Consider the following 60,948-nt stretch of genomic DNA (forward strand, 5'->3'; position numbering starts at 1 on the left):
AGCCACAGCTCTGTTGAGCCATCTATTCCTTTAACCCTCAGTAGTAATGACTTCATCAGCTTCTTTACTAATAAAATTGTTGGCATTAGAGAAAATATTCAAGGCATCCTTCCAACAGCTGTTAAAGATGTAAGTACAGTGACATTAGAAACTTTTGTAAGACCTTATCAATATCTGGAATCCTTCTCCCCAGTAGATCTTCTTGAGCTCTCTTCAACAATTACAGCATCTAAACCATCAACCTGTCTTCTAGATCCAATCCCAACTAAATTGCTCAAAGAAGTTTTTCCATTAATTAACACCTCCATATTGAACCAGATAAATTTATCTTTATTAACAGGATATGTGCCTCAGTCTTTTAAGATTGCTGTAATTAAGCCCTTACTCAAGAAAGCCACTTTAGATCCAGATGTTTTAGCCAACTATAGACCAATCTCCAACCTTCCTTTTATTTCCAAAATTCTAGAAGAAGTTGTTGCTAATCAGTTGTGTGACCACTTAAACAAGAATGGTCTGTTTGAAGAGTTTCAGTCAGGTTTTAGAGTTCATCATAGTACAGAAACAGCTTTGGTTAAAGTTACCAATGATCTCCTCATGGCTTCAGACAGTGGACTTGTCTCTATACTTGTTCTGCTAGATCTTAGTGCTGCATTTGACACTATTGATCATAATATTTTACTACAGAGACTTGAAAGTGAGGTCAAGATTAAAGGAACTGCATTAGACTGGTTTGAATCCTATCTATCTGACAGATTCCAGTTTGTTCATGTCAATAATGATTCCTCTACTTATACAAAAGTAAGTTATGGAGTTCCTCAGGGTTCTGTGCTAGGACCAATACTCTTCACGTTATACATGTTGCCATTAGGCAAGATTATTAGAAAACATGGCATAAACTTTCATTGCTATGCAGACGACACCCAGCTATATTTATCTATGAAACCAGATGAAACTAATCAGTTGGTTAAACTCCAAGCATGCCTTAAAGACATAAAGGCTTGGATGACCTGTAATTTCCTACTCTTAAACTCAGACAAAACAGAAGTTATTGTATTCGGTCCTAAGCATCTCAGAGATTCATTATCTAATCACATGGTGTCTTTGGATGGCATTACCTTGGCCTCCAGTACTACTGTAAAAAACCTTGGTGTTATATTTGATGAGGATATGTCCTTTAAATGTCACATAAAGCAAGTGACAAGGACTGCCTTCTTTCACCTGCGTAATATCGTCAAAATTAGGAACATCCTGTCTCAGAGTGATGCTGAAAAACTAGTTCATGCATTTGTGTCGTCCAGACTGGATTACTGTAATTCATTACTGTCTGGCTCCAAATAGCTCTTTAAAAAGCCTCCAGTTGATTCAAAATGCCGCAGCAAGAGCATTGACAGGAATTAGCAAGAGAGATCATATTACTCCAGTTTTAGCTTCTCTTCACTGGCTCCCTTTAAAGTCTAGAATAGAATTTTAAATCCTCCTCCTTACATACAAGGCCCTTAAAGGCCTAGCTCCATCGTATCTTAAAGACCTCATTGTACCATATCATCCCAGCAGATCACTTCGGTCTGAAAGTGCAGGCCTACTTGTGGTTCCTAGAATTTCAAAAAGTAGAATGGGAGGTAGAGCTTTCAGCTATCAGGCTCCTCTCCTGTGGAACCAGCTCCCAGTTTGGGTTCGGGAGGCAGACACTCTCTCTATTTTTAAGGTCAGGCTTAAGACTTTCCTTTTTGATCAGGCTTATAGTTAGGGCTGGACTAAACCATCCCTTAGTTATGCTGCTATAGGCCTAGGCTGCTGGGGGACGATGCACCAAACACATGTCCTCCTTCTTTCTTCTCTCTCCTCTCTCGCATCCTCCACTTTCTTTTCTCTGGCACAGAGCTCTTGCCCTCTAATTTCCTATATACTACTAGTCATACAATTCTGTGCTATTACTATGTAGAATGTTTACTGCTGTGTGTGTCCCACCCCCCTTCCCCCCCTTCCCCCCTCTTCTTGTGAGTATCTCTGGCCTGGAGTGGTGTGTTTCCCGTGGAGCTCTATACTACATCTGTTGTCGTGGTCTCATCAGCCTGCCCAGTCTTCATGGATTCCTGCAGTTATCCACTCCTACCTGAATGAACAATTCTCCAACCTGCCTATGATTCCTCTTACATTTTCAAACTGTCATGTAACATCATCAGTTTGTATCATAAGATTCCACATGTACACTTTAGTCAGATATGTGTATCTATGACAGATGTATGTTTATCTTGCTGTTCTCTTCTCTCTTTCTTCTGTCTGTACCCGGCTGGCCTTAGGCAGATGGGTCCCTCCATATGAGCTGGTTCTGGTTCTGGTTCTGGTTCTGCTCGAGGTTTCTTCCCGTTAAAAGGAGTTTTTCCTGCCATCGTCTCCTTCAGGCTGCTCTGGGGGTTTCAGGCCGGGTTTTTGTAAAGCGTCTTGAGACGATTTGTATTGTTATTGACGCTATATAAATAAAACTGAATTGAATTGAATTGAATTCATCAGTTTCTGTGATTGCTAACCGGCCTAGAAGAAGCAGTGATGGTTGATGTTCAAATCTTCCACAAACCGAACAGCAGTGGAGAAGAAAAGAAGTAGGAAACCCAACTGGACAGAGGAACAGTGTTTGCTTCTGGATCAACTGGTCAATGAGAAGAAAAGTGTTTAAAACGTAGATTTGGCTCCAAGTCATCATTGTTGCATTGTTGCATTTTTCCTGTTGCTAAATACCTCAGTGTTGTGATGACTTTCATTTCCGGTGATATTGTGATTGTAACAAGCTTGATTGTCTTTCAGTGTTTGGATAATATCTCTCCTTCCTCTTCTTTCAGACATTTCCTCCTCTGCTTAAGAAATTCCTAAGGCTCCTAAAAGTCCTCCTCCCTGCTCTGAACAGATCTCACAGTGTTTCCCACAGATTTGAAAGCAATGTGTGGTGGTCGGCCGTGGGGGGGGGGGGCACGTCTTCCACGGATGATCCAGACAGACGTGGTGTGCACGGAGGGGAGGGGCTGTCTGTGTGTGTGTGTGTGTGAGAGAGAGAGAGACGCGTGAGTGACTGCGGAAATGTGTCAAACTAGCCAGGACAACGAAAGACGTGCGTATTAAGCTACATGTGTGCGCCTGTGTTATAACGGCGCTTTTTGCCCCGTGCGCGCTGATGCGCTCATCTGTTGACATTTCCGAACACCTTCCTACAGTTGCTTAATAAAAGCGGGCTTTCCACACAAAAAAGTGCATGTGTCATTAGTATGAGAAAAAAACTTAGATTTTAACTGTGTCGGGCTGGGGTCGGGCTCGGACATAAATATCTTAATAATATAATAATATTTATTTCAAAAATCCTTGAGAAGATAATATACAGTTAATTAATGACCTTTCTGAAAGACCACAATATTCATGAGGTTTTCCAATCCGGTTTTAAATCTCTGCACAGCACCGAATCAGCTCTTTTAAGAGTTTTCAATGATATCTTTTTAGCCACTGACTCCGGTGACTGTGTCTTTCTTTTGCTTTTAGATTTAACTGCCGCATTCGATACAGTGGACCACAAAGTCCTGATCTCTCGCTTGGAGCAGTGGGTGGGCATCAGGGGCGTAGCATTGGAATGGATTAGGTCGTACTTGACGGACCGAACTTTTTGTGTCAGCCTTGGCAACTCTGTGTCCTCCTCTGCTCCTCTCTCATGTGGGGTTCCGCAGGGCTTGGTCCTAGGCCCACTTTTGTTCTCCTTGTATTTGCTCCCACTTGGTTCCATACTTAGGAAGCATGGGATCCACTACCATTGCTACGCAGATGACAGTCAAATCTATGTCCCCCTTAAAAAGAAGGATGCGTACTCAATCGCCACTCTAGTTAAGTGTCTTGACGACATTAAGGCCTGGATGGCTTTAAACTTTTTAAATTTTAATGAAAAGAAGACTGAAGTGATGGTTTTTGGCGGCACCTCTGGAACACCCCCCCCTGATCTGGGCTCTTTGGCCCAGTATACCAAACCAGTCATCACTAACCTAGGGGTTAAAGTGGATGCAGAACTCAAGTTTGACAGCCAGATCAGGGCAGTCGTCAAATCTAGTTTTTATCATTTGAGGCAGCTTGCTAAAATAAAGCCGATTCTCTCAAGTCAACAGTTTGAAGTTGTAATCCACGCCTTTGTCACCACTCAGCTGGATTACTGCAACGCCCTTTATGTGGGGGTAAATGCTTCCTCCATCGCCCGTCTCCAGATGGTCCAAAATGCGGCTGCACGTCTTTTAACCGGCACACGCAAGCACGAGCACATTACCCCCATTTTAGCCTCACTCCACTGGCTGCCCATACATTTTAGGATTCATTTTAAAATTCTTTTATTCGCTTTTAAGTCCCTGAATGGTCTTGCCCCACCGTACCTCTCTGAGCTTCTGCACCCTTACACACCTACTCGCTGTCTCAGGTCAGCTGATCAGCTGCTCCTGAGACAGCCTAAAACTAAGCGGAAGCTCAGAGGTGACCGTGCTTTTGCTGTTGCAGCTCCAAATTTATGGAATGATCTGCCCCAGCACATCAGACAGGCCTCCTCTCTGTCTGTTTTTAAATCCCTTGTTAAAACCCACCTTTTCTCCTTGGCCTTTGACACGTAGCAAGACATTGGACTCTATTTTACTTATTGTTTGGATTGTATGACTGTTATTTTTATTTATTTATTTTTCTTAATCTTCTATGTCTTTTCAGTGGTTTTACTTTCTTTCTCTGTACAGCACTTTGGTCAGCTGTGGTTGTTTTTTAAAGTGCTTAACAAATAAAATTGGATTGGATTGGATTGGATTAATGCCTGTCGGACACGGGTCGGGCTCGGACAGAAAAATGCGGCCCGATCCGCACTCTCGAGTGACAGAGAGACGAAGAGAGAGCAGGGAAAGGAAATGCAGCTGAACGAATACGCTGCGTGTTTTAAACAGCGTAAAAAAAGAATAACGAAACGCAATATGTGACGGTCGGTGTTGAATCTTTTATTTATTTATTTATTTATTTTGGTCGGTGTTGAATCTGTGGCGCACCGCGCACCGCCACAGATTCGTCTGTGTGGGAAACACTGTCTCACCTTAGGAGCTCTCTGAAGATTCTTTAGGAATACCTTTTATCTTTACCAGGATCTACTCTGAACTTTGAGAGGAAATTCTTAGAAAACATCATGATTCTAAGAATTTTCTTAGAATTTGGCCACTGGGAGCTACTCTTAGCGCTAAGAATCTTTAGGAATAGGGGCCCAGGGTTCCAGGTAACTGCAGTACTCTAATAATCTTTTGACACACTTTGAGGTCATCTGACCTTATCTGACCTTACTAGTGACTTAATAGTGGAAAGATAACTTTCATGATCTCCTGAACTCATCATGTCCTTGAGGAATGAGGCAGAGTCTGAGGAGTCTGATAAAGTCTTGTTCATACCAGGGGCGATTCTAGACCTAGAGCTTTGCTGGGGCACAGGCCCCCAACTCCCAATACATTAAAAAAATAAAATAAAAATAAAAAATTAAATGTGTGCGCAATATGAAATAAATGGCTAGCCTTCGGGTACAAGCTTCAAAATCATTATTGTCACTGTCATACTGTAGGCCAGGGATTCCCAAAGTGTGGTGCGCGCACCCCTGGGGGTGCGTGAACTGCCTCTAGGGGGTGCGCGAGATGAAAAATGCAATGGCGGAGAAGAAGTTATCTTCTTCTACTCACCGTATATGCGCAACTAACAGAGCCAGCTGCGCTGCACTTGAAAATCGTCAGATGGATCCTCATTTTTATATCTGTTCCTGAGCCTATGCTCTTTGTTATTTATGTTGTGGGTCTTGTGTAACTTTATTACAATTTAGTTAAAATTACTGGCGTTCTAATTTTATTTCCAAAACCGCTGTGTTATGATGACGTCGTTGTGTTAGCTCCACGGTCATTTACAGTTGCTGCAATTTTTGTTCAATTCGGCTGAAAATATTAGCCATATTTCCCCCAACTGATCTGCTTTCTGCCTCTGAGCCTGTCCTCATTCTCTTTGCTCTTAAAAGTGGAAGCTTGTGCGTAACTTTGTTTCATTATATTGTTATAAGAGCAGCGTGGCTCCTTTAAGGGGGTAGTACAGTGCGCATGTGCGACCGTAACGTGTGTGTGGGTGGTAGAGCGAGAGTAGAGCGAGTGCGCCGGTGAATGGAAGTAACAGCGAGACGGGTGCGTCAGCGCGGTTGGGATATAGAAGGGGGTGCGCGACCAAAAAAGTTTGGGAACCGCTGCTGTAGGCTATATTAAACCACTGGTAAAGATACAAGGATAGTGACAGGCTCGAGTCATGACTAAAGCAGGCACGGAGATGCGCTCATGAATGCCGTTTCCAGCGAGAGCAGCGCTAGAATTTTACTGGGGCACTGGAGACTTTTACTAAGGCACGTGCCCCAGTGAATAAGGTCTAGTAACGCCCCTGGTTCATACCTGTACAGGTCATTGAGGTCATTAAGAAGCTTCCCTGCAGCAAGGATCCAGGATGGATTAGATTCTCATTGAGATGCTTGTAGTGGAGATTCTCCTTTGTGAGGTAGAGAGTTGCTAAGTTTCCAAAGAACTTCAGACTCCAGCGTATGAATCAGATCTCTTTAATGACACGCAGCGTAAAGGGAAGGCAAAAGCGTTCTCTCCCGAACTGGTAAAAAGTTTGCACTTAAATACAGAAACAGGGAGGAAGTTACCTTCATTTGCAACTGTCAGGAAACAGATATCTTTACAAAACAATGATGGTTTGATGTTTGGGTGTATCCTGTCTTCCCATAGTGACCCTTTGATGTAAAACAGATGGGACAGCAAATGTTACTCATCTACATTTCTGTATGTTCTCATGATGCTAATGTGCCCCACCTGTGGTTCGCTGACACCTCAAGCACATGACATTTTTCCTTCCTCCTCTCTCATCCTGCTCATGTCCTTACATTTCTTTAATAACATACAAATAATGTAATTTCTTACATGCTGAAGGCTGTGGATATTGTTGGGATGTAGGTATCCCACTACTGACCTGCCTCTAGAACGTTTGTCTGTTTTAACCTTAAAGGTGCAGTAGGCAAGTTTTATAAAACTATCTTTCTGTCATATTTGCTGAAACTGACCCTATGTTCAAGTATAATTGCATAAAGCAGGTCATTTAAAAAAAAAATCGGCTCCCCTGGCCCCACCTAGAGCCTGTAGCGCGATTTGCAAGACATCCACCGCTCCACATCCAGATGCACCAATCACGTCCAGGGGTGTATCTAACAGAGTGTCAATCACTGCTCATGGACACGCATTTCATAGCGCCCTCCCCTCCCTCCACCACCTCGCACCACTTGTCCGTGGGCGTGTAGAAGGAGCCGGGACGTAATCCTCGTCTGAGGCCTGTGCCTCAGCTTCACTCTCAAACGTCTAACCACATCAACAGGTAGCGGTCATATATCTACCACATAGCAAACTGATAAATCTAAACTGTGGAATAAAACGCCACAATGAATGCTTCTAACTGTTATTGATAGCAAACATCACCGATGTAGGCTACTTTCAGAAACATCCTAACCTTGGTTTTGTCCTAAAGTTGATTATTGCTAAATATTTTGACCTAAAATTATTTAGCAATAACGAAGGGTATTATAAAAACTATTTTGTTGTTGTTACGTCGGTGTGTTCCATGCTAGTTTGTTTACTCGCTCTCTCTCGGTTCTCTGCTCGTGCACAGTATTCCAGGGCCAATATGCACGCGCTCTATCGTGCACAGCTCTCCCTTGTGGGGGGAGGGGCTTGGGAGACCGTTTTGGGCTTTAGCGGAAAGTGGGGAGGGACTGAGAAGTTGTCGATGTTCAAATTTTTTGGCTAAGTCCTGGATCTTCGCAATCCTGCCTACTGCACCTTTAACATCAGGAACTGTGCAGAACCACTAGCTCTGAAGAAGACGACTATGCTGCTCCAGCTCTTAGACTGATACTGGATCCAGCTTTGTAGAAAAGTGACAGATCTGATGTAGATAATGTTTAAATGGCTTTTTATGAATTAGTTTCTTTGTTAGAGTTCACGAACATTTTGAACGGCTGCCACTAGAGAGGTGGATTCATCCTCTGCTGTGATGACACGTCTCAAATATGTCAGCTGTGTTTGAACAACTACAGATAAGAAAGATTAGCCTTGAGACGATGTTAGTAGTTTTAGGGGCCATCCACACGGAAACGCAAAAATGCTGAAACGCATAAGTTTTTCATCGTTTTGTCCTTTCGTCCACACGTATCCTGTAAACGCATTGCCCTAAAACGCACTTTTCTGAAAAAGGGTCCCAGGGTGGAGAAATTCGCAAACGCACCTCTTGCGTTTCTGACAGACAGAAACGGAGAAAACGATGACGTCATGGCCACACCCCCGAGCAGCCTTCCACATCCCGCGAGACGTCTCGTAACAACATCAACAACAATGGCGGACTACATGCTAGTTTTCCTGCTGGAGAAGATATTGAGCCTATTAGGGTTACTATGGCAACATATCATGCTCCTGTGCCACCACGCTGAGCAAAAAAGGCGATTTGTAAACAGCGCTCAAGATTTGTGCGCATGCTCCGCCTCTTCCTCTCCGTTTTTGGTGAATTTCTGAAACAAACAGCGCCACCTATAGGCCTGGAATAGGAAGTAGCGTTTTTGGTCGCGCTGAAACGGGCCTGTGTGGACGCGGATATTTCTTGAAACGATGCCCTCGAAAACGGAGAGGAAAAAGACCGTTTTCGTACGTGTGGACGAGGCCTTAAACACTGATCTCTGATAGACTGCAGACCATCAGGAGTTCTGTTTCTGTTTGATTCTGATGATGGATGAATTACCTCAACATTATATTTATGTTAGCAACAAAGGACTGTGTTAACTGAGTTAGCATGTGTCATATGATCTTTGTCTTTTATTAAGCACACAAGAATTAAACTGTAATTTATCTGCAAAGAGATCAGGTTGTAATGGGCTGTCCAGTTGGAGGCTGGACAAGACTGAAGCACAAGGTGTTAAAGTCAAAGAGAGTTTATTAAAAACTCAGTAGGAAAGGTAAATCCTAATGCAAAAGTCCAACAAAAAACACTGGAAACTCCAGGGACGAGGAAAAAAACATAAAATAGATGCAAGAACAGGAAACTGGTTCTCTCAGGGAGGAACTGAGGAAAAAAAAGAGAAAACACAAAAACATGAGGTGTAACTCAAGTGTTGACACAGACCAAAACATGCAAAGTTATCCAGCACTCGAGAGAAGCCACAGCCAGCGTTTTAAAGAGAGTTGATTGGTGATTGGCTGCAGCTGGGTCAGGTGCTTCCACCAGTTACCTGCCCAGGTGAGACTAATGAGAGGAGGAGAGAACAAAGAAACAAGGGACCAGATGACAGGAGACACAGGTGGAAAGTTGGTAGAACACATGAGTCCTAATCAGATGAAGAAGGAGGTAGAGTATCAGGGTGGGCAGCAGTGAGGAGTTAATGGAACTATATATTTATGAACCTTTAATACACTTCTGAAGAGTTCTCCTTTGTCCGTCTTCCTCTACATGTCTCTGAGACGTCTTCATCATTGTGGACTTTTCCTTTTAAACCTCAGATAGTTTAATATGGTTCATGAATGTGTGACAGGAGGAGTCTGGACTGTAACAGCAGCCATCACATGATCAGAGGAGGAGACTAGAAGAAGAATATTAACCAGAGCTGATGAAAATGAAAGTATTCACCAGGAGGACGTCAACAGAGAAGAACTAACAGCCTGAAAATGATGAACGCTGACGACCAACTCGCTCTGTTCTGTAAGAACATTTACAGCTTTGATACTCATCTAATATTTAATAAATGTAAACTTCATACTAATACTTATACTAGTGTGAACTGATGAAGTCAAACCAGTGCTACAGCTCTTCATAGTTAACTATAGTGTCTGTGCTGTTCTACACTGTATGTGGTAGAGTTTCTCTTTGTTATTATAAATATATACATGACGTGTTCTGGTTTAGAAAACCAAGAAGACATAAATAATGTAGATGGATTTTATCATTTCTGAGTTCTGGTGGTAAAATAAAAACATCGACTGAGTTGGGGCGTTGTCACTGACTGGTGCTTCTGTGACAGGAAAGAGAAACTGTATCTCCAGATAATGAACAAACGTAGTGGAGATTTTGATAACAATTATCTTGATGTCAAAGGATCTTATGTTGTTATTCTAACTGAGACTGTGATTGTTTTAAAATGAGGATATATTAAAGCTTTCCTTAGGAGGTCGGAAATGTCAGATTTAATATTAGACTTTAATATTAGACTTTACCATTGCTACACATGTTAGCATCAGCTTTCTGAGTAAAGAAGTCATTTGGTGTCTCAGCTGGGAGTCCAGTGTAAAGTGCTTTGACTACAACCAAAGTAGATGCAGTAAGTCTGTTCAAAACAAGAATGTTCCATGACAGGACAGAGAGAAGTCCTTTCTATCTATGAAGAAAGAAGAAGCAGACATTATACATCACTCCTACCTGAATGAACAGTTCTCTAACCTGCCTATGGTTCCTCTTATCTTCTCTAACTGTCCTGTAACATCATCAGCTGTATGTTGTATTAGTTATTTTTTTATTATTTTTATTCTTCACACATCTTAGTGTTGTCATGGACAACGACAGATTGTACATATGTCTGACAGCTCAGTAAGAAAAAGAGTGAGAACTAGAAAGTGTAATAATAGTTTGTTAGTAGTAAAAAGATAATAATAAATAATAAATGGAAGCTCAGAAATACTTAAAATCTGCAGCTTGTTTCATCTCTCTGGACTCAACTCAGTATCTCTTACATTGTTCCAGATGCTGTGAGTGGTGTGATAATAGCTGTTGTTGTTGGTGGTGTTCTTCTTTTTGTTGGTCCCATCCTTGGCGCAGTATTCTGGAGACGGAGAGGTAAGATGCCCATTTCCCCTTTCACACATCTTGACATTAAACATTTTATTGATAAAGAAAAACAAGCAAAATACTTACAGGACAAGGACAAAACTGTGCAGAACACTGAACAAGATAAACTGCTAGTTGTGTGTGTTGTGTTGTGTGGGTGAGAGGAAAAAAAAAATTGCAATACCAGTAAACAAAGAGGGGAGGGGATGACAAGAAATCATTACTACCTAGATGTTTTGTAATGTTACAGGCAGGGCATGAAATTGGCACCCGCCCACCCGCCAAATGCGGGTAACTTTTGTGATTGGCGGGTGAAACTGTCAACCTACCTGCCACGTTGGCGGGTAGCCAATAAGGGGCCTGTCCACACAGAAACGCAGAAGTTTTTCATCGTTTTGTCCTTTCGTCCACACGTATCCTGTAAACGCATTGCCCTAAAACGCACTTTTCTGAAAACGGGTCCCAGGGTGGAGAAATTCGCAAACGCACCTCTTGCGTTTCTGACAGACAGAAACGGAGAAAACGATGACGTCATGGCCACACCCCGGAGCAGCCTTCCACATCCCGCGAGACGTCTCATAACAACATCAACAACAATGGCGGACTACATGCTAGTTTTCCTGCTGGAGACGATATTGAGCCTATTAGGGTTACTAGGGAAACATATCATGCTCCTGTGCCACCACGCTGAGCAAAAAAGGCGATTTGTAAACAGCGCTCAAGCTTTGTGCGCATGCTCCGCATCTTCCTCTCCGTTTTTGGTGAATTTCTGAAACTGAAACAGCGCCACCTATAGGCTTGGAATATGAAGTAGCGTTTTCGGTCGTGCTGAAACGGATCTGTGTGGACGCGGATATTTCTTGAAACGATGCCAAGTTGGTTAATAACCAGACAGCACTTTAATGTGTATTCTGTACAAGAACCATTTTTATGCATTTTCTGAGTCGTTCACCTTTATTTTAGGCACAAAAAAATTTTGGCTGGTAAAAAACTACTGTGGCAGGTGGATTTCAAATTTTGGCTGGTGGCCAAAAAAGTTAACTTCAGGCCCTGGTTACCATAACCATACAGTAATATTATTAGATTAAAATATATATTACATCATGTCTGTGAAGGTTCTCAGTCACCCAGGTCATAGTTTATCCAACAAAGGTTCAAAAAAGTCAACTGGACTTGTAGAGTTTTTAGAGAAGACGTTTCACCACTCATCCGAGTAGCTTCTTCAGTTCTAGGGGACTGGTGGGAAGTCTGAGGTTTCGGTATCTGTACACTCCTCACTGCACTGAACGGCGTACACCACATTACTCTGTTTTTGCCTGCGTGTTTTGTCTTTTGGGTGGACCAGTCTTTGCCTAAGTGTGTTTCCTGGTTTAAAATAAACTGGAAAATTCTCCTGAGTTTCTCGGACACTCCAGCCACGTAGGGGATGACGATATTTTTCCTTTTGTTGTTCTCCTCCTCTCTGTCCTTTTTGGGGTATCTTTTTGAGCCTTTTAGAAAGGCCCAGTTGGGATATCCACATGTTTAATGTGTTTTTGCTCCTTCTCCTTACCATCCAGTCTTGTGGGTACAGTCTCTGCTCTGTGCTGGAGCATTCTGATGACCCCTAGTTTGTGTTCCAGGGGGTGGGTGGAATCAAATAATGAGTGCTGATCAGTGTGGGTGGGTTTTCTATACACTTCAATGTTGAGGCTTCGGTCTTCTTCCACATGCACCAGACAGTCCAGGAAAGCCAGACTACCTCTGCTGATGTCCTCCTGAGTGAACCTGATGTTGCTGTCCACTGCATTGATGTGCTGTGTGAACGATTCCACTTCCTGCGTCTTTATTTTAACCCAAGATAATTCCCACCAGCTTACATCTAGGCTCCACAGTGAAAGGTCACAAAGCGGAACAGATTCTCCAGAAGGCTCAAACGCAGCTGCTCAATGAGACAGTGAGGCAAGTTCACTTCACCATCGACGCTCTCAAATCAGAAATCAAACAGTGTTTAGAAAAATTGACATCACTGCTACCTGAGAACATTCTGGAGGAAGTTTCCAAATTTGTGGAAAGAGCCCAAACTGCACAACACACAAGAGGTAAGGAACGGCAGAAACGTTAATTTCTGTTTTTACAATCACAGCACAACAGCCAACACAAGCCTGAGGAACTGACATGGAGGAGAAAGGATGACCACACCACACAGCTGGACATCCAGGAGAAGTGGGTCCATAACCTGTCAGACAGAGAGCTCACCCAGCCAGAAAAAGATGTTTTAGCCAGAGGCCTGAACTTTGCCATCACACCAGATCAGATTCCAGTGGTGGACCTCATCACTGCCATGGAATCAGCGATAAAGAACAACAAACTCACCAACACAGAAGCAGAACAACTGAGACTGAGGGTAACAGTAGCCCTTGCCAGTGCTAAAATGCCACCTTCCAACATCACCACCCATGAAAGGAAGGTGCTGGTGTCACTACAAAGAGACCAGGGGCCTCATGTACGAACGTTGCTTAAGTACAAAAACGTTACGCAAGTACTCGCTCACGTAAAAGTTCAGATGTATCAAGAGTGAAATGTCCGTGAATTTTGTACGTGGCTACGCCAACGACGTGGCTGGCGTAAGTAGGATTCTACAGATATCGATCCTTTGGCGACACTTAGAGGTGATGCTGGGAAACTGTCATCAATGTGAAAACTATTACTCCGACGGATCGGGACTGAGCCGGTCGACCCTGAATGAATGAATGAATGAATATTTTCAAAGATAAGAATATAAACAGTTTAGTATAGGGGTGTAATAGTGTTATATAAATTAAATAAAACAAGTGACAGAACCTTTATGTACTGAGACAGTCTTTGTTTGAAGAGGGAAGAGAATATGAAATAAAAAAAAAAACATATAAATAACAGAAGAAAAGAAAAAACGTAACAAAAATAACAACAAATGGCTCAGTCATTTATATGTGAGGGTCTTTGGGAACAACCGGGGCATGAGAGACACCTAAGCACATATTTTTGAGTTGTGACCAGTATGTATGAGTTGAGTCGATTTGCTTGTTTTTTTAATTCTATTTGTTTTTCCGTTGAGATGTGGTTGGATAATAGGAGGAGCCACTGAGATATTGTGATTTTTGTTCTTGGAACATGACAACTTGGACCTGTGTCGAGTGAGTTTCAGATTCAGATGTTTTTTAATGAAGTGTTGGGTTCTCTCTTCTTGATGCATCCCAGACTTCTGTCAGCTCAGTGGCTGCAACAGTTTGGACTGAAAACACATCAATGAAACTGACTGTTTTTTAAATGTGCAGAAACATTCTTTTCATTGAACGGTTCATTGTTCAGTGAGCTGCTGACTGAGACATGATGATGGTAACAGTTTGAATCTAGACTTTACAGCATCTCTAATGTCTCTGTGAATTTCTCCAACAGATGCTGAACTGAAAAGAGAGCTGAGGATTGTTCTACTTGGGAAAACTGGAGCTGGGAAGAGTGCAACAGGAAACACCATCTTAGGAAAGGAAGCTTTGAAATCTACAACATGTGCTTCTTCAGTCACTAAAGAGTGTCAGAAGGAAACACGAGTGTTTGATGGTCAGATAGTGGATGTGGTTGATACTCCAGGTCTGTATGACACCACATTATCTAAGGCTGACGTGATAGCAGAGCTCGGTAAATGCATCTCATTCTCTGCTCCTGGTCCTCATGTGTTCATGGTGGTGATTCAACCAATCAGATTCACAGAAGAGGAACAGAAAACAGTGAAACTCATCCAGAAGATCTTTGGAGAAGCAGCAGCTCGTTACACGATGGTCTTGTTCACCCATGGAGATGAGCTGAAGACAGACGGAGTCGCCATAGAAAAGTTCATCAGAGATAGTCAGCCTCTCTATGACTTCATCAGTCAGTGTGGAGGAAGATATCATGTCTTCAACAACAGAGATAAAAATCCATCTCAGATCAGAGAGCTGCTGACGAAGATCAGCTTAATGATTCAGATCAATGGAGGAAGTTGCTACACCAACGAGATGTTCAGAGCGGCTGAGAAAGCCATAGAAGAAGAGGAGAAAAAACTACTGAAGAAAAATACAAACATGAAGCCTGAAGAAGCAAGAACACGAGCAGAGAGAGACAACAGCTTTATTCAGGAGGTAGAAATATATTCTAGATCTGGAACAGCTGCTGGACATGTGGTAGGTCGACATGGAGCTGTAGTGGGAGCTGTACTGGGAGCTGCACTGGGAGGTGTAGTGGAAAGGTGGAGAGTGAAAATGAGGGAATGTGTGATTCAGTGATCTTCAGAGCTAACCATCCACACAGATCATTAAAGTAGTTTCAGAGATTAGGAGCATCATGATTTCACTAATCATTATTTGTTATTACTGGGGTTTTAGTTCCAACAATCATCTGGTCATGTGATCTCTGGAGTCATTAATGATAGAATATCATGTTTTAAATCAAGTTTGTTGTTCTGTTAAAGCTGATGATGGAGCAGTGACATATTTTACTGTTGATCTACTGTGATTCATGTATTCATATGTTCTTCATGTAACCTAATATCTAAACTCAAGTAATTAAAGATGCTTTAGAACCTCATCAGTGTCATGTCTTATTTGTCATTGATTAGAAGATGGATCATTGTGTTTGTGTACTCTAATAATCTTCTTTCTCTGACTATGTTCAGGGTTTAGTGACTGTTTCAGTGTACGACTGTATGCAGATTTATTAATCACAGGAATATGTCATCCAGCACAATACAGCACATTAACATTAGTACGTTTACACAGCTCCTCCAGATTTAACTGACAGACTACAGCAGGAGCACTCAACTCAGTTTTATAGAGGTCCAGTTAGAGAAAATGTCTTGAAGCAAAGGTTCAGAAGATCATAATGTCTAACTATTTAGTGTGAGATATATATTTAAGTAGCCTAGCAGCATGTAATCATTACCTGACTGTCAAATCAGATGAATTCAGTACAATTCAAAAACATTTTTAATATTTATTGTCATATAACATATCGAAAAAGCGTTTAAAAGAACTTGTAGAGTTTCTTGAGAAGACATTTCATCTGAGTAGCTTCTTCAGTTCTGGGACTGGTGGAAGTTTGACACATCAGAAACTTGCTCCTTGTGTAAACAACCAGAAACTGGTGCAGCTAATGTCCATTAATGGTTAGATACTTATGTAGTGCCTTTAGCCTGATCAGAAGAACACACTATGACACTAACATTCCCTCTAGGTTCAGAGAGCTGTTAATAGTTAGTCAAGTACAATACCATGAAGTTAACAGTTGACAGTTTATTGCCACAGATTAATATTTTTTGCAGTGCATGAAAATGAAAAATACAAAAAAAAAAATTAAAAAAAGAGCTCTTCAAAAAAAAAAAGGTTGAAAAATAATAAAATAAAAATAAAGAAGTTCAAAAGAAAATGTTCCTCCTTCTTTCTAGAAGGGCAGAGTTCAGTTCAGTTCTGTGTTTTATGTGTGTAATGTTCTGATCATGTGGTTACTACTCGGGTAGATTTTTGTGTTATGTTCTTATCTGTATCACGAGTGAAGTGAGATGATGTCTGAAGTTCCTCAGAATGGATTCCACGGTTGGCCGGGCCGTGCACCGTTCCCTCTGATTGGCTCGTCCTCTCTGGCTCGCCACCGAACCCCCTCGGTTCAGAATCTGAATCAAGTCCTAATCCGGCAAAAAACCAGTCTACACATAGAGTGCAGAACGAATAATCATTACTCTCATTACTACTTCAGATCAGGACATCTTTCTACTTTCACCTTTCACTCTATATCTTCCTCATCTAGACCCAGATGCAGGATATACAGCATTCAAGGCGTTGTACATTAGTCTGCACATTGTTACAGTACAGGAGAAGTATTTTTACCATGACAACTTCCTATCATGAACTGAATATTTGAACATAAATGCACTTATTTATTTTAACACAACACTACATTTTTAAACAGCTCTATTAATCAAAACATCAACATTTATCTTGTAACATCAGTATTTATCTTTTTAACTCTTTCAACCGTAAGTTAACAGTATTAAATTGTTCAGTGCAGTAAACACATCACATTAACCTAAATACACTTTGTATATCCCAACAGCATCATGTTCCATCTCTTTCTCTCTCATATGCTACAGTAGTGGTGATTTAGCTTCACCAGCTACACCATTAGCATTCCCAGTACAGGTAATACCTGAATTAGCTTAACAGCGTTAGCCGCGATTAGCATTAGCTTCAGGCTAGCTCGTTAGTGATCTTTTTCCAGTTGGTTTTCAAGGTTCACCATGATACAACAGGTACCACGGTGGGTTTAAAACATTAGGAAAACATATGGGGGGACTGGGACTGGTTTTATGAACATACTTCAATGAAAGGACTTTTCTCCCATCATGCTAATATCAGCAGCTAACCTCGGGGCCTAGCCTCGTAGCGTGGAGCATCTTTCTTAGCGGAGTTCTCTCAGAGGCTCAACACGGTGAAACCGGCTCCTTTCTCTCTCACACCACTTCCCCCAGCTCGTCAGCTTTTACATGCGGGTGCTCTCGTCAGTAGCTCAGCTCTGAGGAAGATGGCGCTCGGCACAGACTGAGGTCACGTTCAAGGGTCACGGCACTACGCACAGGGCTGGTGCGCCACCTGGTGGTGGGGCTAAGATACTACACTCAGATAACACATTGGTTTAGGAACCATGTGGGTTACACTTACCCGGCACCTGACTATTCAACCTTTAGTCTGATCTCAGTCTGTTGGAGGGATTCATTCATTATAGATAGTTTCTTTATTAATCCCAAACTGGGAAATTTCTCTGTTGCAGCAGCAATGTACAGGCATTCAACCATACATAAATATAACAAAAGCTAAAATCACAATAAAAATAAAAATAAAAATTTATACAAAAGTATACACAATATTAACAAGATTATAAGATAAGTGAATAAGTGAATATTAAAAGTGAATATTAAAAAGAAATGTTAAACTATATTGCAATGAGGTGTACTGAATTAGGTAAGATTAAAAATGTACAGCCAATAACCAAACAAGCATGTGCAAATGTGCAAGAAAAAACAAAAGTCCAGAGAGTCATGTGTCACACACAGATGAGGAGTTGTACAGACTGATGGCTTGAGGCAGGAAAGATTTCCTGTAGCGTTCTTTGAGACAACCAAGTTGTCTGAGCCTTCTGGAGAAGTTGCTCCGTTGTCTGTCTATTGTGTGGTGGAGAGGGTGGTCAGGGTTATCCATGATTGATAACAGTTTGTTCAGAGTCCTCTTCTCCACCACTGATTCTAATGTTTCCTGTCTGCAGCCAATGATAGAGCCAGCCTTCCTGATCACTTTGTTCAGTCTGTTGGCGTCACTGGCTGTAATGCTGTTCCTCCAGCAGACCACAGCAGAGAAAAGTGTGCTGTCCACAACAGACTGCTAGAAGATCTCCAGCATCTTGCTGCACACATTGAAGGAGCTCAGTTTCCTCAGGAAATAGAGTCTGCTGCAGCCCTTCTTGTACACAGCTGTACTGTTGGTCCTCCACTTCAGTCTGTTATCCATGGTCACTCCCAGGTATTTGTAATCCTCCACCATCTCCACATCCCTACCCAGGATGCTGAGGGGCAGAGGAGCTGTTCCCTTCCTCCTGAAGTCCATCACCATCTCTTTGGTCTTGTCCACGTTAAGCAGCAGCTGATTCCTTCCAGCCCACCCCACAAATCCGTCCACCAGCCTTCTATACTCCTCCTCATCCCGTCCACCGCTTATACACCCTACAACTGCAGAGTCATCAGAACGTTTCTGTATATGACATGACTCCGAGTTGTGCTGGAAGTCAGTGGTGTATAAGGTGAACAGGAACGGAGAAAGCACAGTGCCCTGTGGGGCTCCCACACCACTCACCACCACATCAGACAGGACATGACCCAGACGCACCAACTGTGGCCTGTCTGTCAGGTAGTCAGTGATCCAGGAGACAGTGGACGCACCAACACCCATCGACCGCAGCTTCTCACCCAGCAACAAAGGCTGGATGGTGTTGAAGGCACTGGAGAAATCAAAGAATGTGATTCTCACTGAGCCTCCACCACAATCCAGGTGTGAGTGAGCTCGCTGCAGAAGATAGATGACAGCGTCATCCACCCCCAGACACGGCTGCTAGGCAAACTGTAGGGGGCCTAAAAACGTTCTCACCTGTGGCTTTAGGCGGACCAACACCAACCTCTCCAGCACCTTCATCACATGGGATGTAAGGGCGACTGGACGGTGATCACTGAGGCCAGATGGAGGTGACTTCTTAGGCACAGGAACCAGGCAGGAGGTCTTCCAGAGAAGCGGCACCCTCTCCAGGCTGAGGCTCAGATTGAAGAGACGTTGGAGAACAACAGACATCTGGCTGGCACAGGTCCTCAATATCCTGGGGCTGATGCCATCAGGGCCTGCCGCCTTGCGTTGGTTCAGTCTCTCCAGCTGTCTCCTCACCTGGCCGGTCGTCACAGTCAAGCAGGGGGTGGGGGTGGGGGGAGTGTCTGTGGGGGGGTGAGTAGTGAGCTTAGTTCCCATTGTCTGATCCTGGAGGCCCACCGCAGGGGGAGGAGTAGGGGGCATGAGATGTGGGAGCGTCAGAGGCAGTGGGGAGGTGTGGGGGTAGAGGAGACAGGAGTCTTGGAGCTAAACCTGTTGAAGAAGGTGTTAAGCTCGTTCGCACGCTCCAAGTTGCCTTCAGACAACCTGCTTCTCCCCCCACAGCCCGTTATGTCCATCATTCCTGACCACACCTCCCTCATGTTCTTCTGCTGGAGTTTGGCCTCCAGCTTCCTCCTGTAGGAGTCTTTGCACTCTCTGATCTTGTCCCGCAGTTGGTGCTGTACCCTCCTTAGCTCCTCCCTGTCTCCAGACCTGAAGGCTCTCCTCTTGTCTTTCAACAGAGTCCTCAGGTCGCTGGTAATCAAAGGCTTGTTGTTGGAGTAACAACGAGCAGTCCGGGGTGTTATGACGGTATTCTCACAGAATTTTATGTATTCTGTGATGCAGTCCGCCATGCTGCTGATGTCTTCCCCATGAGGCTGGCAGAGTGCCTCCCAGTCAGTGTACTCAAAGCAGTCCTGCAGGGCCTCCTCAGCCTCTGGTGTCCACCTCCTTACAGTCTTTTTGGACACAGGCTGCCGTTGGACAAGCGGGACATACTTAGGAGTTAACAGGACAAGGTTGTGATCTGACCTGCCAAGGGGGGGAAGGGGAGTGGTACTGTATGCATTGGGGGTATTTGCATACAGCAGGTCCAGGGTTTTTTTGTCACGGGTGTGGCAATCCACATACTGGGTGAAGTCTGCGAGGGTCCTGTCCAAGGTGACATTCAATTCAATTCAATTTTATTTATATAGCGTCAATAACAATACAAATCGTCTCAAGACGCTTTACAAAAACCCGGCCTGAAACCCCCAGAGCAAGCCTGAAGGCAACGGTGGCAAGGAAAAACTCCCTTTTAACAGGAAGAAACCTCGAGCAGAACCCAGCTCATATGGAGGGACCCATCTGCCTAAGGCCAGCCGGGTACAGACAGAAGAAAGAGAGAAGAGAACAGCAAAGAGAGAAGAGAAGAGAACAGCAAGATAAACATACATCTGTCATAGATACACATATCTGACTAAAGTGTACATGTGGAATCTTATGATACAAACTGATGATGTTACATGACAGTTTGAAAATGTAAGAGGAATCATATGATTGAAGTCCCCATTTATCACCATAAAGGCGTTTGGCTGCTGCGTCTGCAGACGGGAGATGGTGGTGGTGATGACGTCAGCAGCCACTTCGGCCTCGGCTGATGGGGGGATGTAGGTGGTGATCACTATCCCACTGCGCAAAGACACGTTCAAATAACGTCTTTTCAACGTCGTTTTTGCACGTCGAAGTTTGGTCCTCTGAAGGTGCAGACTGTTACAACAGACGACGTCTTTTCCCGACGTCGAGTGAACGTCCGTTACTGACGTCCACAGGACCTCCGTATAGGAGCCAGTTGTAGTCCGAATGTGGTCTTCTAGACGTCGTTTCTACGTTAAACTTTAACTCATTTTAGACTACAGTGGTCTACAATAAATCACAATCCAATCCCGACAGTTTTTTCCCCAATCTTTATTGCAAACGTCAGTCTTAGGCAACATAAAATGCAGTACAATTTGTGAAAAAGTGGTAAAATACAATAAATAAAATTACCTTCGGTCTGTGAATAAAAATGTAACAATAGCCTACAAATATAATACGAATAGAACAATAACATAATAATAAAAATAAAAGTAAAAAAAAAGTGCCCTTATGAAGTCCTCAGTTGCCCGATTATCAAACAGGATGACTCCATCTGCACAAGTAGAAAAAGACAAATGATTAGCGATCGAAACGCCAGTTAACACCGCCAGCTTTTTTAGAATGCGTCTGTATTGCCGGAAAAAAACAACAACAAGAACAGTTATCCCAACAATGGCGGCCAGCCAAAGTCTCACACAGGAATAACTACTATCGCTCTGATAATGATAGCGACCGATCAACTGTTGTTTGCAGTGTTCCCTGCAAACATTTCGACGTCTAATAAACGCTTTAATGTGTACAATTGTTCACGTTAAAGCGTCTGTAAACGTTAGCACGGTGGTTGTGTTCAAAAGCTAACGAGCTGATGGGAAAAGATGCAATGCTAACTGTAGCAACAACTGTTTAGATTAATACGACAAAGCTAAAACTGCAAACACTATAAATGAACATAAAGTTAACTAGGCAGTATGGGTTGACCGAACTTACCTGCAATTTAGTGAACGATGATTTAGACCAGCTGTAGAGGTCATAGCCTACGGTGCAGACTCGGCCATTGCTTCCACAGAAGAGGAACACCTGGGCCAATCGGAGTGGCTCGTACGGTGTACGTTGTGATGACACAATGCCTCAGCCAGTTAGAGTCGCGAATTCGCACACATTTCACCCGATATGACTGTGGCGCAGAACTCAGTTAAATTTAGCCAGACTGGATTGGTTGCACAAACTACGGTCCAGAGACCCTTAAATAAACCAGTAGGAAAAATAAGAAAATGTAAAATAACAAAATATTATGTATACAATAAATAAATAATAAATATTTTTTAATCGCAAATCAACAATCAACAATGAATATGAATATAAATTATTAATCATTCATACTGGTTAATCATGTTGATAACAACAAGTTTGATATTTATCTTAAATAAAAAAAAATAATACATTCGTCAATTTCCTGCACCTGTCTTAGACGTCCATATGACCTCCAGAAAAGTTATCTAGTCTGACGATCAAATGTTGAACGGCATATTGACGTCTAAATGGGGTCATGGTTAGACGTCGAAATAGCGGACCTAGTTTGCACGTCGTGTAGACGTTCAGAATTGGTCATGGACCGACGGACGCAATATAGACCTGATCTGCACGTCAATCAGACGTCTAATGTTTAGTGGGATGGCGGACGTGAACTCCCTCGGCAAATAATAGGGACGAAACCCTACAGCCAGCAGTTCCACGTTTGGGCTACAGAGACGTTCCTTAACGCAGATGTGTCCGGGATTACACCACCGCTCATTCACAAACAGCGCAATCCCGCCTCCCCTCTTCTTGCCGCTAGTAGTCACGTCTCTGTCCGCCCGCACAGTCACAAAGCCAGGTGTTGCGATGCTGTGGTCCGGGATGTGAGAGTGCAGCCAAGTCTCCGTCAAACTCAATAAGCTGCTGTTGCGTTTTTCCACTAAGCAGCACGTTGCATTTGGGAGGAAAAGATGACGATGAAGAGAGATAATCTTTAGCCTTCAGGGCATAATTTATTCAATATTGCTGCTAGGCACACGTCTGGCTCTGTGCGACTGCAGCTCAACAACACTGAATGTAAAACAACATTGCGCATGTACAGGAAGGAACCGCCAGGTATAGTAGCCCAGAGGTAACCCAAATAAATTGCACAACAGCGCCCTCCTATGGCATAACTCTTACTCAGTCGGTAATACAGAACACATTAATAGAACTGTGGACATATCTGTCATTGACATTCAACACCCCCACTTGTTCACAGGTTCTTGAATTCAATACGAAACAAAATAAATGGACTCTCTGCTACCAATAAACAAAAACAAAAATCAATGCGGACTCTGTGTCTTATGCATTTCAAACTCCAAAAATAGCAGATTCAAACTTCTGCAGTTTCGTCTTGGTTACAGGTTTGGTCATAATGTCAGCCACCATATCATCCGTAGGACAATAAACCAAAGTTACCCTCCCCTCACTTACAGTGGACCTGATAAAGTGGTATTTTATATCCACATGTTTAGCCCTCTGTCTGTTTACAGGGTTTTTAGCAAGAGCAATTGTTCCCTGGTTGTCCTCGTGTACAATTGGCTGTGTATACTTGTAACTGTCAATACCCTCTAGCAACTGCTCTAGGTATAAACACTCTTGTATGGTAGAAGCCAGTGCCATGTACTCTGCCTCACATGTTGAGAGTGCAACCGTAGGTTGTTTCTTAGTTTTCCATGACACTAGTGAGCTGGTTTTATTGAGGTATACACAGTACCCTGTGGTACTGCGCCTGTCGCTGGTATCAGACGCCCAGTCAGCATCACTATAGGCTTGTATGCCCAGTTTCTCACTGTCGTTTCTTCTGAAACATAGACCTTTATCAGCAGTGCCTTTGAGATACCTTAGAACATGTTTCACGGTAACCCACTGCTCCTCTGTAGGCTCAGCAAAATACTGTGATAATCTACTCACCACAAAGCTCAAGTCTGGTCTGGTACAAGTGGATAGGTATATCAGGCTGCCTACAGCCTCCCTGTACAGTCTGACATCATCCATCTTTACAGCATCCTCAGAATATTCAAGCTTCTGATCACAGGGTGTTTCTCTGGTTCTACAGTTTTGCATGTTAAAACGCTGTAACACCTTGTTAGTGTACCTTTCTTGTGACATTTTTACACATCCATTTGACTGACAGAAATCGATACCCAGAAAATGTTTAAGGCAACCCAGATCTTTCATCTTAAACTTTCCTGCGAGCATCTCTTTCACTTCTCTTAGAACCTTCTCATTGTTGGCTGCAATGATCAAGTCATCGACCCATATGATTATGATCACCTTTTCGTCTTTTGACTCTTTTACATAAACACAGTGGTCGGCTGGGTTTTGTGTGAACCCGTCCCCAATTAGACAGTCATGTAACACTTTGTTCCAGTTACGCCCAGATTGTTTAAGACCATAAAGTGACTTTTCAAGCTTATAGACTAGACCATCATCCTTCTCTTCATAACCCTCTGGTGGATTAATGTAGATTTCATAGTCTATGGGCGCATGCAAATAAGCTGTTTTCACATCCATCTGTTGTATGAGTAGATTCTCCTGGGCCGCTTTTTGTAACAGCACCCTGACGCTCGTAAGGTTTGCTGTGGGTGAAAACGTTTCCCCATAATCTGTTCCCATCACCTGGCTGTATCCCTTAGCCACAAATCGGGCTTTGTATTTGTCTTCTCCATTTACATCACTCTTGATGGAGTAAACCCATTTACCCCCCACTGTTTTCTTGCCTACTGGTAGGGTTGTCACGGTAAATGTGTTGTTGTCGTTTAACGACTGGACCTCCTCATCCATTGCTTTTCTCCATTCTTTAGAGTTAGCTGACCTCATAGCTTCCCCAAAGGTTTGTGGAACGCCACATACAGCCCTGTAACAATAGTCTACTGTAGTGTGAGCCCCATCACTATCACTGCCTTCAGACACATAGTCATTTAAGTAACTCGGTTTCCTCCTCTCTCTGGCCGGATACCTTTTGCTCTCAGGTTCAACAACTGTCACACTCTGTTGTGCTGGACTATCACTAGGTGCACCCATATTTAGTACACTTGGCTCGTGAGCTTCCTCTGTGCCCCTATTAACCTCCTGTGTGGTTTCCTTAGCTCTAGGCTGTCTCGCACTGTCATATTCGTCATTTGGATCTGTCTCGTCTGTTTGTGTTTGTTTCTCTGCAGCTGTTCTGCTTACAAACTTCACCAGCCTATGTTTAAGCACTCTGTTTATGTCTGGATGATAAACCAAGTACGCCGGGCTGTTTTTATCATATCCCACAAAACGCCCCTGGTCACACCTGGAATCCAGTTTTCCCTTGTCTTGTTTGTAAGTGTAACACACAGACCCAAATCTTTGCATTTTAGATAGATTAGCCTTTTTGCCTGTCAGCAGCTGTTAGGGAGTCTGCCCTGTACGCCTGTTAAAACACCTGTTGCGTACCATCGCTGCTGTTTGTATTGCATAGTGCCATAGTGGTTTTGGTAGCTTGCTCTCCACTAACATGCACCGACCCATCTCAAATAGAGTGCGCCAACCCCGCTCTGCAGTCCCGTTCTGGTGAGGAGAGTACGGAGCTGACGTCTCATGCCTGATTTTATTCTTCCTCATCAGTGTTTGAAAATCATTGCATGTATACTCACTTCCGTTGTCACTCCTGAGACATAACACTTTCCCCCAGGGGGATACGTCTGCTAGGAACTTTTCTGTAGCCAACACTGTGTCACTTTTCTTTTTCAGAAAATATACAAACACTGCACCCGAGTAGTCGTCAGTGAATGACTGCACATATTTGTAACCATCAATTGACTCTGTGGGCACAGGACCTGCAAGGTCTGTGTGTACCAACTGTAAGGGAGCCTTTGCTCTAGTATCTTGATCTCTGTTTCTTGTTTGTGCAAACTTTCCCTTAATACACACCTCGCACTCTTGTTCAGGCCTACATGCTTTACCTCTGATTTTCATGCCATCAACCACATTCTGTAGCTTTAGAACATCATCGTAGTTGCAGTGGCCTAATATCTCGTGCCATGTTTGAATGTCATGACATGCATTACAGTTGTCAACTGTAGACTCACCCTCAGTATGCAAATAATACAATTTGCCATACACATGTATATCAAATCTGGTACCGTTCTTGGTTATCAGTGCATCCTTGTCTTCCTTGAAAACGACCGTGGCTCCACTCGCAGTGGCCGCCTTCACTGAGAAGATATTTTGGGGGTACGACGGTATGAACAAAGCGTCTCTCAGCGTCGCCTTTTGTCGCTGTCCTTTATTGTCTATCAAGCAAACCTCCGCAAGCCCCCTCTTCTGTGCGACCCCGCTGCAACGGGTGCCGTCTGCCAACTCGACGCTGTGCTTTTCCGGTCTGAACGTGTTGTCAAAGTTTTTAAACTTGGTCACGTCGGTGATGATGTGGGACGTGGCTCCGGTGTCCACCATCAGTCCTCTCTCCTGGATGCCGCCTTCTGGCCGCTGCTGGGTACTGATGTCGCCTTCCCTCATCTTGAACGCGAAGTCCTCGTCACCATCTTCTCCCGAGGCTTTACATGCTCCATCCCGTCGCTCCTTACTGTCTTTGTCCTTGCGCCTGCATGTGGCGTCTTTGTGTGTGTCACTTCGGCAGCGACTACACCATGTCTTCTGTCGACACTCTTTAGCTCGATGGCCCTTGGTGCCGCACTTGAAGCACACCATCTCTGTGTCGTCTTTCCGCCGGTCACGTGCATTTGTTTTGGCGGGCCGCCGCCCACTTCTTCCCTGAGTCTTCATCACACTGTCACTGGACTCAGCACATATCTTTTCTGTTTCTTCAAAACTTCGTAGCTTAGTCTTGAAATCTGCAAACGTGATATTATCATCTGTGTGTGCCACATGTATGGCGAATGGCTTATAATTCTCAGGCAGTCCTTTCAGTATCATAGCCACAAGCAGACCATCTCCCAACGTCTCACCTGCATTCCGTAGTGCTGTTATGGCGGTTTCAGCTCTAATGATATAGTCCATAACACTTTCGTTGTCGGCCTTTTGAAGCGACGTCAGCGTGGTGTACAGGTTAATTATGCGGGGTTTTCCCTTCCCGGCATAATACTCTCTCAATATTTTCAGAGCCTTTCTTCCATCGTTGGGTGCATCCCTCATAATCAGTGAGAGACTCTTATCATCCAATAGTAATATCATCTCAGCATATGCGTCTGCATTTTTCTTCACGTCGGCTGCTCTTTGGTCATCACCAGCCGGTTCTTTCAGGACCGTGTCCTTCAGCCCTAGTAGGTGGAAGTGTCCCAACATCTTGGTCTCCCACAGCTCATATTTTCTCTCATCTCCGTCAAATGCCAGTCGAGGCAACCTGCTTGTCCCTCGGTGATCCATGATGCTAGCCTGCACCTCTGTTATGCTAGCCCGTCGGCACACTTCTCGTTGTGTTTTCTCTACACGGTGTAAGCCGGCAAACTTTTCTCCCGAACGACTCCTGGGCCCATAACCTGTTGCGTTTTTCCACTAAGCAGCACGTTGCATTTGGGAGGAAAAGATGACGATGAAGAGAGATAATCTTTAGCCTTCAGGGCATAATTTATTCAATATTGCTGCTAGGCACACGTCTGGCTCTGTGCGACTGCAGCTCAACAACACTGAATGTAAAACAACATTGCGCATGTACAGGAAGGAACCGCCAGGTATAGTAGCCCAGAGGTAACCCAAATAAATTGCACAACAGCGCCCTCCTATGGCATAACTCTTACTCAGTCGGTAATACAGAACACATTAATAGAACTGTGGACATATCTGTCATTGACATTCAACAGCTGCACTCACGGAATTCCCTCTGGCTGTTGATCAGCGCCGCCAGCTCGTCTGTCTTGTTCACGAGGGAGCAAACGTTCCCCATGATGATCGCCGGAACGGCAGGCTTATATCTCCTCTTCCTTGCCTTCACTTTCTTTCCAGCCCTGCAACCCCGGCATCTTCTCCGTATCTCCTCAGGGATTTCAGGCCTGGCTCCAGGCGGCAATACAGGTTTACACAGCGCTAACAGCTGGTCGCGAGTGTAAACAATGGTCATGCCCCCTGTGCGTAACCCTCCGTTACAAAAAATAAAAATAACGAAGTAGCAGAAAAGTAAAAGAAAGATTTTCGAGGCAGATACAAGAACCCTTGCCGAACTATATCCAGGCAAAAAAACTTAAAGATAAAAACACAAAGAAAGTGACAAAGAAAACACAAAACACGCACGCACTCAGGAGCTGCAGCAACAGGCGTCCGCTTACCACGGCGCCAAGTAGCCAACTTGTTATCCAAGTTATCCACTCCTACCTGAATCAACAATTCTCCAACCTGCCTATGATTCCTCTTACATTTTCAAACTGTCATGTAACATCATCAGTTTGTATCATAAGATTCCACATGTACACTTTAGTCAGATATGTGTATCTATGACAGATGTATGTTTATCTTGCTGTTCTCTTCTCTCTTTCTTCTGTCTGTACCCGGCTGGCCTTAGGCAGATGGGTTCCTCCATATGAGCTGGTTCTGGTTCTGGTTCTGTTCAAGGTTTCTTCCTGTTAAAAGGGAGTTTTTCCTTGCCACCGTTGCCTTCAGGCTGCTCTGGGGGTTTCAGGCCGGGTTTTTGTAAAGCGTCTTGAGACGATTTCTATTGTTATTGACGCTATATAAATAAAATTGAACTGAATTGAATTGAATAGTAAAATATTATGATCAACAGTGTCAAATGCAGCACTAAGATCTAGCAGAACAAGTATAGAGACAAGTCCACTGTCTGAAGCCATGAGGAGATCATTGGTAACTTTAACCAGAGCTGTTTCTGTACTATGATGAACTCTAGAACCTGAAACTCTTCAAACAGACCATTCTTGTTTAAGTGGTCACACAACTGATTAGCAACAACTTTTTCTAGAATTTTGGAAATAAAAGGAAGGTTGGAGATTGGTCTATAGTTGGCTAAAACATCTGGATCTAAAGTGGCTTTCTTGAGTAAGGGCTTAATTACAGCAATCTTAAAAGACTGAGGCACATATCCTGTTAATAAAGATAAATTTATCTGGTTCAATATGGAGGTGTTAATTAATGGAAAAACTTCTTTGAGCAATTTAGTTGGGATTGGATCTAGAAGACAGGTTGATGGTTTAGATGCTGTAATTGTTGAAGAGAGCTCAAGAAGATCTACTGGGGAGAAGGATTCCAGATATTGATAAGGTCTTACAAAAGTTTCTAATGTCACTGTACTTACATCTTTGACAGCTGTTGGAAGGATGCCTTGAATATTTTCTCTAATGCCGACAATTTTCTTAGTAAAGAAGCTCATGAAGTCATTACTACCGAGGGCTAAAGGAATAGATGGCTCAACAGTGCTGTGGCTCTTTGTCAGCAGTCAGTCCACATTGGGAAAACACCTGTACTCAGTCCATTACTGTTTACACTGTTAACTCATGAGTGTGTTTCCAGTCAGGAGGAGAACTGATCATCAAGTTTGCAGACAGTGGTGGGACTCATTGGCGGAAATACAACCTGGTGCTCAACGCAGACAAAACTCTGCTGTATAAATAGAAAGAGGGAGGAGACTAGAATCAGACTATAAAACAGAGCTGAGATGAAACTGAAAGTATTCATCATCAGGACATCGACACACTCTGACCACTGCCTGATAAAGACAAACATGTCTGACTACGTTCTGCTTCGTAAGTACATTTATGACTTTTATATTTTCTACAGAGTCTTTTTTTTCTAATCAAATGAAATATTATCTTTGACTCAAAACTAATGACACTGTTTTTATCGTGTTTTACTGAGTGAAGCTCTTGTCATATCTGACCTGGAAAGTTCTTATGAATATAAATAAGTTTCCTCTTTCTTAGTGAATTTGAAATACATTCTGATTTAACTTGTCATTAAAATATTTGTGCATTTAATAAACTGCAGAGTGTGAAGATCAAACCCTCAGTGTTGGTTGAAATATGACATTAGTGCTGTGAAACAGCTTGAGTTCCTTGTTTGTCTTCATTTCGTTAGATCTATCTATCTAAAAAAACAAACACATTCATAGTGCTTGTGATTAACATTTCCATAATCACAGCATCACATGTCCAAGCAGTGAACATACAAACATTAATATACAGCATTTGTATACAAACTACCTCAAACTCCCTTTAAGCAGAAAGAACTAGAACCAGTTCATAAGGGAGGCCCATCTGCTTGGGGCCAGGTAGAAACAGAAAAAGACGGAAGAGGAGGAGAAGAGACAAACATCCATCTGTCATAGATTTGACTAAAGATGAGGACACACTACAGTATTTTTGCCAGATTTCACCCACAATTCCCAGTTGGACAAAGTCTGCACCAGTCTGCAGTGGTTGGGGATAGTCAGCATGGGTAGTTGGTACAAACATCTCTTAGTGTGTGAGGGGAACAGACCCAACCTCGGTCACAGTCAGTTTTTTTTTTGCTGAATCTGAAGGTAAGTGGGTGATGTGAACTGATTACCGACCCAACTGCAAACACTTGTTTTCAACAGCCAGTGAAAAGGAGAAGGGTGGGACACAGGAAATAGCATCAATCTGGTGTCAAAAATGCATTTTCATTTACCGTTATTTTATTGGTTCTCAACTGTAAACGTTTTGCTGCATTTTAATTAGAATAATAAATAATTGAGGCCAGAATCAGACTGCTGTATCAATTTATTTCTAAATCCTTTACTGTGTTAGAAACATGTACTTTGATCCATCTTTTATATTTAATATCACGTGGTGTCCAGTAACAAATAATTCAGATAATCCTAGTACTTTATCTCAGTTGCATTTAATAACAACTTAAAATTAATTAAAATATATGTTGCCTTTGAGCAGTGCAGACAACAGCAGCAGCTTGCTACTGCTACTTCCTCTTCCTCACTTGCTACTGCTACTTCCTCTTCCTCACTTGCTACTGCTACTTCCTCTTCCTCGGTTGCTACTGCTACTTCCTCTTTGAGTTTGTTGGCGCTTGGCAAACAACAAATTGATGCATTACCAACTGGTTTGTTTGTTGACCCTTTAAATTGTGGTTCAGTTGGCTTTAGTTGGTTTGACTAATCATGTAGTTTGTGATCCCTCATCAGGCGCAGTTGATAAGTGTGTGATCCCCAGTCTTTCAGTCGTCATACAAAAACTTCCTGGAGTGTGTACTCCTAGTCTATTCACTTCAGTGAAGCTATTCCTACGCCTATCTTGTTTAAAGGACAGAGGTCTGACACTAGGAGTGAGTGGTTGGCTTTAGCAAGCACAGTGTGGGATTTCAAAATAAAATGTCATGTGACACGTTGCACCCATAGAATTGGTACGTCTTCCCCTAAGTTCAGCCTGCTGTGAGCTTCTTATTATTGACCTTGTTGGACATGAATTCACCAAAAATGTCCTGTGACCATACATACTGTTTAATCTTTTTTTTTCCTCAAGCATTGAAATAGCAAATATAAAGAGTGTACGTGCTTCAGTCTTGATTGCCTGAGCATGTGTAGCTGTGTATCTCACTTCCTTTAGATGTGTAGTTTGGTCAGTGGGAGCACAGTCTGTCTCTCATGGCCTGGGGCTCCCTCTGGTGGTCACTCTGAGGTGTTGTCATGTCGAGGTGTCATCTGGTGATGTCTGAGACGAAACCACCGCCCACGACTCCTCCGAGCTGCAAAGGTGTTTGTTTATCACTCTGACTTTCATTAGCCCGGGGTCCACTCTGCACTCGTCAGGCCCAACCTGGTGTCTTGGACCTGAGGTACCTCTTCCACAAATGTCTGACTTCAACAGCAGGTTCAGTCTTCATGTTTTTGAGGAGACATCCCCCACCAGAGCCAATCAGATGAAGCCCAGGGGCATTACACCACCTGGGGGCTGTCTGGTCCAGCTACTTCAATCATGGGGAATTTATTGTACACCTCACATTTGGTCTTTGAGCAGGTTGTCATGCCTGTAATTTAGCTGATCAGGCTGAAGGATGGTTGTTGTGGCGTGGCAGGGTTCGCTGGATCCATTAGTGAGTTCCCCAGCATAGAATTACACCAACAGAGACGTCCTGGACATGTCTCTGTGGCTCAAAGCAGCACGAGTGTCCAACATGGCCTGTTTGTGGTATGGCAGAGGGGGTACTCTTGTATCTGGTTGGCCATGAGGTGAGGGAGGGATCATCTTTTGAAATGAAAAGCCTGCAGAGAGGGATAAAGGAAAATTCACTAACAAGACCACACCTCAGTATGTACAAAGAAGTATATTTTGACCAGGTTAAGGGAGGGAAAGATAGGGGATGGGATGAGAGGGGTCGAGGGGATGGGAAGATGTAGAGAATGATGGTGGTCCCTGATGTTTGGATGGATGAACCCAGGGAGTGAGGTTTTGGACCACTTGTGTCCCCAACGAAGGGCTGTGATGACGCTGAGGTACAACTTGTACAGGACAGAGGAATGAGACGTTGATGACAATTCTGGTGGCCATTGAGAAGCAAACCAGTATCCTCTGTAGTATCCTCAGAATTCGGCGGAGGGTGCTACGAAAAGCTGGATTTCATCAGGTCGAGAGACGATGTGGATGGCGTAGTTGAGATGCCATCTACAGGCACAGAGGGGTCGAGGGGAAGAGAAGCTGCCTCACACCATAATTGTAAATGTTGCTTGTGTGCTTCAAACTTCCTTAAATCCTTCATATTGACCTTCTTTCCCTTCATCATCTTATCTTTCTCAGCCAAAAGTTGTTGTTGCAGCTGCTCTAAGTGCTTTATACTTAAACTCCCTCATCCAGTGTATATATATATGTTTTATCCTAATTTCAACATATTTTAGATGCCATTGTAGTTGTGATAGAGCTCTCAGTGTTAACAAGTGTCTCTTTTCTCCATTTCAATCCCATTCTGTTCCTTGAACTGTGATCTATCACGTGATATCTTTAGACGTCACACAGGACGTCTCCTTGTGTGTTTGAGTCTATATTATCTCATGTACTCTGAAAACATCGATGCCGGGCCCAAAACATATGCAGTTGTAATCTCTGCATATGATACTAAACCGCTGTACAAAGGTTCATTGTTGTACCTGTATTCACACTCAAGAAGACACCAGTGAAAGCTGACCTTTGACCCAAATTAAATTACATACAGCTAATTATTTTCCTTCAAAATCAGTATACGCTCACCGTTGGTGTTTCCTCCTTCCTATCTGAATTCATTGGATCCAGGAGGTAAGAGGCTTGTCTGTCCTGGATGATCAGTCACCAAATCCAACACCCACCTAGAAGATGTCTGGACAGTCAAACCTTGGATCCCACTTCCAAACACCAGATTGTTATGTATTTATCTAATAGAAACTGAGAAAAACAAAAATAGTAGTCTTCATATAATAAAATCTGAGAGAATGACAGAAGTTCAACAGATGTGTACAAAACACAGTTTACAGAGGTTCTCCACAGATTTCCTAGAAAAGGAGGTTATAAATAATAAAATGAATACATAGCCGGGGGTTTAAGGGTGTGGGAAACACATTTCTGTGACCAGAATTTAAGTATATAATTGTCAAGTGGGTGAAAAGATATGTTTACCTTTTTGAACAGCGCCCCCACTTTCTGTCTATATCCACTAGATATAGTCACACAGCTGAGTTCATAAGCTTTCTACAGCACTTTGTCCCATGTCTATAGCCCCTTTTGATGCAGAATTACAGCCCTTCAGATCTTCACAGAAGTCAGAGTTCAAAGGTCAATAGTTCAAAGAAGGAGACATTTACAGTCCCCTAACTGACATATGTTATTCCCCACGTTGAGACCTTTCCAACAATATCTTTATTATAGTCCTACAACAAAGTATGGATTTTCACATTTCATGAACACAGCTGTGCACAGGCTTAGATTCAGAGAGCCTTTTGAGGACTCAGCCCATGAAATAAGTATTTAAAAAAAAAAAAAAAAAAAAAAATAACAATGAGAAAAATCATGTAAGGTAATCATATCTGACAGATTTACAACTGAATTAGTAATTTATATTGTATCTGCTCATTTGTTTTTGCCAATTAATTCCACCAGACATTTTGAACCCGTGTGTAAACTAACATCACAATAGCTATTTGTCAAGGGACTTTGAGTAAATCAGTTACACATACCGTTGTTATGATGTCCAATAGGTCATTTCTGACGTCTGTGTGTTTCAATGAAAAAACAGCATCTCAACAAAACACTAATGAGGATATGTGACAGGTAGCCTGGGTGCCAGCCGAACTTAGTCCCGCCCACAACATTTTTTGGTCTGGAAGTTCGGTCTGGTGTAGCTCCGTTAAGGCGCAGTTATGCTCGAACAGGAGCTGTTCGTACCAATCAGATTCTCAGGGCGGGCTTTATACGATGATGGACAGAAGATCAACAGTAACGTAATCACGTCACCAAAGAGCGCTTGGGTTGAATTTGTTTACAACAAAGATGGCTGCTGCTGGAGAACTGAGATGTGTAGATTCTGCCATCGAGTCTGTTCTACAAGATATCGACAGCGCATTAATTTTAAAAGAGGAACAGATAAATGCGATCAAGGCATTTGTTAATCAGAAAGATGTTTTTGCCGTCCTTCCTACGGGATTCGGCAAAAGTTTAATTTATCTGGCTCCGATGGTCGCTAAGAAGATGGGACACAATTAACATACGTCACACACTCTGTTGCTCTGATTGGTTATAGGTCTATCCAATTGAGTGCAGAGGCATTTTTTTTCCTGGTTCGGTTGAAACACGCCCCATAATCACAGCCCAATGGAGCGGTATCAGACTCACATTCTGACTAGAATTGAGTATGGCTACGTCAGGATATGCGACAGGGGTATTCCTTGATTTCAGAATATTGTGACTTCTATCCTCACCTATAGTGGAACTACTGGTTCACAGCTTATGCCTTTAACAATAAATGTTAATCAAAACTAAATCAATTCTGAGTAATTAACAAGCAATATAAGCACAAAAATTCAGCTGATGGGTAAGAATGTACTTCTCGATGACATGGGCTTGTCTTTTATGCTGGCTGAGCTACTGTAATGGGTGTGATTGGATGAAGTTGTCTGTTAACTCCTCACCCTTTTTTACTGAAAACAAACCTATTCAGGATGCTAATTTATAAACTGTAAACAATCATGAAACTGGACTGAATGGAAATGAACACAGACAGAGACAGGTGGCAGGTATTTGATTTTTAAAACATTACCAGACATTAACATTTATCATTCATGTAGCCTGCCTCCTCAAAGATCAAGCAAAATAGATCATAAAGCAGTTATATCAAAGAATATATAATAACTGATTTTCACTCTTGTCATCAATTAAATACCAGTCTGAATCAAACATTAAAAATTAATTATTAAAAAAGAAACATGTCTATACTTGAACATTTTTGATTACCACAGTATGACATAATCCCCTGTCAGTCTCCATAACTGTCATACAACACAGCAACAATAACAAAATCACTATGACACAGTAACAGTCTATTTCAGGATGTTACCTTTGAATGTTGTCTTTTGGCTCCCAGGAGTTTTTCCACTTTGTCCCACTGCAAGACAGACAGATAGACAGCATTAAGTATTACTGTTAAAGTGTTAGGAAATTATTGGACAAATGTACAATTTCCAATGACACATTGATTCCTCAGTTATGCAGACATTTTGTAATCAGAATACCTGGTAAAATGATCCACATTCTGTATATGTATGCAACAGCCTATATCTGAAGATGACGCGATAAATTAGTGTAGCCAAGTTAGATAAAAAAGTGCATTATGTAACACAGTATGCATGTAGTACATAACGTACATACTATGTAGTCAGGGACCTACAAGATACAAACATGTCATGTTCTTAATTTGCAGTATAACATTACTCATAATGCTTCTAACATCAGAAATATAATGTACTGCAGGCTGCTCTGGGGGTTTCAGGACGGGTTTTTGTAAAGCGCCTTGAGACAATTTGTATTGTTATTGACGCTATATAAATAAAATTGAATTGAATTAAAGTTTAAAGTTAATCACTTTCAATACATCTCAGCAGCCTGTTACTGTTTTATCTTCAAATAACTAAACAAAGCCCACGCTGATGTGTTTAAGGGTTTTATTTAAACATATTGTGCTTTTTATTCCATCATCAACATCATTAACATGTTGTAATATCTTCTAACAGATGAGGAGCCAGATGAAACAGATCTCAGGATTGTTCTTGTTGGAAAAACTGGATCTGGGAAGAGCAAATCAGGAAACACCATCTTAGGAAGAAAAGCTTTTAAATCAAAAATGGGTGCTGCTTCAGCAACTAAAGAGTGTCAGAAGGAGACAGGATTGTTTGATGGTCAGCTACTGGCTGTGGTTGATACTCCAGGTCTGTATGACACCACATTATCTGAGGATGAAGTGATAGCAGAGATCGGTAGATGCATCTCATTCTCTTCTCCTGGTCCTCATGTGTTCCTGGTGGTGATTGAACCAAACAGATTCACAAAAGAACAACAGGAAACAGTGAAACTCATTCGTCAGATCTTTGGAGAAGCAGCAGCTCGTTACACGACGGTCTTGTTCACTCATGGAGATGATCTGGAGGACGATGAAGAGGAAAACTCCATAGGAGAGATAATTAGAGGTAGTCAGCCTCTCAAAGACTTCATCAGTCAGTGTGGCGGAAGATATCATGTCTTCAACAACAGAGATAAAGATCCATCTCAGGTCAGAGAGCTGCTGGAGAAGATCAACTCAATGGTTCAGTTCAATGGAGGAAGTTACTACACCAACGAGATGTTCAGAGAAGCTGAGAAAGCCATAAGAGAAGAGATGGAAAAACTGCTGAAGGAAAATCCAAACATGACGCGTGAAGAAGCAAGAAGACGAGCAGAGAGAAAAAACAAGTTCATCCAACACTTTCTTACTGCTGCTGGAGCTGTTGCTGGAGCTGTTGCTGGAGCTGCTGCTGGGATAGGAATTGAAGTTGCTATCGCAGCTTCTATTGGAGCAGTGGGGGGGCCAGTTGGAGCTGGTGTGGGGGCTCTAGTTGGGTTGGCAGTGGGGGCTACAGTTTTAGCAGTTAAAAAAAAAAAATGTGTTATTCAGTGATATCCATTGTTAATTATCCATCAGCTCCAGCTTTTCTATGTAACTATATATTATTGATCATGTGATTAATGTGAATCTATTGAATTCTTTAATCCAGTCAACATGGCATACGTACATATTATGTGTTTAAAGCTGCAGGAGAGACAGAGTTTGATGCATTTAGTGAAGATTTGTTCATCAAACAGATTGATTATTGATTATCATGGTTGATTTTCTGTTCTGTCAGAGGACGATTTAAATAAATGATTTCCACCAAATACACTGAGATGTTTGTGTTGATTAAAGAGTAAAAACTGAGCTGAGAGTTAGTTTGAGGGTCAGTAGAGAGTGAAGAAGAGATCCCCATCAACCACCATCTTAGTAGAGAAGGATCCATCCAACTCTGCAGGACTGAAAGGAGATCTGGTAGAAGCAGAAAGATTCATTGAACTAGAACAGAAAGGAAACTCTGGAGAGTCCTGACATCTCCTAACACATCATGGAGCTGTTCATCAGAGAGGACATCAAGCTCAGAGACCAGGACCATGTGTCCAACAACAGAGATGAGAGAGTCACCAACAGATTCTTTACTACCTTCAGAGAACACTGGAGGAACAGAGGAACATTGAAGAGGAAAGAAGAGGAAGATGAGATTGTCTTGTAACAACGTTAGTGTCCTGTGTGGAGGATCTCGTTGTACCAACTCTCCTTTGGTCAGTTCTGCCCGTTTAGTCTCAGAATATTTCACTAAAAACCTAAAAGCAAAAAAAAGATGCACTGTCAAGGCTTAATTATTGTACCTATATCCATGGTTTTCATCCACTGTCAGTCATATATATCTATATATATATATATTTTTTATTTTTTTCTATATTCTGCATGGTCTGTTTTTGAAAAGTCAAACTTTATTAAAAATGGTGATGACTTCTGTCTTCGTTCAGTTTATATGTCAGAATCTGATTAGGTGTGTGATTATTTATATTTGGAGAAAAGACAGTTGAGTCTATTAACTAGAGAAGGAGAGTTCACCATGAAACAACGTTTAAATCAGAGAGACTTTAATACTGTAGCTCTGTTGTTATGTGATCAGAAGAATATAGTAATTGGTTAATTTCATTTTAAATGTGTAGTTTCCAAAAACTAGATTTACTCGTAGTTATCTTTTGTTACTCTGACTTTTCTGTCTGTTCTCCTCCATGCTACTTCGGCTGGTTGAGAGATTTTCCTCAGGTGTGTCTAATTTATCTCCTCCCCTCCCCTTCACTTCCTGTCTTAGTGAAAAAGGACAGGTTGGTCTGTAGTCCTGTGTCTCCACTACAGGTGCACGTCAGTCTGCGTTAGGGTCTGGACTGACTGATACAGAAGCCTGAACCACCTATTAGGGTGAGGACTGTACGTAGGATAGTGTTGCCTCTAGATTTAGGAATTATCTGTGTTTCCACTATACTCCAAAGTCAAGTACTACACCAAGAGTTTATCAAGAATCAGTGTAAATAGTGTCAGTTTTACCTTCAGACAGTTTACGTGCTTCAGTGTGTGACACTCCATCAAGCTCAGCAGCACAGCTATTGGTCCTCACCCTCTCCTGGTGCAGGCAACACATCATCACCATTCAACATACTACAACATTAAACAGTGATATTAGGCATCAAGTGACACTGTGTTGTATTCAACCACCTGGAGGTAGACCTAATAAGAGAAACTTCATTGCAAATGTAAAATGTAAATTCAATTCAGTTCAATTCAGTTTTATTTATATAGCATCAATAACAAATCATCTCAAGATGCTTTACAAAACCCGGCCTGAAACCTCCAGAGCAGCCTGAAGTAGAGCCCTGCGCGGGACTGTTTTCTTCATCCCGCTCTCGCCCGCGCCCGCCGAATTTCTGACCATTACTGCCCGCTCCCGCAGCGTGTGTGTTACACTCCCGCCCGCTCCCGCAAAACTCTGAGAATTTATTCCCGCACGATAATAGAGATGCATTGATTTTGTGTCTTCTCCCGTCCCGCAGGAAAAAAAAAAACGTATTTGTATTGCTATTATTAAAGAGATTCATGGGGTTGTTTGTTTCGTTTCCCTGGCCTGCATGTATTCTGACGCACTGGTCAGGAAGATGAATAGTAGTAGTAATGACATCTCCATCATGTCGCTAGGCTACCTCCCGATCCCGCAGTGTTTTTTTTTAGCCGGCCATTCCCGCCCGCAGCAAAGTTCAAACCGCCCACTCCCGCGAGATTTGCGTTGGGTCCCGGGGGACCCGGAGGGTCCCAATCCCAATGCAGCCCTCTAGCCTGAAGGCATAAATGTAGTAACAGGTAACTCCAGACTCAACAGGTAACAGCACTAGCGTATCATAACAAAGTATTGGTGAAATGAACGAGTTTTGCTGCAGATAATGTTATTTAGAGGCTGTGTTTCGATGCCCTGACCACTCCCATGACAAGGATATACACTGATCTAATTATCTCCTGAACAAGTGCAAATGAAACAAAAGTGATACTGGTGAGTAAACGATGATATTTTATGCAAGAAACAAGGTCCAGGTTCTAACAAAGTCCACACATGTTATTGGGTAAGTGAATTTGGAGGATTATTTATATGTTAAGTGTCTGTGCCCAACATACACTATATTACCAAAAGTATTCGCTCACCCATTCAAATGATCAGAATCAGGTGTTCTAATCACTTGGCCTGGCCCCAGGTGTATAAATTCAAGCACTCAGGCATGCAGACTGTGAAACAAGACATTTGTGAAAGAATGGGCCGCTCTCAGGAGCTCAGTGAATTCCAGCGTGGAACTGTCATAGGATGCCACTTGTGCAACAAATCCAGTCGTGAAATTTCCTCGCTCCTAAATATTCCACAGTCAACTGTCAGCTCTATTATAACAAAATGGAAGCGTTTGGGAAAAACAGCAACTCAGCCACGAAGTGGTAGGCCACGTAAAGTGACGGAGAGGGGTCAGCGGATGCTGAAGCGCATAGTGCAAAGAGGTCGCCGACTTTCTGCACAGTCAATTGCTACAGAGCTACAAACTTCATGTGACCTTCAGATTAGCCCAAGTACAGTACGCAGAGAGCTTCATGGAATGGGTTTCCATGGCCGAGCAGCTGCAGCCAAGCCACACATCACCAAGTGCAATGCAAGGCGTCGGATGCAATGGTGTAAAGCACGCCGCCACTGGCCTCTAGAGCAGTGGAGACGCGTTCTCTGGAGTGATGAATCACGCTTTACCATCTGGCAATCTGATGGACGAGTCTGGGTTTGGAGGTTGCCAGGAGAACGGTACATTTCAGATTGCATTGTGCCAACTGTGAAATTTGGTGGAGGAGGAATTATGGTATGGGGTTGTTTTTCAGGAGCTGGGCTTGGCCCCTTAGTTCCAGTGAAAGGAACATTGAATGCTTCAGGATACCAAAACATTTTGGACAATTCCATGCTCCCAACCTTGTGGGAACAGTTTGGAGCGGGCCCCTTCCTCTTCCAACATGACTGTGCACCAGTGCACAAAGCAAGGTCCATAAAGACGTGGATGACAGAGTCTGGTGTGGATGAACTTGACTGGCCTGCACAGAGTCCTGACCTGAACCCGATAGAACACCTTTGGGATGAATTAGAGCGGAGACTGAGAGCCAGGCCTTCTCGACCAACATCAGTGTGTGACCTCACCAATGCGCTTTTGGAAGAATGGTCAAAAATTCCTATAAACACTCTCCTCAACCTTGTGGACAGTCTTCCCAGAAGAGTTGAAGCTGTAATAGCTGCAAAAGGTGGACCGACATCATATTGAATTCTATGAGTTAGGAATGGGATGGCACTTCAGTTCATAGAATGAGTAAAGGCAGGTGAGCGAATACTTTTGGTAATATAGTGTAGCTGAACTGGTAATAGAAGTTAACTAGATAATTAGCCAACTAATGAATTAGCCTTACCCTTCCAGCAGAGCTCCAGTGTGTTAGCGAGGCTAACAGGAGTAGCCTCAACATGACGATGTTTTTCCTTTTGTTGTTCTCCTCCTCTCTGTCCTTTTTGGGGTATCTCTTTTTGAGCCTTTAACAAAGGCCCAGTTGGGATATCCACATGTCTTAAGTGCCTGTTTAATGTGTTTCTGCTCCTTCTCCTTGCCATCCAGTCTTGTGGGTACAGTCTGTGCTCTGTGCTGAAAACATCGTCATCCCCTACGTGGCTGGAGTGTCCAAGAAACTCAGGAGAATTTTCAGAAATCACCGTATTCCAGTTTATTTCAAACCAGGGAATACACTTAGGCAAAGACTGGTCCACCCAAAAGACACAACACCCAGGCAGAAACAGAGTAATGTGGTGTACGCTGTTCAGTGCAGTGAGGAGTGTACAGACTTATACATTGGGGAAACCAAACAACCCATCCATAAACGCATGTACCAGCACAGGAGAGCCAGCTCATCAGGAAACGATTCAGCGGTCCACCTACACCTGAAGGACAAAGGACACTCCTTTGAAGATAACAACGTCCAAATCTTAGCCAGAGAAGACAGATGGTTTGAAAGAGGAGTAAAGGAAGCCGTCTATGTCAGACGGGAAAAACCTTCACTAAACAGAGGAGGTGGACTGAGATTTAATCTGCCATCTATTTACAATACAGTTTTAACTTCTGTCTCCCAGAAGTTTCAGTCTCATTCACAACTTGACACTGGAGCCTCTGACGGACAAGAGTCGTTAGAGAACCAGTTTCAGGAGGAGTTATGGTAAATGGTAAATGGCCTTGCTTTTATATAGCGCTTTTCTACCTATTGGTACTCAAAGCGCTTTACAGTCAGAGACACATCTACCCATTCGTTCACACAAACACACACACATTCACACACCAGTGCCACACACTGGGAGCAACTGGGGGTTCAGTGTCTTGCTCAAGGACAATTCGGCATGTGGCACATTCCGGGGATCGAACCGCTAACCCTCTGGTTTGTGGACAACCCGCTCTACCTACTGATCCACAGCCGCCCCATTGTTATTTAAACCTCAGACTTCCCACCAGTCCCCTAGAACTGAAGAAGATACTCGGATGAAACGTCCAGTTTCCTTTTTAGAACCTTTGTAGGATAAACCATGACCTGGATGACTGAGAACCTTCACAGACATACTGAGTTGTAATATTGAGTCAGCTGTTCCTCAGTAGGTGTAATAAATCATCCTTGTTAATGCCTACAAAAATCAACTCTTCAATCACATCACAGTAAATTCCCCTTATGGTCTGGAACCATTATTATCCATTAGCCATTAATAGCCCTATCAACAAACAACTTTATATTGGATCAATACAATATCAGATTCCCTTTTGAACAACTTCAACATAAAGTCCTTTACAGATCCAGTCTCTGGACAGGTTTAACAACTCTACCAGACCTGGTTTGAGACAGTCCATTAGGGGTCACCTGTGGACCAGGAGAGCTCCATCCTGGTCTGGCCTGAGTCTCTGGTGGATCTGGTTTTGTAGTGGTTTTGACTGGGGGCTCCACATCAGGCAGTGCTTGGAGATGGCGGCGGTTTGGCCTGTACAGGGCTCCTTGCTCTGGAACAATGACATATGATCTCTCAGTGGTGCTCTCCCTAGCCACTTCTGCAGGTGTGGACCAAGTCTTTTGATTGTCCAGCCTAGTGAGAACAGGGCCTCCTGGCTGCAGTGGTGTGAGCGCTTTCACACCATGTGGCTTATTGTAGTGGGAAGCTTGCTTACTCTTCTCCACAGCATCCTTATGTCTGACGTGCTGCCGCTTTGGCCATTTTGGTTGCAGGGTTTTAGACAGAGTGGGTAAAGTTGTTCAGATGTTCCTGCCCATTAATAGTTCAGCCGGACTCACACCAGTGCTGCTGTGTGGTGAGGATCTGTAGACCATAAGAGCCAGTAGTGGATCTTCTTGTCTCAGTTCTCTTCTTCATGTTCACAGAGATCTATGCTGGTTTTCCTCCACGGCCTGTTGACAGGAGAGCTTCTCTGTTCTGTGCTCTCCTATGCTCCAGACACTACATGCACTTCTCCACTTTGTGTGTGATTTGTGAAGCTATGCCAGGCCACCACACTCAAGTGTTTGCTCTCATTCTACATTTGTTAAGTCCTTGATGACCAGCATTATTGGCTCTAACATCTCTGATCTCATTGACCCTGTTATCACTATCCTACTCCCTCTGAGTACCAACCCATCATGCTCATCGGCGGTTGTCTCTGCTCAGATGCTGTCCTTGTCCATCTACGTCTCTGCTGTGCGCCGTGACCTGTAGTGGGCTCCTGGATAGCATGTCCACCACAACCAGTGTTTGAACCTCATCAGCCTCATGAGGAGTCTTTGGCAGCGTAGTGGTGTGTTGTCAAGGTCTCTGGAGTTCATCAGTAGAATGACGGGTTCGTGGTCTGTAATCAGTTTAAATGGAGGCAGGCCATAGAGGTATTTCTCATCTCACACACCCACACAGATGTTACGCTCTATTTGACCGTACCTTTTTTCAGCATCACTTAGTCGTCTCGAACAGAACATCAGGTCTCCGGGTCAGGTCACACACCATCTTTGTTGATCACTTGACCTGGATATTAAAGAGTTATGCGAGGTCAAAAACAGAAAGAAGTCTTCTTCTTCTATCATACCAGATACGGGCTTGTTGACCACTTTGCTACAGCTTTGCTCACTAGATAAGATGCACCACACTCTAATATTTCACCTTGTAGAAACCAGTTAGAGCCGGCCTCGGCTACACATGGAGAACTACTGATCCACTAAAGGCGGCGCTCCTCCTATTGTCCTCGGGTGGAGCCCAGATAGAATAAAACTTGTGTGCACACATAGTTGGGGGCTTCTCCTTTTCTACCCATAAGGTGGTTAAGCTGAAGTCTCAGCGCTGACTCTGGACCTATTCTCTGCTGCTAAATAAACTGTCAGTTGGAGAGAAGTTGTCGGGTGGTCTATTCATAGTCAGACTAACCTTTCCAATAGGTAGAAAAAACCTGAAGCTGGGCTGAAGGAGAGGGAACAATTCCTCCTTCAACAAAGAACTGAGAAGCTACTCATTGAATCAGTTGGGCTTAAATAACTTGTTGTCAGCTGAAAGATAATCACCTACCTTCACTACTCAGGGGTCCCGGTACTGTCAGCGGTTGTGCACTAAGTGCTTTTAGCCTGTACCTGTATAACATGTGTAGGTGCCATATGAATGGATTGTGTCATTTATGACAATTTCAGTTCAGTCATTACTTGGTGATTATTCATTTCATAAATGAATTGCATTTAAAAATATTAATGTCTTACAGAGTCATAGTATTTTAGTTCTTTCATGTTGATGTTCTGATAAGAATAAAAACAAGATCTTGTAGCTTTAAGAAGGTTTCCTTGATGCAGGTGACTTTAAGGTAGAGGACCGTGTTCAGATTGTGTTAGGACTTTGTGGATGTATTCGTACATATGGTAGGACTTGTTGGACAGAAAATGTAAGCAGTGGATTCTTTTATATTTTTGTACTTTTGAGAAGACGACGTTTTGTGGAGGACAGACTTTTTGAAACAGGTCAGCCATAGGCGCCGGTGGAAGGTTTTATTGGAAAACCTACAGCATGTATAGCCTGCTTTTAGCCTGTAGACTTATTGGACCAAAGATTTTAAAATTTTTTAAATAATTTTAAATTAAGGATATATATTAATATCTACGTTGTCCTCTGTTGAGTTCAGTGTTGTAACTAAATGAGAAGCGAGTTATATCAGTAAAGATTCATTTTCCCTGAAGGAAAGATCTACAGTTGAAACTAGATGTTTACATCCACTGTGTTAAAAGACACATAAAACTTTGTTCCTCACTGTCTGAAGTTAAATCAGACTAAACCTCTCCTGTTCTAGGTCAGTTAGGATTAATAGAATTATTTCTATTTGCTAAATGCCACAATAATGAGAGAGAATTTCTAAGAGAATTTTTTATTACTTTCTTCAAAGTCAGAAGTTTACCTACATTTCCATAGTATTTGGTAGCATTGCCTTTAAACTGTATGACTTGGGTCAAACGTTTCCTTCCACAAGCTTCTCTCAATAGTCTGCTGGAGTTCTGGTCCATTCCTCCTGACAGAACTTGTGTAACTGAGTCAGGGTTGTAGGCCGCCTCGCTCACACACGCCTTTCCAGATCTGCCCACAAATGTTCTATGTGACTGAGATCAGGGCTTTGTGATGGCCACTCCAGAACATTGATTTTATTGTCCTTAAGCCTCTTTGTAACTACCTTGGCAGTATGCTTAGGGTCATTGTCCATTTGGAAGACCCATTTGTGTCCAAGCTTTAACTTCCTGGCTGATGTCTTGAAAACAGCCCCACAACATGATGCTACCACCCCCATACTTCACAGTTGGGATGGTGTTCTCAGGCTTACAAGCTTCCTCCTTTTTCCTCCAAATGTAACGATGGTCATTATGGCCAAACAGTTCCACTTTAGTTTCATCAGACCACAGGAAATGTCTCCAAATATTAAGGTCTTTGTCCCTGTGTGTATTTGCAAACTGTAATCTGTCTTTTTTATGTTTCTTTTGGAGTAATGGCTTCTTCCTCGCTGAGTGGCCTTTCAGTCCATGTCGGTACAGGACTCGTTTCACTGTGGAGAATGACACTCTCTTACCAGTTTCAGCCATCATCTTGACAAGGGCCACGTTTCCCAAATGAGTTAAGAAGCTCTTAGCGCTAAGATCTTCTTTGGAGCGCTCTTAAAAACGCTGTGAAAGAAGAACACGTTTCCCAGAGTCGCTCTTAGCTTAAGAAGATCTTTCAATAAGAAGGAAACGTAAGATCGATCTGACCCACTCTTAACAGCCTTCTTAGCGATCAAATGCTCAGTGATCATGGCCTGCCACCAGGGGCGTCTAGATTTCTAGGCTACAGTGATCAAGCTGCGTCAGGGAAATTTATATTCATCCGGACCATCTCTTCCTGGAGAGCAGTTTGTCTCAGGAGCTGGTCCTCTATCCCCCACAGCACCACCAGCTTCTCCCTCTCCAGGCGCACCAGCGTCTCGCTGCAGGTGCAGGTGGTTATTGCAGGCCGCCTGGTTAAGCCTCCCCGCATGCGGACACTGGGCCGTGCTGGTTGGCGCACGGGGACAGGGCACGGCTGTGTGGGGTCGTCCTCTCCTGTGGGCGTGCACACCCCTACTCCGCTCCCGGATGGCTCCTCTTCCTCACTTTCTGAGAGGCCCTCGTCCCCCTCAACGTCGATGCCCCCTGTGATGCCTTCAGAGGCCGTCTTCCCTATGATGGAGAGGACTTTCTCTTCATCGGGAGTGAGGGTCGTCCCACCCGGTGCTCCACCACCCGTGCCCATGGCTTCCCTTCTCACCTTGGCACTCTTTGGTCAGGCTCTGAAACTCCTGCCACTTCTTTCTGACAGCACCCCAGTCACGCAGGCCACATGGGCTGGAGGGGGACATCTTCTCCGCTATAGCCTGCCATACACGGTTCTTCACCGTGATGTTTTTTTTCCCTTTTGTTCCTCCAAATAAAACCTCACGGTGTTGCCACACCTCGTCCACTAGGACGCCCATCTCCTCCGCGGTAAACGACGTTGCCCGCTTGCTCTTTTTGCTGCCAGTTTCATCCATTCTCACATGTGTGTGCCAATATTCATGGGGGTATATATGCGCTAATGGGCTTGATTACTACTTGGATACACCTGATGGCATGCACACACTTAAAACAAAAATTAACTTAATGCTATATCCACGTGCAAACACTTTGTTTGAGCAGGAGAGACGTTTATAAACAACGCTGTGTGTGACTGCGCGCTGCGCTCAGCGCTGATAAAGGAGTGGGTGATCGATTAGCCTGGCATCGATTGATTCAGTTTCAGCACCACCGCGGTTGACAGCTCCCGTTAAGAGCTTCTTAAGAAGCTTCTTAGGCTTGATCTTAAGGTTCTCCTAAGAAGGCAGTTAAGAACGCTTCTGGGAAACACCCGTATCTTAGCGCTCCTTCTTAGCCGAACCCTTCTTAGGAGCCTTCTTAAGTCCTTAAGAACGATCGCATTTGGGAAACGCGGCCAAGGTCTTTAGCTTTTGTTCTGGGGTTGATTCACATGTTTCAGACCAAAACACGTTCATCTCTGGGACATAGAACCCGTCTCCTTCCTGAGCGGTATGATGGCTGGACATTCTCAGGGTGTCTATACTTGTGTATAATTGTTTGAACAGATGAACGAGGCACCTTCAAGCATCTGGAGATTGTACTCAAGGATGAACCAGACTTGTGGAGCTCCACAATTCTCTTCCTGATATCTTGGCTGATTTCTTTTGATTTTCCCATGATGTCAAACAAGGAAGCAGTGTGTTTGAGGTGTAGCCTTAAAATACATCCACAGGTGTGCCTCCAATTAACTCACATGTTGTCTGTTAACCTATCAGAAGCTTCCAAAGCCATGACATCATCATCAGGGCTTTCCTTCATTGTTTAAATTGTTTAAATCTTTGTGTATGTAAACTTCTGACTTTGAAGAAAGTAATAAGAAATTCTCTCTCTCATTATTCAATTCTGGTGATGGAATTAAGGGACTCCTCCGACAGGGCAGTGGCTGAGGCAAATGCCAGAGTTGAGACTGGAAGGAAATGGAGGGCCAAGGAGGAGGTGCAGAAGGTGATCGGAAGATTGCAACATCGAGAAGTCGTGGGCATGGTCCAGACAGGGCGGGCAGGCCTTGGATGGAGCGAGCCACCCATCCTATGGTCCAAGGCAAGCAGGAAGGAGAGGAAGGACCTCGTTGTTGCAGAGGTCACCAGGATTGAGCAGGAGGAGCTCAGAGTGAGGTCTGTGGCACTGGGGCAGCAGGGGCGGTGGACAACTTGGTAGGGTGTCGCAAACCGAGCAATCAGCTGGGCAGAGTTCTGGAAACTGCCACAGGCTCGGCTCAGTTTCCTCATTAGGGCAACATACGACACCCTCCCGAGGCCCACAAAATCTCCACCAATGGCTTGGAACAGAGCAATCCTGTGACCTCTGTGGGACCATCAATGCCTCACTCCAGCATGTTCTGTCGGGCTGCAAAACAGCACTGACACAGGGTCGGCTCAGATGGCGGCACGACCAAGTGCTTAGGAAGCTGGCAGGGGTGCTGGAGAGAAGTCGGCAGGAGGCAAACAACCAGAGTCCATCAGAGAACCGATTCAGTATCCACTTCCTTAGGGAGGGGGAACCCACAGTGCATACCAACAGGAGACCACCCGCCAAGCTATTAACACCAGGGGCGGTGTGGAAGATGGAGGTAGACATGGGAAGGCAGTTCCAGTTCCCACAGGAGATATGCAGCACCACCTTAAGACCAGACGTGGTGCTGTGGTCTGCAGCGGTGAGGTCAGCAATACTGATCGAGCTGACAGTGCCATGGGAGGAGGGACTGGAAGCCGCACAGGAGAGAAAGAAGGCAAAGTATGCAGACCTGGTCGCGGAGTGCAGAGAAAGTGGATGGAGTGTGAGGCTGTACCCGGTGGAGGTGGGAGCCAGAGGCTTTGTGGGCAGATCTACATCACGCCTGCTCAAGGACCTGGGACTACGTGGAGCCACACGGAGCAGATCCACCAAAGAGCTCTCTGAGGTAGCGGAGAAAGCAAGCCACTGGCTCTGGCTGAAACGACGAGATAAGGCTTGGGGAGCAACATCCAATTAGTTTTTGCTGCAGGGGGTGTCAGGGAGACGTCCCTGTTCACTGCCCCACCACCAGGAGATGTTCTGGGTTAAGGGGCGAAATGGTGATGAGCGGTGGTCCCCAGCTGAAGACCCTGCAGCAAAACCGTGTGGTATGCGGTCAGGGTTAGACCTGCCTCAGGGGAAGTGGACGACCCCTGCCATGCACAGTCCACTACAGGCACCGTTGGAGGTGCGACAGGCCTAAGGCCCAGCAGAAAGACCACCACACTTTAATGAATAAATTCAATTCAGTTTTATTTATATATCGTCAATAACAATACAAATCGTATCAAGACACCTGAAACCCCCAGAGCAGCCTGAAGGCAACGGTGGCAGGAAAAACTCCCTTTAACAGGAAGAAACCTCGAGCAGAACCAGAACCAGAACCAGAACCAACTCATATGGAGGAACCATCTGCCTAAGGCCAGCCGGGTACAGACAGAAGAAAGAGAGAAGAGAACACAGCAGTAAACATTGTATACAGTAATAGCACAGAATTGCATGAATTGCATTGTGGCATATAGAAATAATTCTATTAATCCTAACTGACCTAGAACAGGAGAGGTTTAGTCTGATTTAACTTCAGACAGTGAGGAAAAAAGGTTTATGTGTCTTTTAACACAGTGGATGTAAACATCTGGTTTCAACTGTAGCTCACTTGGCCCAAAGCCCAGATTTCCCTTTTTCCCGGTGACGCTTAAAGGCACCATGTATTTGTGGATCTATGGATCTGAGCAGAGTGAAAATAGTCTCAGAAGTCCGTGTGCATGTGCAGCCTGATCTGTCCATATCTGCTGATACGTATGCGTAGACTAAGACACTCATGAGCCAGGAAGTCTTCTGAAAACTAAAAGGATGAGCTTTGTGAAGTTGAACCATCTGATTAGTGAATTTGTAAAACAATCACACACGTTCAGATAGCTCGGTACATATTTGTGAATGTCACGTTTCACGTGTGGATCAACATGTATTTGTGATCATCTTGAGACTAATTTCTCTCCATAGATTAGTTTAGTTTTCTATGATACTGTAACGTATAACCTGTTATGACTCTACAGGATAGAAATGAAATAAACCAGTCACCATTTCTTTGTCCTTATTTCTTCTTTCCTCATGTTGATCTCCTAAATGTTTCTGTCTTTAAATCTGATGAATATTCTCTTCATGTAAATGTAGCCCTGTATAAATCATTTAGGTTACAGTACAAAAGAAAAATCCATATAGCATGATTTAATGTTGCATTAAAAGTTCATGGTCTTTAAAAGAGGAAGTTCATAATATTAAAATGGTTAAAATATGAAGTTTAATAAATTAAACTATTTAGAGTTAAAAGAATAACTATTTAACTGCTATATAATTTATGTTGTTATTTTTTTTGTTAATTTGCATGTATTATTTTTTGTTTCTTGTTTAATGCATACTGACCGATTTTGATGGAATTGTGTATATGAGAGGAACTTTAATGTATTTCTGTGTTGCACGGGGACACTTTAAGTAGTAGCAACCAGGAAGTTTGTTATTCACTGACATGTGCAGTCTTCTCCAAGTTGATGAATGGCAGGAGTTGTTACGCCTTGATTAGACGAAGAAAAATTTGCCCATTCCTTCCGTTTTGCTTCTCATTCCCTCATGGTGAATTGCAGCCAGCGAGGTATATGTTTAATGTCTGAATATTGTTGCACATTTTGTTAATGTTTAATTGCTCGTTAAGCTACTTAGCGGATGCGTGTCTGTCTGAACGGTACAGTGTGTGTAATAAGTATTTTCTGTGTGCGATTGTATTTCATGTAGTTCGACGGTGGATTTCATGGACGATAACTGAAGCTGCGATTAAATCCATCAGTAATTGACGACCCTGGTTCCGTGTATTTCCTGAGGGAGTGATAGTCGAACTCGGACCTGCTTGTGCCGACAGCGCATCAAGACGGGACATGCAGATAAGCCACGGTTTAGGACACACCAGTTCATCTGTTTTTCATGAAGACGTCCATTAGCTAGGCACTGAAGTTGTGTCATTAAAGGGACATAAGACTTGGAGAACAATAAGGAACTGTGTGTAATTGTTAAACTAGTGTTTCATAAGATATCAAGGGGCATTGATGTAATTGATATTTGATTTGATATTTGTGCTCATTCATCATTTAATTGAGTGAATTTAGTGAAATAAGGCAATCTTTGTAAAAATGTACATTTAAGTTGAAGTTTAAAGGGTCAATAGAAAGGCAGTACTTTACCTCACTCGTGATTTGCAGTGTTTGTTAATTACATTTATATTTGAGACAAGGTGATTGTGCACAGATAATTCCGTATACTTTAAAAATGTCACAAACAAGTAAAGAGAGTTTAGGAGCTGCCATAGAGCATGAAGCAGAGCCAGAGCAGGCAGATGAGTCTAATACTGTACAACAAGAAGTACAAACTGAAGCACCTCGTAGAAGTGAAAGAGCCTGTGCATTAACAGAAAAGGGAAAGGAGTTGCAGAAAGAAAGAACACAAGGGCAGCTGTTTCGCTTTTTTCAGCATTTATGAACGCTGGAAGGCCTTAACAAAGGTGACTAAAAAATCTGTGATAAAACAGGATCCTAGTGACATTCTTGAAGAACACATTAACACAGTTCAAAGGGAATTATCTGAGCTGAATACCGTTTATGATGACTACAGAAGGACTGACAGTCCACCTCATGATATGCGCCGCAAGATGGACAACTGTGCATCAGTAACCAGGATTGTTGTACAGAATGCACAAACTCAAATTAAAGGAACAAATGAGGAGCTGATTTGGCCTAATGCGAGCTCTGTATTTGCATCTTCAGTTTCCAGTGTTGCACCTTCAGCCTTTAAGTTTTCTCGCTCCATTTGTTCTCATGCATCCTCAGTTACAGTTTTTCTCAGTTGCTAAAACACTAAAATCCATTGGCTGAAGAAAGTTCTCAGTTGCTTGAACTCATTAAGCTAACTGTTCAGTCTGTTGTCAATACCTTAAACCATTTCACATGGTTTAGCAAAACTCTAAACACATTTTCATTCTTAAAACACATTCTGCACTCTAATGCACATGTCATCCATACTGGTAAACACAAGTGGCAACAATTACATATAAAGAGAGCAGAAATGTCATTGATTGAACACAATCAGTCAAAACTGATTTCACTTGTTTCAAATGATGTGACATCCAATATAAGCCAGTTCAGAGAGCAAACAGGTTGTTGAAGGTGGGAAAATATTTCATGTGATGTTGATGAAATGCTCTGGCCTGACCCAGCCCAAAGACAAGAAGAAGCCCATTGATCACATGTTTAGTCCTTTGATTTTTGTCACTTTCGTTGTATACTGTAGCACAGTGCATTGTAGGCTGTATATGGTACAATAAACAAATTGTATGGCCCTGAACATTGTGCTTTCCATTTGTTTTCAGTACTGACTGCTCAATAGATTTCGACTGGTTACACGTTCATATCATCAAAGAACAAGAATTACAGTATCACAGAGATAAAGTTTTTGAGATGCAGGGTACAGCACTGTAAAAATAAGGGTACAAGAAGGAGGAAGAACAAAAAAAATGCAAAGAGCAAAGGTAATTTCTGATCAATTTTGAGCTTTTTGTATAATGACAGAAACATATGAAATTTGTTTTGAGATTAAAAATGTACTTCTCCCTGAGAACTATATGTTTTGAACAATGTGTTTTCTATTTTTTGGTGTATTGTTTACTGACTGCTTGATAGTGTATGTCATTTTGAGCAATTTGTTTATTATTTGAGAGCAGTGTTTGATTTTGAGCACAGGTAAAACTGTTTTGAGGCGAAAGTTTGATTTTGCAAGAGGAGTCAGAGGTTTTGTAAATCGTGCTTGAAGCTGAGGTTTTGTGTTTAAGGTTTTGAGAAAATGGAGCAAGGTTTCAGAAATTGTGTTTTAGCAATTGAGAAAAAACTGTATTAGAGTTACATACGTTATTAAAGCGACATATAAAACAGTTGTATCTTTCTACAAGGAGCCCAGTCTCATCGTATTAACCACTCTAGTTTTATATTTAACTACATGGGACCTGGGTTACATAAATTTAATGATGTCTGTGGTGATAAGGACATCACATGATCAGAGGAGGAGACTATAAACTATAAAAAGTAGAATATAAACCAGAGCTGATGTAAATGAAAGTATTCTCCAGCAGAGAAGGACTTCACAGATCAGTCGACTGACAAACACAATCATGGAGACCAGAGTAGCTGAGTGTAAGTACATTTAAAGCTGTTGTGTTAATTTAGTGTTGAAGCTGTTTTCTATAATGAATTTAACTGAATAAACATGAAGCTGTTTAAATGTGATTTATTAATGTATTTTACTTCAGGTGTTTGTTTTGTCTGATCCTGACGGTTCACTCAGATATTTATTCTCTTAATTATAAACTGTCTCCATGTTGGAGAGTTTCCAGCTGAGAATCATGACTCAGTGGTTCTCAGTTATTTTCTGTCATAGAAAAGCACTGTATTAACTGAACAGTAGATGTTACTCTGTCATTCTTACTGATGATGTCATAGCTGTCAAATGTTGGTGAATTAGAGCTGAGATCAGATTAATTTTATTATTAGTTATATCCTGTATATCCTCAGTCGTCTGGTTCTGTCTCCTCTGCCACCTCTGAGTCTGTATTGGCTTGATCTGCAGATAACTAGATGAAGATGATAGTTGGTTATGGTGTATATATGTGTGTGTGTGTGTGTGTGTATATATATATATACACACACACACACACATATATACATACATATATATATATATATATATAGAGAGAGAGAGAGAGAGAGATTTTCTGTTCAAAAAGATTCTTTTCAGAGAGCTGCAGATGAATTTAGACTTTACAGCATCTCTAATGTCTCTGTGATTTTCTCCAACAGATGCTGAACAGGAAAGAGAGCTGAGGATTGTTCTTGTTGGGAAAACTGGAGCTGGGAAGAGTGCAGTAGGAAGCACCATCTTAGGAAGAAAAGCTTTTAAATCTGTACCAGGTATTTCTTCAGTAACTTCAGAGTGTCAGAAGGAGACAGGAGAGTTTGAAGGTCAGAAACTGGCTGTGGTTGATACTCCAGGTCTGTATGACACCACAGTACCTCAGGCTGAAGTGATAACAGAGATCACTAGATGCATCTCATTCGCTGCTCCTGGTCCTCATGTGTTCCTGGTGGTGATCAGTATAAACAGATTCACAGAAGAAGAACAGAAAACAGTGAAAATCATCCAGAATATTTTTGGAGAAGCAGCAGCTCATTACATGATGGTCTTGTTCACCCGTGGAGATGATCTGGAGGCGGATGGAGTCTCCATAGAAGAAGTGATTAGAGGAAACAAAGCTCTCAGAGACTTCCTCAGACGGTGTGGAGGAAGATATCAACTCTTTAACAACAGAGATAAAGATCCATCTCAGGTCAGAAAGCTGCTGAAGAAGATCAACTCAATGATCCTGATCAATGGAGGAAGTTACTACACCACTGAGATGTTCAGAGAAGCTGAGAAAGCCATAGAAGAAGAGGAGAAAAAACTACTGAAGAAAAACCCAAACATGACGCCTGGAGACGCAAGAAAAGAAGCTGAGAAAGACAACAAATTTATTTCCGATGGCAAACTTGTTGCTATAAGTGCTGGAGCTGGAGCTGCTGCTCTTGGTGTTGGAGCTGGTATTGGAGCTGCTGCTGCAACTGGAGCTTCTGCTGCAGGTGTTGCAGGTCCAGTGGGAGCTGTAGTTGGAGGTTTAGTGGGAACTTTAGTTGGATGTGTTACTGTGCTAGTGAGAGATGTATGTGTTATACAGTGATTCATTAGCTGCAGCTCATTGATCACAGTAACTGTTTTTATTTGAGTCTTTATGTTTATGATCATCTTCACTAACTGTGAGCTTCTTAATGTCAGTAACAATTATTCATCATGTGATTAATGAGACCAAGCTCTGCTGTCTTAACCTTAAACTGTCCTGAGATTATAATGTTCTGATTGGATGATGGTATCACATGTTCTTTGTGTCTTTTAATAAATCAACAAACCAAACTCAATGTGCATTACAGTTTTTTACGATTGTTTACACACTAAAATAAAAATTTCCACACAATTTGCAAAATTCTACTCCAAGGAGCAAAACACCTCCACAGATTTGCACATTACACACAATGTCTGCTTCACTCTTTTTGCAAAACATTACACACAGTGATTTATAAAACTCTACACACATTGCGACACCTTAGACACAGATAAGGATTGTGAGGTTACTTCCTTGTCATTACAAAGCCCCGGATTGCCAATGACCACACTAATGAACGAATTGGATAATCACATCCACCAGGTGTGGAAGCACACATGTGCTAATTTGAAAACGCAGCACTCAGGTGTGCTATAAAAGGCAGCAGGTGAGTTCACCTGTATTCATCAAAAATGGAAGGAGCTAGAAGAAGAGTGAGAATGAGAGGGGGAGCTCAAAGAGGAGAAGAAGGAAGTAGAGGAAGAGGAGAAGGAGGTAGAGGAGGAGGCCCAGGTAGAGGAAGAGGCCTAGGTAGAGGAAGAGGAGAAGGAGGTAGAGGAAGAGGAGAAGGAGGTTGAGGAAGAGGCCTAGGTAGAGGAAGAGGTAGAGAAGGACTTGAAGAGTTGATAGAACTTGAACAAAGAAGACGAGGACCAAATTTGACTCAAGAAATCCGTGCAACACTTATTGACCATGTTATCAACCATGGACTGACACTGATGGAAGCTGGACGAAGAGTTCAACCAAATCTCAGCAGAAATACTGTTGCGTCAGTAATTCGGACATTTCATCGAGAAAACAGGTAAGCTAACCACACAGTACATTGAAACTGAAGCTTGCTATACTTATCATCAATATTGTTTACTGTGACATTTGACAGTAGGCTGCATGTGTATTTTTTTATATATACAGTATATTTTTTACATAGGATTGAGGGTCGAGGACACCAAGGTGGAAGGGGCCCTATGTTCACCCGTGCACAAGAGGCCGCCATTGTGAACATGGTTTTGGCCAATAATTGTATCAGGCTGCGAGAAATCCAAGTCAATATCATCAATGATGACCGTATTTTCAATAACATCCAACGAGTCTCTCTGTCAACATTAGCTCGAATCCTCAAGAAAAATCAAGTACACATGAAGCAGCTGTATCTGGTACCATTTGACAGAAATTCAGAGAGAGTGAAACATCTGCGCACTGAGTATGTGGAGGTATGTATTGTTCATCTTACTGCTATGGTGTGGTATTGTGCACTGCTCATAATGTTCTGGCACAAAAAAATGTGCAATAGAAATTGAATAGCATCCTATTGTCTTTCACTGTGTTTCAGGGAGTCTTGCAAATGGATGCAGAACAAATTCAGCATGAATTTATATATGTGGATGAGGCTGGATTTAACCTTGCAAAAACACGAAGACGAGGGAGAAATGTAATTGGACACAGGGCAATCACCAATGTGCCAGGGCAGCGAGGGGGTAACATCACCCTTTGCGCTGCTATCACACAAAATGGGGTCCTCCACCACCATGCAAATCTGGGACCCTATAATGCAAATCTAATACTTGCATTTCTTGACAGATTGCACGAGATTGTCACAGCATTAAACCAAGTGGACCAGATGCGGTACATTGTCGTTTGGGACAATGTCTCATTCCATCGGGCTGCTCTGGTCCAGAATTGGTTCCATGATCACCCTGAATTTGAAGTCATATACCTTCCCCCATACTCCCCCTTCCTGAATCCAATAGAAGAGTTTTTTTCAGCATGGCAGTGGAAGGTATACGACCTGCGGCCCTATGACCGTTTGCCCCTCATTCAGGCCGTGGAGCAGGCCTGTGATCAAATCGAAGCAGCTTCTGTGCAGGGGTAGATTCGTCACACAAGGCGATTCTTCCAACGGTGCCTTGCCAATGAAGACATAGCCTGTGATGTGGATGAAATCTTATGGCCTGATCCAGCCAGACGGAGAGATGATGAATAGTTACAGTATTCTTGTTGCTTACTGTATGTACTTCATGCAGTAATTTTTATTTGTCTACAGATTTTATTTGTTTCATTGATTTCATTGTTGGTTGATTACTGTAACTGATTAAGGTAAGAAATACTGTATTTCTTGAATTGAAATATTCAGTCTGCAGCATCAGTGTTGTGCAGTGCTTGGTAAGTTTATAGTAGGCCTATTTGTGTACATTCTCCCTATATCTCAAACTAATCATGAAGAATGTTGTGGGTTTGTCACTATTTTTTATTTATTTTTTTTGTCATCGAAATGATCCCTTACATGACAATGTCTGCCCAAAAATCTAGCACATGCTATTTCCTAAAATTAGTTTTTTTTACAAATGTGTTTTTTATTTATCACAGCAGTGTGAAACTGGCTGCAATAGTGTCTGATCATTGAGGACTGTGTTGGTTAAATGAAAACTAATAGCTTTTTCACAAATATGTGTATATGTTTTGACTGAAGTGTGTCATTTTGCAAACAATCTAGGAATTCTGCAAATTGAGTGGTGTTTGGATAATTGTGATTATATTTTGAAAAAAAGAACCCGGTTTTCAAAATTTTGTGTAAACAATTGAAAAACACTGTAAGACAATTATTCATTAACAGTGTTCCTTTGATTAATGCTTTAAACACAGTCAGTAACATTAGAAGGAGCTGCTAAGATGGAGATGACCACAGACACCACACTGAGCTTCAAGTCTGCTCTTCAGGAGACGTGTATGTGACGTCCAGATGTGTCATTGATCTACTGCTGCCTCCTACAAGATGGGAAGTCATGTACACAAACTGCTTTGTTGTTCATGTTGTGACGTCAACTATTAAGTTGTGAGAACACTGCTGCTGGTCAATGGTTTGTTTCTAAACCGTAAAAAAATAAAAATAATGTAAAAAAACAACTGTAATATTAAGGTAAAATATCCTAGTTCAAATAAAGTCCAGAAACATTACTTTTACAGAAACTTTCATTAAATGCTCTGTGGAAAAATACCAGAATTCTACAGATTTTTCCTAAGTTATGATCAAACAGCTTTAATAAGCCTTAAAAACCACCTTAGAAAAACAAATGACTGGTAGCTACAACAGCCAACCAAAAACTCTAAATATTCTCACTGTTTAATTAAAGTAGGGTGGGGAACTTCATTACAAATGAAGTACACACCACTGTTCATTCTAAACCTTTATTTAATGTATTGAGTTGTAAATTTACAATATTAACCAATTATTCACAAACAGTTCTTCAGAGCCCCCGATGAGGAACTGAAAAACGAAGGCCTTGTCCACACGTACCAAAACGATCTTTTCCCTCTCCGTTTTCGAGGGCATCTTTTCAAGAAATATCTGCGTCCACACGGGTCCGTTTCAACACGACTGAAAACGCTACTTCATATTCCAGGCCTATAGGTGGCGCTGCTTCAGTTTCAGAAATTCACCAAAAACGGAGAGGAAGAGGCGGAGCATGCGCACAAATCTTGAGCGCTGTTTACAAATCGGCTTTAGAAGAAACCAAACTCAAGGAGAAATGATATTTTGCCCTGGTAACCCTAATAGGCTCAATATCTTCTCCAGCAGGAAAACTAGCATGTAGTCCGCCATTGTTGTTGATGTTGTTATGAGACGTCTCGCGGGATATAAGAGGTGGAAAGCTGCTCGGGGGTGTGGCGATGACATCATCGAAATGCATTTACCCATTTTCGCCGTCCACACGAAAACTCAAGAGGTGCGTTTGCGAATTTTTTCACCCTGGGACCAGGTTTCAGAAAAGTGCGTTTTAGGGCAATGCGTTTACAGGATACGTGTGGACGATCGACCAAAACAATGCAAAACATCTGCGTTTACACCAAAAAGCGTCTCCGTGTGGACGGGGCCTAAACATTCTATTTCTGTGATAAGATGTGTACCTAGTCTGTTAACAGTACTATGATGATCAGGTCATGATTTCACCTTTGAAACAGGTGGCCATCTTTTGGGCTGAGGGCTTGTAGTCTGTTGTTTTCTACCTTGTATTTTCCAGTTCAGTTTTATTTTCCACAATATTCTCCTGACCCTTGGGGGCTCTGGATACTGTAGTTCTGATAATATTTGTAGTATTTGCGGACAAGCATTACATTCTTACAGATGGAGAAGATTCCTCCTCCAAACTTCCAGTAATCAGCTGATCTCTGATGCATTTGAGGGTGGAGAAGGGAAAAATAAGATCCACTGAGCTCAGTCCTTAGTATAAAAAGTAGGATTTATTTATTTATTTATTACTGTTTCTTTATACGACCATGAGGAGTTTACCGTTTGCTATTTTGGGGTGTGGCTCAATTCAAACAGGTTCAAGAAATAATTTCTCTCTCACCATTGACTGTCACACAAACCTTTCATGGGACACACCGTGACTTCACCTCTCTATTATTGTAGTAAAAGTATTTACAAATGTGTGCAGAGAGGTGTGTCTGTATCTCTCTCTGTGTGAGTAATCAGATTGTAAACGTGAAAAGGAATCACACTAATCACCAAAATACATTTACACATCTACCACAACAGAAGTGTGTCAACAGTCACGTGTGCACAGAGAGCCAATAGAGAGGCCCATGTGAGTTGGAACTGATGACTTGTCTGTATTTCCAGGTCTTGGAGCAAAATACTTGAGACTTTCTGGCAACGCTTTTAAAGATTTGTCTACACCGTTACGTCCCTAGTTGTGTCCAGGGGAAAATCAGGGACAAACACAATACAACTAACGCTCAAGTCTGGAGTAACAAAAGTTAAACAATATTTATTGAAACACAAAAGATGACTAAACAAAAATCTCCTCAAAACAAGAACAGTGGGGAAGATTTGGACCACGTGGTTGTGCCAAATAAATGAAAGCAATACAACAAAACTAGGCCTGGCTAACACACTGCCATATAGAAAACAACAAACAAAAAGGGCCTAACTATCTTTTCTACTAAAAAACATGATCAGAACTACATGGGTGGCACCAACCAATAATCCTAGTGTGTATAACAAAGGAATCCTACGTGGTGGGGTGTAAAGGGTACCCCAATCTTACCTCTGGTCCACACCTTCCACCACAACTGAAATAAATCAAACAGAAAGGGTCCACACATCTTGACACCACAGTAGACGACAGAAAACAAAAGAACAATCGAGCCGGGCAACAAGCTAAGGGCAGATATTGAACCATGAGGTTCTCAAACAAGCTGCAAGCAGTCAACACAACTAGCATACAGCAGTAAATCAGGTGCAGGGGAAGTGGAGCACAAGGAGCCTGTAGCTGGATCCTTTTGAAGTAGCTCCTGTGGTGGCCATTGGATAAACCACCAACCAATCAGCAGGCTCTGATAGACTTCCCAGGTGGAATCACTTGCAGTATCACCAGTAATCACCTGAACACACGGGGGGGGGGGGGAGAAAAACCAAGAAAAATACGCTGCCCCCGTCTGGCACGTAAGGGACAGTGGACAACATGGACCAGTATCTGGTCTCGTCTTATATACTACAGTTGATGCTTACTAATGGTAGACTTGTCTCTCTGCTGGGTGCCTGTTCTCTGCCTGAAACCTTGTTCCAATGCTTGGTCTATAAAAATATGAGCAAGTTTCTCATCATTAGCAGTTATCAGTGTAAAAATATTCAGACATAAACAGGCAGTTACACAAACATAACACACATACATAGGGTCAGATAGAACAGCTCTGTAACATCTCATATCAAAGTCTAGTGTGTCATATTTAGTGGTATTTAGTCCGTATAGGGGACCTGACAGAAATGGAATATAATATTCATACTGTTTTTCTTAGCATATAACTGCATGAAAATAAGAATCAGGGCGGCTGTGGCTCAGGGTAGAGTGGTCGTCCAATCAGATGGTTCAATCCCTGACTCCTCCTGTCCACATGTTGAAGTGTCCTCTGCTCCTGATGGTTGTGAACTGCCTGGTCACCTGTCCATATCAGTGAGTGGGTATGGCAGAGGCTGGTGAGGACAGCAGAGAAAATCATTGGGACTTCACTTCCTCCCATCCAGGACATTGTAAAGAAACACTGTCAAGGGCTCAGAACATCACCTCAGACCCTCACACCCCCACCATGGACTGTTCTGACTGCTGGCCTATGGAAAGAGGTTCCACAGCCTACAGAGCAGAACAGACAGGTTCTTCCTGTATGTCACAAGACTGCTTGACGCATTATAAATAGTTCCCCTCCTCCTCACCACCTCACTCCTATTACCCTGCAATTAAAATGTGCAATCTACACTACCTGGCAAAAAAAATTAAAAGTCTCCACCTGGATCTAACTAATCAAACAGGTATTCACCTCCTATTGGATAATTACTGCATGGGTGATTATCTTTCAGCTGACAACAAGTTATTTAAGACCAACTGATGCAATGAGTAGCTTCTCATTCCTTCAACAACCATGTCTAAAGACACATCCTGTGGTCGTCTG

The 60,948-nt window shown here is 42.7% G+C and overlaps 3 protein-coding genes across 3 annotated transcripts; all 3 read left to right on the top strand.

Moving 5' to 3' along the window:
• Window positions 1-3,935: 3,935 nt before the first annotated feature.
• On the top strand, window positions 3,936-15,200 carry LOC311502217 (GTPase IMAP family member 7-like; the record flags this gene model as incomplete). The annotated part of the gene is made up of 3 exons (XM_084564342.1): window positions 3,936-4,202; window positions 13,046-13,325; window positions 14,338-15,200. 3 exons carry the CDS (start codon window positions 3,936-3,938, stop codon window positions 15,198-15,200), a joined length of 1,410 nt encoding a protein of 469 aa, XP_084420468.1.
• Window positions 15,201-29,399: 14,199 nt separating this feature from the next.
• LOC311502018 (GTPase IMAP family member 9-like) lies at window positions 29,400-37,332 on the top strand. Its single transcript, XM_084564131.1, has 2 exons — window positions 29,400-29,449; window positions 35,929-37,332. Exons 1-2 carry the CDS (start codon window positions 29,428-29,430, stop codon window positions 36,846-36,848), a joined length of 942 nt encoding a protein of 313 aa, XP_084420257.1. The 5' UTR covers window positions 29,400-29,427; the 3' UTR covers window positions 36,849-37,332.
• Window positions 37,333-52,707: 15,375 nt separating this feature from the next.
• Window positions 52,708-56,374, top strand: LOC311502218 (GTPase IMAP family member 9-like; the record flags this gene model as incomplete). Its single annotated transcript, XM_084564343.1, has 3 exons — window positions 52,708-52,729; window positions 53,393-54,222; window positions 56,324-56,374. The coding sequence occupies 3 exons, from the start codon at window positions 52,708-52,710 to the stop codon at window positions 56,372-56,374; spliced, it is 903 nt and encodes a 300-aa protein (XP_084420469.1).
• Between the last annotated feature and the right edge of the window lie 4,574 nt (window positions 56,375-60,948).

Source organism: Chelon labrosus (assembly GCF_963514085.1).
Source record: "Chelon labrosus genome assembly, chromosome: 17".
NCBI classification, from domain to species: Eukaryota; Metazoa; Chordata; class Actinopteri; order Mugiliformes; family Mugilidae; genus Chelon; species Chelon labrosus.

What these genes read in the sequence shown, in the direction of transcription:
- LOC311502018 (XM_084564131.1), top strand. Translation starts at nt 29,428, where the DNA reads ATGTCTGACTACGTTCTGCTTC. An exon ending in GTCTGACTACGTTCTGCTTC is followed by an intron (nt 29,450 to 35,928) that starts GTAAGTACATTT and finishes ATCTTCTAACAG; the next exon opens with ATGAGGAGCCAGATGAAACA.